We start from the raw sequence: 68554 nt of genomic DNA on the forward strand, positions 1-68554 counted from the left end.
TGTAAAAAGCACTTCTACTCACATGCGCTTTTATTAAATAAACATTACTTTTGCTTCATAGCGGGTGGGAAAAATTTTAAATTTGAAAAATTACATTAACCAAACCATCTGTTTGGTTGGTCAGTACGCGGATTTTTTAGATCAAATTCCCACCCCTAGGTTTATGTATTTGACCACAAAAAGGTAACATGTTGCGTTTGGGTTTGGAATAATTCCACACGACAGGTTTCCAAGTCTAGTTATGGCGCCATGTTGTAAGTACACCCATAATGAAAATTTGATTTCATCTATTTGTTTCTAAGTAGAATACTAATTGGTCCAACACCAATATTTTCCTTTTTAATCACTTGGTAGTATAACAGATGTAGAGTTTTATCATAAAAATGCATTGATGTTATTAGTAGTGGGACCACATAATGGGCCACGCGTGCTACTAATATATTGGTCCTTTTTATAAATATATTGTTCTTTTTTATAAGGGTAATTCAAGCTAAATAAATTGAGTCCAACACATGAATACCTCGTATCCAGTAGAGATCCGGTAATGAGCAAGGTAGGGTAAGTAAAAACCCGGTAATTTTGGTCCTCTCTCTCTCAAATTCAGACCCGTCAGGAAATCATAAAATACTTGACTATTTTTCTCCTCCGAAAAAAATAACTGTTTGACATATGCACATGTGTTAAATTTAATTTATCAAAGAGGGCAATGTCACAGGAAATCCTTAATGAAGCCCAGAAAGGGACAAGTATAATCAGTCCATCCAATGCATCACTGGACATGTCACACAATTTTGTCTAGTAGGAGAATGAGGAAAGAAGTTAAAATTGGCATTGCAAGAAATGAAGGGTTACTGAAGGAGGATTTGGGAATCAATATCAGAAAAAAGAAGAGGGAATGATGATTGAGGATTGGGAGATACAATGGGGTGATAATATACCTAGTTAGACGTTATTTTTACCAGCAGCTGTAAAGTGTAAACTTAAAACAAAAATACGCAAAGATGCCATAGGAAATTCTTATCTGAAGATTATTTATAGAACGAATGTAATATTTACATTCATACATATATACATGTATGTATACATTTCCCTTTCTTGCATGAATTTGCATGCCTCACTTTCCCATAAACTACATCTGTTTTCCCCCAACAAGATGCAGATCCCATAATGCATCTAACTAATCTCTCAAAACAATAAAGGAAAAAAAAAACAATCAAACCCTCAAAACTTGCAACTGATCTTGCATAAACATTCTCAATTGTGAGAAACTGTCACCATATTTTGTTCAATCCTTCTTCTGGGCACCATTTAGATATATATTTTCCATAAATTTTATATTCCAAGATCAAATGTCGGAGAATGTTGTAGGCTAGGATTTTGTGGGTGTATATTGGGAACCATCTGCTGCTTCTGCCTTGGCAGTTCTGATTTCTGTTTAAGAAGCAATGTAGCTTGCGCTTCCACTGCGTCAAGATCAAGGCCCTCAAAAAATAGATCATCATAAAGCACGTCCCCATTTGCATCATTGTGCTGCAAGTCTCTGCCTGCAGCCTCTGCCTGGAGTGAGAACTCTCGCTCCAAGTTGACTGCAGGAACAGATCTTGAATGATGAGAACTCAATTTTCTTTTTCGGCTTTCAATCTCATATCCCGGGGAAACACCAGTTGTACAAGGTGTGCCTTCAGCGTTACAGTTCATTTGGAAGGACTTCAAATCCATCCTGTTTGCCTGATTTGTACAATCGCTTTGAGGAGTTTGGAGAGAGAAGAATGGTTTCCCACAAGAACTTCCAGTTTCAGTTGTCCTCATTGTTGGTGCCACAGAATCAGGTGAATATGTGGCAGAACTGCTTGGCTGCCTCTCCAGGGGTGATTGGGTGAGCAATGAACGCCTGTTCCAAGACATTGAAGAATTTAAAAAAAAAAGAATTTCAGAAGCCTGCACCTCTGGAGGTAAGGATGATATTATAAGAGAGCATTCAATTTTTACTTGCAAAAATATGAGGACATGCCAAAGAGGGCATGCTCCATCCGGAGCCATAATCATACAGGCTACAGAACTAGAAGAGATAATAAATATAAATATAAATATAAATAAAAAGCAAAAAGCAATGAAACAAATAAATCCAAGCAACTAGATTGATGGCATAATTCACAGGCGAAATGCAGGAGGATTGGGGTCTGGTAATATATGGGACATATGAACTTTAACTGTCACTTCAGTTTGCAACTAGGAAATCATTTTACTAAGAATAGAATTTCAGCTTACATATCCAAGTGACACAATAGTTGTAAAAAGTAGTTTCAAGAAACGACAACCGCCACCCCTGGTAGGGGGAAGATTAATCTCAATTGAACCTCAATATGGTTGGATAGCCATCCAAATGCATCTTAGATTTTTAAAAACTCTTAAAAGTGGCTGCAAATCAATTTTGAAATCTTTTACTAGGTTCTCAGCACCAACCCATCAAAATCATTGACAAAATGATATCTGAACCAATATGTTACCAAAATAAGTTTTAAAAAAGGAACAAAGATACCAATAACCATCAGTTGCACCATGGCGGGCTTCCTACATCAGCGACTCAGCCACAGTTTCCATCTATGAAAACTAACATATTTTCCACTAAGAATGTAGATTGTTAAATTTCGATAATGAAAGGCAGTCATTGATTCATCAGACTATATTTATATGGTAATAAATATGAAATCATTACAAAAATTCTAATCCTTCCAAGCTCATTAAACCAGAAGTATCAAATCATAACGGGCCAAATATAATAAATTGCACATAATTTTTATTCTTGTTAAACTATGCCTAATTTCTTATGACAACTGAATGTTAGAGTTTCCTAAGAGACTGAAAACTTTGGAATAAGCACCTCTTTGGACCAGTGTCAGCTTTTTCTTTCAAATGTCACTTGATCACAGAACGATGTTTTATGTGAAACAAGTAAAAGTTGGATACACATTACACTACTAGATTTTCCAAGATGGTAGAATATTCAATAATATGAACTTTCAAAAATACTTTTGGCAACTACTCATATTCATAGGTTCCTACATTATGCAAAGAAATAGTTCAGTCAAACCGCTAATGGTTTGTGAAGGATACACTGAGAGAGAGATGAATGACCTGTATATTGCCATCATGTCAATTCCACCGCTTGCAAACTGAGTACCGGCAACCGTAGGATTTATCCTGTCATCTATGAAACTATCATTTGAGTAGTTGTCTCGCTCATCTTCCTCATCATCAGAAATATCAGCTTCTGAAGATACCCTGAGTAATTTCATTGGAGTAACAGCACATCAAGTATTACTTTCAACAAAAATTTCATCTTATTATCCACACAAAAATAATAATTAAATAATCAGAAAATATTCTTCTTATGCTTTTACCTAGAAATGCAACTATACAAAATTTGCAAATAACTTAGCTACATGTCATAAATGTATGAACTTACTCAGCTTCCTCCTCAATGAAGACCCTTACATCATCAACTGACTTCTTTTTACCTATGTAACCAAAAAATAAACATATTGGGTAAATAGGTCTCATAAAAAGATTGGAAGCTGAACAGGTAGCATTCCTATAAGTCTTCGGTGTGATTGGACTTTTAGTCATAGAGAGAAGGATCTAGTCTAGTTAGTTAGCATCAGAACTCCAAAAATAGAAAAATAAATAGCAAATAAATAAACGATACTGGAAATGACCTTTAAAAAAAAAAAAAAAAAAAAAAACTGGAAAGGACAAACATCTGGTCTAGATACATTTTAATAGACTCAATTCATATTCATAATACCTCTGTCGTGCTTAGTACGGAGAGGACCAGCTCTAGAAAAAGATCTGGCAGGGTTTTCTGTTGACCCAACATTTTTTGTCATGCTTTCTCCCCTACTTTTCCAATGATCCCCAACTTTGCGTAACCTTTTAAACTTGCGTGCCTGTTTTACACTTTCCAACTTGCCTCCAGAACTTAAATGCCAATCTTTGCCACAGCTATTGTTTGTAAGGTCTGCTAAAACAGTTTGGGCTCTATCAATAATTGGTGATGTGGAGGTACATCCTCTTATGCTTGCAGTTTCACCCTTGTTATGCAAGGGAGTTTGAATTTCATTATCAACAGGAGAAACAGAGACATTTCTTCCACAGGCATTGCCTCTCATATTGACTTTTTCACTTTTCCCAGGACTTGAACACTTCAATAGTATTCCAGTATGTAATTGGGCAGGTGAAACAGGGTCAGGTTCTAGATACTCATCTGTGTTATTTGATAGTCCTGCATAATTCACATTTATATAAGCATCATCTTATATCAGGGGACAAAAGCAATCCCTAGGAAACCATATCACATTTTGAATTAAGATAAAATTTTACTAATTGCATTACTAACCACTATTGTGGATAGGAGACTCTGGGACAACTCCACTTTTGATTAAATTAGTAAGCCGTGGACTGAGCTCACCATCTCTGAAAAAATTATTGTCTTCATCAGCCAGAAATAATGATGCCTTGCTTTCCAGAACATCAGGTGACTCAGAGACACTAGCTCCTTGATTTGACAAATTTCCCTTCAAAATTGGAGTTTGAGGAATTTTTTCAACCCTGCCGACTGATTTCTCCATCCAGGTTTCAGAATCACAACATCGAGACTTAAGTGAAATCTCATTCTTCATGCATGTTATCTGAGTCGATTTCAGATCTCCACTGGGACCAGCTTCAGTAGTTAGTTCTGTGTGGTCTTCATCTGAAGTCCTTGCATGGCAAGAATTTTGCTTCAAGTAATCCAACTTAATAATGCTTGCACTTGTTGACATGGAATGCGATAAGTCTTTCCAAGGAAACACAGGGACAACCATGACTAGGACATTTCCGGAGGCATCAACAGTTACAACATCTGAACCAAAGAGGTAAGAGTGCTCATAAGGATTTTCACCAGGGAAATTAAGTTCGTTATGCTTCTCCTCAGTTTCCAATGTTCTAGTAGGTGATACTTCAGAATCATCAGGATTCAGAAAATCTGCAACAAAATGTTCAACATTTAGCATCTTCTCCACATTCAATCCCCAAGCCCCCCAATCCAGAAAAGAAAAGACAAGTGCTTGTTATTATTTAACATGCTGACTAGGCCATAATATTTTACGTTCACAAAACCGAGCAAGGAAAAATCCTCCTACAATTTGTGTTCAATTACCCCCACTCCCCATCCCCCAATGCAGGTGCAGCATCAGGACTTGAGATTAGGAACATAAGCACATGCATGCTTACACATACCAATTTACAGTACAAAAATGTTGTAGAGTATGAACATTTTTTATGGTTTCAGTTCATTCCTTGAGTTAGTTAACCCAAAGAAAAGATAACCAACCTCATAGACGTAGTACTACTTTTATTGTCGGAAGATGAAGAAAAGTATACAGAAGAGAAAAGGATTTATTTCAATCATCAAGCAAGAAAAAGGTTAAAAGGAATTAGTTTCCGAATAAAGTTTAACAGGCATGCACATATACAGAGGAGCAAAAAGTGCGAAAATTTCTAGCTACAAAGTAAAGAATAAGAGGACTCAAAAGGATACAATGAAAGCATATAGCGTTGAACATTTGGTAAAGTTGAAGATGAAATACTAAAATTATAACAAAAAAGGTAATATAAAGTTTATATTATAAACACAAAATGAACATTGAGTTGGTGATATTGGGCATAATGGACCTCTGAACTATTTGTAGAAGAATTATTAGCAATGAAGCAAAATGCTCACGTGTCTCAAATGGACCTTGAAAAAAAGTAAAGGAACAATAAACTACATTCGCTAAGCTCGAATTGATTAGCATGCAAATGTGCATAAGTTTGATGTGGGACTTGAAAGCAAGAGTAAACAAGTAAATGCACCTCAGATCTCCAAACAACACGATGAAACTAATCCTAGTAGTGAAGAATCTTTTTCCTTAGTAATTATTTGCACATAATCTGAATAAAGCCTTAAAACAAATGGAAGAATTTGGAATGACAAATTTTCTTCTCATACAAGCCTTTTTGAGCTACCTTCTCCATTATTGTCATGTTGTTCAGCAGTGTCAACTCCCAAGCACTTCTTTAAACATATTTCATCCTGAAAGCATTGAGTAATAACATAAGAAAATGTCATACAACACAGCAAGGCAAACAACTCAACCACATAGATTGAATCAAACCTCAAGAAGGGAAATATTGCTGTCCCTAGAAAAGGTTAGTCCTTGCAAACATTGCATCATATCAATTAACATTGTCGTCCTATGCGAATGCATTACTTTATACACTCTTGAAGGATATGTTTGGAAGTGAGGAAAGGCAATAAGAGATGGTTTCCATGTAATTTCATGGGGGTCAAAATACTTGGCAATTAATGTAGTCTCAGCAACAGTTAATTTGTCTGCAATAACAGGTATCTGAATAGTGTTATCATCTATCACTTTCTTTCCACGATGAATGAATTGTTCAATTGAAAACTCAACAAACCGGACCTCCGGTTTGAAAATGTGAGGGATCTGCAATAAATAATGACACAATCAAATACGTTTAAAATGCAAGACTATAGCATTAAAAGTCATAAAGATGCAGCCTTAGAAAATCCCACCATCCTCGGACTAGAATGGAAATTGAAGCTATTTCTCCCCCCATTTCGCATGTGTTTCATCATATTCTTACTGTTTCCTTGCTTACGCTTGTAACCCTTCAACTCTGACCCTTCACAGGCTAAAACTAGTACGACTTGTCAAGGATTTAGATTTATTGCAAATGCAATGAAGGTGTTTGAAAGAAAGTGTAATGAAAAAAAATGGAAAGTGGATTGATACTAAAACTTGGATAAAAGTGGGGGACAAGCAAAAGTTCATTGCATGTTCAGTCTGATCTCACCAACAGCCAACTACAGAACATGCAGTACTCATATGAGAAAAGGATATCAACTCTTCCATCATGCTTCCTTCCAGTTCTCCCCATGCGCTGAATCATTCTCAATGGTGATACATTAGCATCAAAGCATATAACTAGATCAACTTCCATGATATCCAGGCCCTCTTCGCCAATTGATGTGGCAACAATGACATTGTATCCACCAGCACGAAATTTCTGTGGGAAATCTAAGTAAGCCAATGAAAGGTGCTGCGAAAAGAAATAAAAACAACATAGTTACCTCCAAAACAGCTTGTTGAACTTTTTGTGACTGGCCTTTTAATGCTTTCCCTGTAAGAAATTAGAACTCAATCTCATATAATTGTAAGGCAACCACTAAATCCCAAAAGCTTAAGCTATTATGGAATAAGCAAACAATGTATATGAAGCTAATGCCCTCCCTCACTTGCACCCGCATCTCCTGCACATGGAGAGGCAGGAAAACAGAGTCTGGGAGAAGCATATAGGTGCAGCCTTACCTTGCACCTTGCAAATCACTACATAAGTGAGTTGGAGGGATTGGAGGTTTCGAACTCAGAAGTCTCTAAAACCAGAGCTCTGATACCATGTTAGGCAACCTCTAGATCTCAAATGCTTGAGCTATTAGAGAATAGGCCAACTATCTATATCAATTCAACAATAACTATAGGCTAATGGATTATAGGAAAGAACTAAAGTTAACTAAGACATACATATATTCTTGGCTATGCCATAATTGTTTAGATCTAGGACAGTATTGAGATCAACATCTTCTAAGATCTCTTGACAATTATCTTATCTTTTCCTCGAACATAAATTCATTAAAAGAGGTCAAGGATCTAGCAAGAGGGAGATGGAAGAGAAAGTGAGATAAAGGGGGAGAGAGAAAGAGAGAAAAAGAACACACAATAATTGACAAATAATAGACCAAATCATAAACAACACTTCAAAGGAGAAGGCAAGTCAATGTCATAACCATAACAACACTTCAATGTGTTTTGCCCGCATGCCAGACAACTTTTCTTTCTGTTCAATGAGTAGCTTAAAAGATCACTAACAATCACTTCCCAAGTAACAACAATTTCATCTTATTATAAATTTCATTGAGACAAAAAAAACTAAATTACATTAAAAATTATATTTAATGGAGACAAGTCAAAATAAAGAGTGGAGCTTCAAACCTGAACTTTGACCAATAAACTCTGTAGCTCTAACAAAATTGCCGATGTTTGCTAACGCATCCATTATGTCCCTGTATGTTTGCTTAATTATAGCCAGGAATATTTTTCACATTTTATATATAAATTGCAATCAGAAACAATAAAATAACAACAAATTAAACACAGAGAAAAGGTGGCACCTGACACTGCCCCTAAAATTTGAGAAAATGATAACCCTTGATTTCTGTGGATCATTTGTTTCTGCAGTCAGATATGTAATTATCAGCAACTGGGAGCTAACACTCTGAATCATACAAAGTCTAAAATTTAAATAATAGGCAGTCCAAATCAGCATTTGATGACAAATATTTGTTACAAAAATCAGCATTTGATGAAGAATACAATATTGAAACCATGAGACAAGCAATGCTTCTAACATTTGATAAGCAGAACTTTAAAATATTAAAAAGGGCATGTTATGGCAAATACAATAAAATTTGGATAACAGCCCACATACTGAAATGATCAAGCAGCACTTCTAACATTTTGGACAATTTGGGACTCGGAGCACCATGAGACAAAGTTTGCTGCATTATGAGCTTAGCTTTAGAAATATCTTCATTTCTACACATATACCTTGCAAATGACCTGAAAAATGACCTTAAACAACTTAATATTCTTGAATTGCTTGTTAAAAACTAAACAGCTTAAACTCCATGTCATCGACATTTAATATATAATAGATTAATCACGATACTAGTTATGTCTAAACAAGAAATTTCTTCCATTGAACTGAATTTTCAAATACTGAATTTCTTTGTTATGAAGTCAAACACCAATTATGATGATGGGACAATGGAGGGTGTGGCCTTCACATAAGACTAAAATATCTTAAAACTTTTGAAAAGTATCTTAGAACTTAGAAAAATATCTGCCTCAAACTTATGCAAGGCGGATTTGTTTATGTCTGATACCAAATCAGATCATAAGGTGATTCTCATTTTAACGAATAGCTTGTGACACTTCATTTTCAAGCTGCATTACTAACATTTCAATGAGAAGGATCCTAATAGATTGAAAAATTCCTGACTCGAAAAAAGACAAAAGCATGATGGTTCGGAATATAATAACAGGCATAGTTATTAGAATGTACGTATGAGCTAAACAAGACAGTGAAGAAATGGAGAAAGCAGATGAAGGGCTTGATGGTCAGGAGACAAGAATATACCCTTGTTTTAATTTTTCTTCAAGCATTTCATATGCTGGCCTTATTCCATGGCTTGATATTAGCTTACGAATGTGGTAAAGCGTAAGGAGTGCTCCAAAATAACCTTCAATGTCTCCAGACTTAATTTGGGGGAGGTCTGGAGGTGCTTGACGAAATTTCTCCCTTGAATCAAGTAAATAACATGGGCTCAACTGTAAGAATTCCGCCCCCACCAACAAAAAAAAGAAAAAAAAGAAAGAGTGAAATTATGTAGACCCAAAAAGAATGTGATTGCATCATTAATAATTAACCACAAAAGAACAAATATATATATATATATATATATATATAAAAAGATAAGGTAGTAAATCCCATTAATAATTAAAAAAACGATGATAATTAAAGAGAGCCTTTTCTGTTCCTTAAACTAGAGGAATATCTGAGGTACAGCTTCTTTAAAAACCAGTGAATATTTTCCAAAGCTATCTACATAACAAACCGAAACCAGAGAAAAACTGTATAATAGGCTAGCAGTATCATAGCCTTGCATTATCATCAGTGAAAAGATACATTTTAGCGAACTTCATCATCACTAAGGGAACAAGACCAGACATTGCTAGAGAAACTGACCACCACCCTGATTGTTATAATGTCTGCTATAGCAGGGCCCAGAACAGAATAAAAATGCAAAGAAACAATCTTGTCCAGCACAGTTCTCCTAGAGGAAATTAGAATTTAAATTATTCTGAAACCATACAGTCTGAACATCTCTAGTTGGGAGAACTCCAATTGCACAAAGCCTGGTTGCAAATGGTCGCATTGCTTCCACGAGCTTATTGTCTATCTCAACAGCTTCTTGACCCATTGCGACCTAGAATAATTGCAACAAAAGTTTTTTTCCTCTGTTTTCAGACCCAAAAAAAAAAGTTTTCTTTCCTGTGTACAAAAAATTATTTCTGGAAACAAGAGACATACCTGAATCAACTCTACCTCCCTGTTGTGAACATATTTTTTGACATCAGCATCATCTTCATTGCGATATTCAAGTGTTGATATATATAAGTTATCAATAACTTGCTGGACAGCCTGCTGCTTTGCTGTACGATTGCATGTTACTAAGGATCTAACTTTTAAAATGAAAATTAGTAGAAACCCAGTATATTAGTAACTTACATCCCGGTGTTGCACTCAGAGCTAAAATTCTCAGTTGCACTTGTGCAGCCATTAACTAAAAAACTAAATTATCATTAGTATTTCAAAAGACCAATTTTACCCATAAATAACACACTGAACCAACATTTATCAAGGTAGAACTACAAGAATAATAATACTAACGATAATTAAAAAAAAACTCATCTGAGCTGGTAAATGGGGAAATATATTAGTTTAGATATAACTGAAAGAAAGAGAACTGACCTCACGAACTGCAACACTGTAAGAATAGTTTCCCAATGCTCTGTGAGCTTCATCAATCACCAAACATACCAAGTATTCGATTGAGCATGTGCCTGCAACGAATTACCTCTGAGAAAAATCCATTGACAAAGTATCTTTTTCAAAAAGAAGAAAATATATCATGCATAAAAACTGGTGGTGGAATATACTTACTTTCTAATTGGAAAATATTAAATAAAAACAATTACTATTTAATTTGGCCATGGAAGCTCTTTAATTGAGAACCTATCAAACTTACAGAGGATTAAACTTTAGGTGTTTATGCAGAGAGTGTGAAGTGCTTCTTTGAGCTAAAACATTATGCATTACATAGGAGTTACCCATCTTCAAAAGTGGGTACTTTTAACAATGCTGAAACTTATACCAAATTTGCATAGCCATTCCCTCTACTCTAGTGCCTTATTGCACATAGGAAACACCTTCTGATGCAGGGTTTACGATATAATGAATGAAATATGGATACATATATATACATATCAAAATCCACCCCTTGTCATTGAGAAAATCCTAGTGTATATAGTTCAAGAATTAATCACCAGACTGAATGTCCTTCTCCAGCACTTGGGGAGTAACAAAGAAAACTCGTTTAGTTTTCCACAAGGATGCTCTTTTTGTAGGACTTATCTGACCTGTCATGTCAATTGTCCATTCCTGCAATCGGTTTGATCATAATCTTCTCACAAGTAAATAAAGTTGTCGAGTAAACACCAAATATTCAACAAAACTCTGCTTATAAATAAAAAAGGCTCTTACTTGTGATATTCCTACAATATTATGGCATGCTTGTATCTGTTGCACAACAAGAGGTCGAGAAGGAGCAGCAAAGACTATTTTTCCTGTTGTGGAAAGAACAATGTCAATGTTTCACAACTTTTATAAATAAACTCGAGAAACCCACAACGTGGGAAACTGAACTAATTTTTTTTTATAGGAAACAAATTTCATTAAGAATAGAGAATGGGACAAAACAATGCACAAGATGTCCACAGGAGCAAGAGAGAGAACTCAGGATAACATCAGCAAGCCAAATGAAAACAGTAGTACACCAACAAAGAAGCAAAAGACACAAATAAATAGCAGCATTCCAGTTTTGCAGAGAAAGAAGCATCCCTAAACTAGGAAAAATATTGAAGCCCACAGAGATGCCCAAAAGCAAACCCCTTGCAAAAATAATGCATCTCTTCACCGCACATCTTCGCAGAACCATACCCTTCTTCCTCCCACCAAAAAACTTATGCCTCTATTTCAGTGATTCATTTTTCCTCTTGCAATTATCTAAATTTTGGTGGGGTGACAAGACAACTACAGATTCGATGTTCAAATTATCTGAACATTACTTTACACATAAAATGTTGGATAAAAGGTGAATGGGCCTTTTCTGTAGGCATAGAGGAGTATTTTAGTTTGTTTTTCTGTATTTTCAGTTAGGGTCATTTTGGAATTGTACATGTTGGAAACAAAATAATTCCTGATGGACTCATTTCCTTCCCAAGATCAAGAATCTCATTCCTGAAAAATCAACTTTAATTTCATTGGAGCAAGTAAACAATGGAATAACCTGGATGGGGGATCAATCACATTGTAGCTAAGTTCTAATGTGACAGCCGCTAAAACAAAATTCAGTCCTATGTGGTAGGATCAGACAGGCAACTAAAACTCTGATTCCATGTTAAGTTCACATTGATCCCAAAAACTTAAATTGATAGGAAACTAGACCAACAATGTATATCAAGATAAACACACCAATAATATAACAGTTCAAGTGAACCACAGAAAGAAACAGAAAAGAATCAATCAATCAACTTCAGCTTGAAACTCATGCATATACATGTATTTCTCAAGTTGATCATCAAACTATACAAAGAAAACTATCAGATTTGATAAAAACATACAATTTATTTCTTAAAATGAGTAGAAATATTTAACAAACATCTCCAATTTAAAGCAATTGGAAACAATAAACACTTTATAACTCATGACGAACATATTAGATTTCTGCAATAGTGATTCTCATGTAGCATGCAAACCAAATAAGCATTAGTTAAGAAGTACGAATTACATTACCATCAGGGAACCATCTGAAATAGTTATACATAACTACTGCTGCAATAAGTGTTTTCCCAAGTCCAGTCGGCACTACCACCAATGTATTTGAAAATAGTGCCATCTTGGTAATAGAAAATTGATAGTCACGCCGAGGAAAATTAACTGCATTGTTACAAATAAGACTAGAAAATAAGTTTAATGTTTGCTACAATAAACTCCAAACAGAAAAAAGGAGTCAAAATATGACCCTCTGCACGCATTAATATAAAAAAGGTGAGTTCATAAGTCAGACTCAAAGAGCCATTATAAGTTTAGATCTCAAGAAGCAATAGATATCTATTACTTTGGAGAAAATGAAACTTTTAAAATTTGCAATATGGTGGCAACATTTCAATTTGTATCATCGATAACACCACCAAAGTCTAGAAGAAACAATCAAAATCTCAATCTGGGCACAAACACTCACATCCACCCTAAAATGGCCCATGCATTTTAGTTCAATAACATAACCCACTTGACAAAACCTTGTACTTGATGGAAATGTCATTAAAAATCTAGCATCCGGAGAAATAAGCTATTTGGTTCATTCAACTAAACTACACCAAAGAATCAAATTTCAACTTCATTCTCCAAAACCTATTCAAATAAATAATAATAATAATAATTAAAAACCAGCTTACCCACCTCCTCAAAACCCAAAATACTAACTTTCACACAGTAGCTAAAAGAAAATTACAAAGAGAACGAGAATTTAACCTGGGTACATCCAAGTTTTAGCTGCTTCGGTATCAATTTGAACAGAGGACACTCTGCCATCACCCTCATTACAATCCCGGTTGTGTTCTTCCACATCTCGACTCTCCGGCTGAGGGGGGCAAGCCCTCCCAATAAACTGGTCGAGGGTGGTCTGCCGTGAAGAACCAGGCTTCTTCATGTTCTCAGAGATTGAGGCGACTGAATTTTGTATTGGGGGGTTATTGGGAGGAGGGGCAAAATGGGAAGATTGGTCTGGGAGTGAAGTAGAGGGCTTTGAGGCCTGGGTCTGATAAACAACGTCGATTGCTCTAGCAGCTGCTTCCCAATCAAAATCATCATCGTCGTCGTCGTCGATGATATGGTGAGGATTGGTTGAAGTCATTGGAGAGCTATGAAGGGAAATGGGCTGGCTGGGGAGAGAGAATGTGAATCAATAAACCCTTGGAGAACGAGACAGTTTGGCGGCAAAACTTGAAGCATGGCTCGTTTTCCTGGGAGAGGCTAGGAGTTTAATTTAAGGTATCACGGGACCCATGAGTCATGACCACTTAGGAGCACACCAGGGCCTGGACTAGACCCTTTCTATTACTTGGTCCAATAGCAACAAGACCAAAAGCCCAAAGAAAATCATACGACTCTCCCCTCTTTTGGCGGGTTGTCACTCCCGTCTCTCTGCTCTCTTCCTCTGTTAGAACTCCATGGTGCCCTACCAGCACTGACTCCAATCCCCATCATTGAGCCGACCTCCTTCCTCTTCCCCTGTCTATTTCTTCCAAAACACCCAACCTCGTCCCTGTCTCTGTTTCGCCCAAAACGCCCAGTCTGCTTCTGTTTCGCACAAAACCTCCTGTAATCAGAGCTGCATCGCGACCCAATTCTCTAAGTTTTCTGATTCCCTCCTTCGAGACCATCACAGGGTTAGGTAAATACTATTTCTTGTTTGGCGAATGAATATTTTTTTTTCTTTCAATGATATAATTCTGTGACTTTTGTTTTCTATGTTGTTGATTCCTGGGTTTTATCATGTTGAGTGTCCGTTGTTTAGACTTTTGTTTATCCTCTGAAATAATTTCCTGCTTAATGAACTTTTTCTTTCTCCTTCTAGTAATCCTTCTGTTAGTGGTCCAATTTGTTTCTTCATAATATCGTGTTTTTATCTATGGCTTATGCTAAACAAGATTGTTACCACTACCATTGATTTTCCCTATTTCCTTTATTTTCTCTCCTTACTCACAATTCAGTTCTCTACTGTTTACTTCATTTAAACAGAAGCTAATAAGTCATTTAAACACAATCCAGGTCAGAATCTAATAGGTCATCTAAATGAGTTTTAATATAGTTTGTATAGATTGAGGATGTAAGTATAGTTGTTTATTGTGGTAGTTTTAATAATTTTCCAGATTATAGGTATGCTTTTTTTCTTCAAATGTTCTTTGTTATTCAATTCCTAAAAGTATCTGCATTTTCCATTTTGATGCTGCAGATTAGGGGCAGCTTTTGGATTCTAGCTGCGTACAACTTATTTAGCTGTTACTTGGATCGGTTTCTTCAAAGCTAACCATAGATGTAAGCCCAAAACATCGGTCAAGGGACAAGAGGGTCAGTTTAACTTGTGGGGTATCATGTGGGATTTGATTATACTGTCGGGGTTAGGTTTTGTTCAAACCAACACTGTTGTCTTAAGTTTGGGCTTGTGCTATACTACTCGCTTGTTTTCCCCAAATTACTAAATGAAGACACCTCTTTGAAATTTGAAGAGGCATTAATCCATATTCCGGAGGCACATGCTGCAAATTTGGGCAAAGCATTCTATCAGTTCTTGCCTACCATGATATTACATACAGCAGATACTTCTCCAGTGTATGCCATCGTCGTTTTCTCGTTTCATCCCAAGGGGCCTTTCTCTATCCCAAATCCAACGCTTCATACCTAAAAGCTGGAAACGGGCACCACCCAATTTGAGAAACCATTAGCACCGTCTATTTTCGAAACAGGTTCAGCAGTTGATGATTCTATGATAGATTCTCTTCTTATATCCATTAAGAACTATGCAAGCGAGGGTAATTTATCAAAAGCATTCAAAGCTTTCTCTCTTCTCAAGCTCCATGGCTCTTCTGCCACTTCTTGTGATCTTATCTTGCATCCCATCTCTTCTCTTCTCTTGTCTTGCGCCAACCATAAATCTTTCCCACAGGGTGAACAGCTTCATGCACATATTGTCAGATTGGGTTTTGAGCGACACCCCATTTTGGTTTCCAAGCTGGTTACTCTTTACTCAAGCTTTAATCTCCATGTTGATGCTCATATTGTCATTGAGAATTCAAATATATTGCATCCTCTTCCTTGGAATGTGCTCATCTCTTCATATGTTAAAAATAAACTTTTGGATGAGGCTCTCTCTACGTATAAACAAATGGTCAATAAGGGGGTTAGACCAGATAGTTTCACTTACCCGTCTGTTCTCAAGGCATGTGGTGAAAAATTGGATATAGGGTTTGGGAGGGAGGTGCATAAGTCAATCAAAGCTAGTTGTCAGGATTGGAATTTATTTGTACATAATTCATTGGTCTCCATGTATGGGAGATTTGGGCTTGTGGATGTTGCTCGTCACTTGTTTGACAAAATGCCCACAAGGGATGAGATCTCTTGGAATGCAATGATATCTGGTTATGCCTCCAAGGGCATGTGGACGGAAGCCTTTGAGCTGTTTGGAAGCATGCGGATGGAGGGTCTTGGAGTTGATATCTTAACTTGGAATACCATAGCTGGAGGATGCTTGAGGACAGGCAATTTCAAGGGTGCACTTGAGTTGCTTTCTCAAATGAGAATCTGTGGTATTTTATTGGACTCGGTAGCATTGATTATTGGTTTGAGTGCTTGTTCCCACATTGGAGTCATTAAGTTAGGGAAGGAGATTCATGGTTCTGCAATTCGTAGTTGTTGGGATGGCTATGATAATGTTAAACATGCATTAATTACAATGTATTCCAGGTGCAAAGACCTTAGGCAAGCCTATGCTTTGTTTCAATTGATAGAAGATAGAAGTATAATTACTTGGAACTCCATGCTTTCTGGTTATTCCCGCATGGACCGAGCTGAGGAAGCTTCATTCTTATTTAGGGAGATGTTGTGTTCTGGAATTGAACCTAATTACATTACAATTGCCAGCATCCTTCCCCTCTGTGCTCGGGTAGCGAATCTTCAACATGGGAAGGAGTTCCACTGCTACATCACAAAACGTGTAGTGTTTGATGATTATTTACTTCTGTGGAATGCTCTTGTGGACATGTATGCCAGATCAGGCAAAATTTTAGAAGCTAAACGAGTTTTTGATTCAATGTCTAAGCGAGATGAAGTAACTTATACTTCAATGATTGCAGGATATGGAGTCCAGGGTGAGGGAAAAGCTGCATTGAAGTTATTTGAAGAGATGAACATGTTACACATCAAACCTGATCATGTAACCATGGTTTCAATTTTATCAGCTTGTAGCCATTCTTGTCTTGTAATCCAAGGCCAAATGCTTTTTGAAAAGATGATGAGTGTATATGGTATAACTCCCCGTTTGGAGCACTATGCTTGCATGGTTGATCTTTATGGGAGGGCTGGTCTATTAAACAAAGCAAAGGAGATTATCACAAGGATGCCTTACAGGCCAACTTCTGCAATGTGGGCTACTCTTCTTGGAGCTTGTCGGATCCATGGAAATATAGATATAGGGGAATGGGCAGCCGAGAAGCTGTTGGAAATGAGACCTGAAAATTCTGGTTACTACGTGTTAATTGCTAACATGTATGCTGCTGCTGGTTGTTGGAACAAGCTAGCGAGGGTGAGGACTTTCATGAGGGACTTGGGTGTGAGGAAGGCTCCTGGCTGTGCTTGGGTTGATGTGGGCGATGGATTCTCCCTGTTTTTGGTGGGGGACACAACAAATGAGCTGAGAAATGACATTTACCTTCTGTTGGATGGATTGACTGAGCTAATGAAAGATGCTGATCCTGTTGTCAATGAGGATTTTAGTTCAGGTTATGATGTGTTTGAGTAGTAGTATGGAAAAAGGGAACTAATTATACTAAACAAAAGGATTGCTAACATATCTCATCTGAATTGATTTTGGTTCTTTTATATATGCCATCAAACAAAAAGTTTCTATGCGTGGCAAATTTCCCCTATCAAATCTCATCTCCCCTAGCATTCAAGTAATTGAAGCACCAACCAACCTGCTATAAGATGTGTCATTATAACGTTCTAAAGGGAAATTGCAATGAGACTGGTTGCGCAGCCTGGTGACGAGCTCTATTCTCGTCTTGACTCTGTGTCAAAAGAAGGAAAAAAAACCTTGCTGTATAAATCGTGACAAAAAAAATTTGTGTCATCTGAATTTCAATTTCCATTTAAATTATAAAAGAATTAAATTTTTTTTAAAAAAGTTTGATATGTTGTTATCTGATGGAGCACCAAACACAGGATAACTTGGTCAAACTATTTATTTGGAATAGTATCCAACCCCTTAAATTAGTTCGTACTCTCCGGAACAAATTAATAATATCCGACATAAATTAGTTAGTACAGTCCAACGTACCAAACGAGTCCTTAGGCACATAAAGAAATACAAACATAAAATAAAATAAAATAAAATAAAATACTCTAGAAATGCCGAAAAATAACAAAAGCCATCAAGAAAAGCAAGAAAAGAAACCTAAAAAACAGAGGTTAAAAAAAAAAACCAATAGAAAATAACACATGAAAAAAAAATGTGAAAGAAAAATTACCGTTGTCCACCCATGGATAATGTGAAAAAAATTGTGAAAGCAAACCTGTGTAATCGATGCCAATCAAGAAGTTTGGAATGCAACGAGGAAGCCAGATCTATGCTAATAACCGTTTTGGTAGACAGTAAAAAGGTTTGTGAACACCAAGAAGCGTTTGGTAATCGTCCTCCAGACAGCAGACGCGATGAAACTCAAAATTTACGTGCGTTAGTTAACGTGTCATTAGCGAGGGAGTGGCTGGGAGATGCCGCTGCTGGAGAGCCCTCATGGAGTAGAAGCAGGAATGACAAAGCGCTAATTAACAACTACCGGCCAAACCAAGCACATTTGTTTAACGTGTCATTTCTCAGCAAAGAATCGAACCTTCCAAGTTTCGAGAGATGATAATGTGGCAAATGACATGAACCTGCCATATTATGTTCCACATGTGTTGGTATTAAAAAGTAGATAAACAAGTTGGTGTCGTAGCATTATTGAAAAAACAACAAAAAGGTCTACTCCTCCCCTATATCATGCTATAATAAATTGATAAGGGTATTTTAGGAAGAAGAAAATTACAAATCTGACTCATCAAGTAACTTATAGTATGTCCACCTGATTTATCAGCAGTTACTACCAGAGTGTAGATGTTAGAATACTTTTGGTGGTGCTGGGTCTTATATTTGTATTGGTAACAACTGCAGAAATATAATTTTTGGCGTTGAAATTAGTGTGCTTTATTTTCCACATCAACAGGAGTACTCTGTCTGCTTTACAAATATAATTTTTCGTTGGCGTTTAGATAGTATTCCAAGTTTTGTTTCTAATTCGGCATTCTAATTTTTGGAGTTTTAGACCATTTATAAAAATAAAAACAAACAAAAAAGAAGAAGAAAAGAGATATTGAAGGAAAAGAGATCATACAATTATGTACCCCAAAAAAAAACACACAAAAGGCAACTCAGCAATCAAATTTCGATTATTACGAGTCAATACACAGTGAGATGAAGAGACGTAATCACTAACGGGAGCTGGGCAAGCAAGAAGACAGGTTCAACACAAGCGCAGGGAATGTAGATCCTTCAGAAAGACAGTACAAGCAAAGCGCAAAGCACGTGAAGGGGCTTACCATCTAAATTCACAGAGATGTATGTGCACAGAAAAGAGGATGTAGAAACAAGTAATACTTCCTGTACAGAAACCTGAACCAAGCACACTGTACTACCGGCCAAACCAACCTCTAGGCGGCTGGACTTCCCCGTCATTCATCAGCTTATCTAACACCACATTCACATCAACTGCTTGGCCATTGTCTGTCAGCTTCTGAATTGTCGCCCTAACATGGTCTCTTGGAAAACCCATAGTTGTCACATGATCAATCACATCATCAATGGGAACCTTGTTTCCGGTCCCAGCTGAACCTGAAGAACCGCCCACCCTAGAAGAGGTAGGCGATGCATGAGGCAATACTCGAGCAACTGGGAGCTGTGGGTAACCAATTCCTCCACTGTGAGCTGTGGCAGAAGAAGGCATTCGTGGTTTCATTGAGGAACCGCCATCTTGAAGTGATCCACCGTAATGATATGTCTCACCTAGCGCAGATGGAGGACCATACCCAGAAGAAAATCCTGTACTGGATTTGCTAGATGGTGGTTCATAGGCGTGGGAACCTGGACCATAATACTGTTGGGAGGGAGGGAGCCCACTGGGTGTCTGATAAGGTGGCTGGGGAAGATTGGCTGGGTAGCTTAGGGAAGGAACATAAGGTGTCTCTTCCGCATGGTGGCCTAATGTAGGCCGGAGTTGAGAGGGATTAACAGGTGCAAGTGAAGGGTGCTGTTGAGGCAGCTGAGGTGGTGGCTGAGAATGCTGTGGTTGAGTGGTAGGTTGAAATTGTCGATGTGGTGCTGCTGTAGGAGGGGGGAGTGACTGCTGACTTGGAGGTAACTGGTATTGCTGATTTGGGGCTTCTTGAGTTTGACCAGGTGCTGGAAAATAAGGGTCTCGCTGAGGGACAGGAGGCATCTGGTTCTGAGAAAACTGATTTGGAGGCGGAACTGAAGGTAGTACACTTTGGAACATAGGTTGGGGAGGAGCATTTGGTGGAGAGACAGCAGGAAGTGAAGATGGAAGATTCACAGGGTGAGGAGGCTGTTGGTGAGCTTGCGTAGATTCAGAAGCTACTGTCTGCCCAGAAACTTGCGATTGAGTGTCTACCTTGGAATTTGATACCTGTGTCTTCCCAAGCTGGAGCTGGGCCTCTACTATTGCTTGTTTATCCTTCAATACCTGAATACCTGTTTGCACCTGTGTGTGATATTGACAATACCAAATGAACCAGAGAAAAGGAATAACCACATTAGCAGAATAAAGAAAGAGTAGCATAAACACATATGTTAGTATGCTAATAAACAAATGTCAGTTTTTCATGCTTAATAAACTTAGTGCTTTTTTGCACCTTCACAAACAGGCAAGCGACCTTATTGACAACACCTTGCTCTAAGACATTCCTTATTGGAGTCATCTTTTCGGGGTAAAATTTTACCCCACCCAACACAATTTAAATGTCTAGAAGATTGAAGATTTTAAGCTTTTCAGATTTGGTGAAAGCATGTGCAATGCGTAACGCTGCTTCACACTCTACATAGTTCTGGAATCACAAGGAGAGATATCATAACAAATAGAGAAAAGAAAATAACTAATAGTGTTCCTGCATCTATCACTCATGCTGCCAATGGTATTTATAAGATTTCCAGTTGAACAAAAGTCATCTGATTGCTAAAATACAAATGCAAGGCAAGATGTCAAGCTCACACCAAAAAGAAGGGCAAAGAGGCAACATACATCTCTAAGAACATTCTCCAACTGTCTCATCTTTCCATCAGTGTTCCCATGATTGTTTCCCACAGATATCTTCAAATCATCTACAGAATTTTCAAGGTGGCGGGTTCTGCTCTCTAGTTGTGTTAGTTTCTCACTAACACCTTCCAACACATGGAGTAAACTATCGACATGCTTCTTCATGGTGCGGTCAATCTCTGACACAATTGTAGCATCAGGAACATTTCGGTCCTTCTCTAAAATAAATTCTGCTGGTTTAATGGAATCCAGAGAACCATAATTCTGTATAAAAAATGGAAAGAGTAGCACTATATCAGTGTAAATAAAGTAAATGCCAAGCTCATATTCAATTATGAATCAGCAATAACTACCTAAAGTCTACTACACAGCAGAAAGGTTTATTTAGAAAACCAAGGGAAGGCTAATATACTGGAAAAGGGGAGCAATGTAAAGAGAGCAAAACCATTCCGATAAGCCCCCAAGTTTTTATTTGATTTGTACCCTTTTCTAACTGTAAAAGACTTAGATAAAAGCCCATTATGATAGGCATAAGCCCATTATGATAGGCATCAACACTTTTGAAAGCATCATCTTCAAATAATCTACTCTCTAATAAATGGCAACAAAATCATTCAAAACTCTATCGCCTAGTTCATGCACTGCCCTCAGGAAATTCGAGTACAGTAACTTACAAAACATTTAACTCCAGCTGAAGCCTGAAACATATCATGCAAATTTACAATATGCTAATAAAAAAACATTATCAGACAATCTCACTACCATAGTAATAAACACAATTATCAATTCCCTAGAAAACTAACCGGTAACTGTATGGACAAAGAAAGATAAAGAGTGAGATTCTGAGACAGGTTAGTTACTCTGATAGGTGACGTAGTGTTGGACTTTGACTCGGAGGAGTTCCATGTCCTAGTGGATCCTTCTCCTCCACCTCCAAGATTATGTTTGGCATCAATGTTTGGGGACTGGAAAGAAGATCCGATGATGGGACGCATGGGCAGCAAACCATAGTTGGATAAGATCTCTTCCTTCTTGGAAAGCCCAATACCGTAGCCCACCTGCTGTTCCACCTCTTGGGGATGGTTCATCAGGCCGATGAAGTCATTCTGCTGCGATGATCCTTGCGAGAGATCCATTATCTGCTTGTCCAAGAACGACGTTGTATTCATCGGTGCTGTAATCAACAGAATGTTTTTTTTCTTGGTCACCACAAGTTCCCAAGTCCCAGTTGCAGCAACCAAATCACTTGTTGTCTATGAAAAATTCAGTGAAGGAAACTAGAAAGAGAAAGAATAATCAAAGTAGTAAATATCAAGGACAGAAAAAAAAAAAAAAAACAGAGCACAGTCAAATATCTCAAACTAAGTAAAAGAATTTCCAGTACACATGAGGTTATTCATTTTCAGTTCATGATTCAGGTAATAAATTTGAGCAGAAGATAATAAGATTCAAACAAGAAAAACATTGAAATCCTTGTACCAAATTCAAGTATGGAATTTCCTTAAATGCCGAGCAAAATTAATCGAATTGACCTTATGGAGCTATCTGAAAATTCTGAATTTTCAATCCCTAGGAATTGCAATAGCTGAAAACAATTTAGGCTTACAACATCTTTCATAGGCGAGTTAGGGTTTAGGACGTAATATTAAGCATAAAATTCTTACCGTGTTCTTGAAGAATTGAGCAACCATTGCGTCCTAGCTTCATACAGAGATTAGTTCAGCTTCGCTGCCTGTTGTTGTCTATCCGCAGGGGGCACGGCAGGAAATTTCGGAAAAGAAATTAGTTGCAGCGGGAAGGGGGGCAGGATCGTAATAAAGAGGTGATCGAAGGGGTTTATTTGAAAGCTGATGAGAAAAAGAGAGAGGTTTTGTATGAGCACCTCCACCTCAAAAGGCAAAGGCAAGGCAAGGGCAAGACAAGGTTTGATATTGTTCACGTAAATAGTAAGAACATTGCTTTTTGGGTTCTACCCAAAGGGTAAGGGCAAACACTATTTACTTTACTTTATTTTCTATTTTTTTATATTTAAACCATTAATTTTGATAAACTTTTCGATAAGATTTTCGATTGCCACATGTCAATATTTATTATAAAATTATCACCTAAAAATTCAGATCACATTTTCAAATTAAACTTTCGGATAAAATTTTTGGTTGCCACGTGTCCATATTTATTATAAAATTCACATATCACTCATCATACAATTGAAATATCTACTCAATCATTGGCCGAGGCGGTTCCACCGGATCACGACATGGGGGAGTATTTTCCTTCAGAGGATGTAAGGCCATCTCCAGCCATAGGGCTAAATGTAGTCCAGGGCTAAAAATTTAGCCCCCCAAAGTATTAATTTTTTAAAGAATAGTGTAGGGCTAAATTTTTCCATCTCCAACCATGCAGTGCTATATTTTAGGATCCTTCATATTTTATTATTTTGAGAATGCTTTAAATAAGGCAAGTGGGGAAGTGCTTTAATATTTGATGATTGAAAAGTACATGGTGGGGTCCACTATGAATCTGGCATAGGCCAAAGCTTACTACATTTGGCTTGGAGGCTAAATGTGGCCTCCAAATTAAAATTTTATTTAGCCCGTGGCTGGAGATGGGTTTTGCATTAATTTAAGGCTATATTTGGGATATAGCCCATGGCTGGAGATGGCCTAATAGTGCCATTATTTCCGACATGGAACGCACCACTAAAACTGACTACGAGCATTGTTCGCTTGAGGAGCCATCTGTAATGGTTTTCCTCTTTTTTGTTTTCCCTTGAATAATCTATTTAAAAAAATGAAATTGGAAATGCAAGAAATATATTTAAAAAAATGACATTAAATTGAATAAAACGGAAAATTTATTTTTTTACCTCGTTGCCAAGATTTTGACCTCTTCGAACGTTTTTCCACGACCCTCCGACTTTGATGGAAGAGGCCATTTGTATTTTTGATACAAATGGAAAGTAGTAGAAAAATATGAGCGAAGAGTAAAAAATATTAGAAGGAGAAGAGTTGTATGAAGATTTGGTGTGGAAAGTGAATAAAATGGTTATGTATTTATAGGGAAAAAAATCCATAATTTTTTGGTATTTTTTTAAAAAATTTTGTCCGTCAAATTTCTGGACAAAAATAGATTGGAGCGTTCGAGAAGCGCCACATGGCGTCTTTTCTTTGGGAGTTGTCAACGCTAACGTCGGCGCGGTGAAATCAATTTTTTTTTTGTTGGCTCGTGAAATTCACGCGCCAACGGTAAAAAATTTGAATTCACCTTATTGACGTCAACGACTTTGGGCTAGAGCCCAGTCAAGAATTGCCCTTGGGCTTGCCCGGGTTGGTGGGCCCTGGGCCTGCACTGGAGCCCGGAGCCTGGGCTTGGGGGCCTATTGCCAGGGTTTGGGTTTAGCGGTGGAGTTGCTCTACGAGAACTTGCCATGGCAAAGGACAAAGACAAGTAAAGGCATACATTATTCATATGATTGCCCTACCTTTTTGCATTTTGTTTATTCACTCATTGCCATGGTAACCCAATGACAATTACTATTCATATGTGGTTAATTTTATTTATATGTATGAGATTAATAATATAAAAAATTTCTATGTATGTATAAAAAAATATATTTATGAATTTTTCGGAATATTTTTTATTTTTAAAAATAAATTTATGTTGATGACGTCATGCTGATGTCATTGCACTCATGCAATAGATGGGGATGTTCTTGCCTTCGGGCCTGCTCAGGCTTGGTGGAGCCCACAATTTACCTGGACTAGATTACTGCGCTTGAAATGGTTTTTGAGGCCTAGGGAGCCTTTTGCCTGGGCTAGGTTGCTAGGGTGGAAATGCTCTAAGTGTGACTTGTTTGGGGTTTTGGAGGTGGGCCTATGCAGAGCAAACCGAATTTCTAAGACAACGATGACCAAAAGAAATGACGGAAACCGAAACCAATATAACAGTTTGGTTCAATTCAATTTTGAGAAAAATCACGAAGGAAATTGAATTAAATCAAACTAATTTAAGATGGTTTGGTTCTGTTTGGTTTGACTAGTTTGGGCCTCAGCCTTATTCTCTTTCCTTTTGCATTTTTCAACATTGTTAACCCAATTACAAAAAAAATAATTCACAGCTTGCCATATACCATAATAGGTAAATTACAAGTTATATTGCATAATAGGAAATTATTACGTAAATTATATCCAAAATACGTTTATAAAAATTGGGTATATTATTTGAATAATAAGTAAATTCATATTAGGTCAATCATTTTTTGTAAAAGAAGTAATAGGTACGTTATTTTTTCAACATAAATTGTATAATAAATAAATAATTTTGTATTCTTCATAAATAAATAAATAAAACATTTTTATTAAATAAACCCATTAGGTATGCTGAATATGAATTTATTGTTAAATTTTTAAAAGTTTTCAAATTAATTCCTACATCCATTAGGAGGTCTTTCCAAATTCAATTCGTGTCATTAGTTACAATGCAATTAAAAATTATTTTTATATTGATTCCTACATTAATATACAAAATGCAATAATGGTTTAGTTAGGGATATTTTAGGAATCGAAAAAGTACAATAAATTCGATTTTGCGCTTGATTAGGTAACTTGCCGAGTTGGATTCTAGTAATTAGGTTTTAGTTAGAAAAAACAGGATTAATCAAATAAAAATAAAGAGATGGATTGTAGAGGAAAAATGACTTTGAAGAGGATAAGCTAAATTTAATATATATATTGAGTGCTGCTATTTCCATCCACCTGTCCTATTTTCCCACCCACCTTATCTTCTCACCCACCACATAAATTTTTAAAAAATACAATCCTATTTTTACACCCACCAATAATCCTAAAAACCCTTTTAATTATTACCTCATTTCCTCTCTCATTTATTCTCTCTGCTCATGTCTTCTATCTCTCTGATGACACATCTCTCTTATTTTTCTCTATCTTATTTTCCATCTCTTACACTCCATCTCTGTCTCTGTCTCTCATGTTTAATTAATTAAAACAGTTTTTTGCTGTACTTTTTATTTTTATTTTTGTAAATATGGTTTCTGTGAATATAATCACATTTATGCTTTTAGCTTTCTACTATTGTAAATAAACTTTTTATCCAAGGACCAGAAATCTATTGAACTTTGCAATAAAAAAAATATAAAACGCCCAAAGACATGAGAATGTCAAAGAGTACAGAGCCAAATAGATAAGGGAAAAACAACAGTACTCGCCTTCTTCGCCTTCTCATGAGCAAGGAGTTGTATTCTTGTGTTTTTTTTCTCTCTGTCAAACGATAGGGTTACTTGAGAACTGAGAAGTTTATATATTGGACTCCCAGACCTGCCATTCTAGCTCTGTCCCTGAAAGAAGCGGTTTGACTTCAATCGGATTACTAATTAGGCGAAAAACTTGTTCAGCATACAAGTCTGCACTGCAGGAACAATTAATGGATACCGGTACAGCCGTTGAAGCCTCCTCTCCAACCTTCTCATCCTCTTCATCCTGCTCCTTAGACGATGAGATGTACGATGTGTTCTTGAGCTTTAGAGGTGAAGACACACGCAAGACCTTCACCGACCACCTCTACTGGAGGTTAAAACATGCTAGAGTCGACGTGTTTATTGACGAGAATGAAATAAGAGGAGGAGAAATTATACCAGACGAACTCAAGCAAATAATCGAACGGTCCAGGATCTCTGTCATCATCTTCTCAAGGAGGTATGCGGATTCCATATGGTGTCTTGAGGAGCTGGAGAAGATCATGGAGTGTAGAAGAACACTGGGACAAATCGTTTTGCCAATTTTCTATGATGTTGATGCTGAAGATGTGAGGAAACAAACTGGTAGTTTTGCAGAAGCATTTCAGATGCATGAAGTGCGCTTCCATGGAGTTAAAGATGAGGAAGAAAAGATACAGTCGTGGAGAAAGTCTCTAACTGAAGCTGCAGGTCTGGACGGCCTTGTTTTTAGCAAGAGTGATGGGTAATTATTTATTTCCATTTCTTTGTTTTTTTCTTCATTTTCTTAATGTTATTCCCGACCCATCTTTGGGTTTTCAGAGTAATGCAGAGCTTAGAAACTCTGATCGATTCACATGGATCAGGATCAACATGGTGCACCGCAATTAAATATGTTTCTTGTAATGTTTTAAGAAGTTTACAAAATTTTAGTAGGATTTTAAAAGTTTGGTTCATCAATTTCTTATTAAATGTTCAACTATATATTCAATTTTCCCAAGCTCTGTAGTCATAATAAGTAAAATATTAGTTCAATTTAATCTGTTCCTAATAAATCTTACTTTGCTCAATTTTGATTTTATCTACCAGGTATGAAGGAGTGTTTATCAGGAAAATTATTGACGAGATCAACAGAAAATTAACAACGGTTGCAGTTGGAGTAGATTCTCGCTTGCAATATATTAGTACTCATTTAGATGTTGGAGGATCAAATGATGTTCGCATAATTGGAATTTGGGGTATGGGCGGAATGGGTAAAACAACGGTTGCAGAAGCTATTTTCAACAAATATCATCCCAGTTTTGATGCTAAAAGTTTCATTCAAAGCATGAGGGAAAGGAAACTGGTTGATCTTCAAGAACAACTTCTCTTTGATATCTTGAAACTGACAAAGGCAGAGGGAAGTAGTATGGATGACAGGAGGTATGAGATAAAGAAAAGACTTCCAACAAGAAAGGTACTTGTTATATTTGATGATATCTGTCATGTAGACCAACTAAAGGCATTAGCTATTAAACGTGACTCCTTTGGTCGAGGAAGTAGAATTGTTATAACAACAAGAAACAAACATTTGCTAGAGATAATTGAAGTGGATAAGATATGTTGCCTTAAAGCAATGAATGAAGTAGAAGCTCTTGAGCTACTTAGTTTGCATGCCTTTAAACGTCGTTGTCCAAGTGAAGGATATCTTGAACTCTCAAGAGAAGTTGTTGGTTACTGTGGTGGTTTGCCACTAGCACTGAAAGTTTTAGGCTCTTCTCTATACAATAGAAGCACAACAGAATGGAGAAATGCATTGGATAATTGGAAAAGACTTCCTCCTAAGGAAATTCACGAAAAGCTTAAATTAAGCTATGATGAGCTACCTGATAATTACCTGAGAGATGCATTCCTTGATATATCATGTTTCTTCATTGGAATGGACATGAACTATGTCATGCAAATATTGGTCCGTCGTGGCTTTTCTCCGGTAATAGGACTGAGTGTCCTCCTTGAAGATAGCCTCTTAACTGTTGGTGAAGATAACAAGTTGATGATGCATGATTTGGTTCGAGACATGGGCAGGGAAATTGTACGTGCACAATCCCCTAACATCCCTGGAGAATGTAGTAGATTGTGGCTTCAGGAAGATGTAAAAGACGTATTGAGGAACAAATCTGTAAGTACATTCGCATTCTAATTGTTTAAATGCATGTAGTTAGAGAAGTTTATGCATATCCTACATCTAATAAATTTAATGCCTTGGACGTGCCAACAATATACAATACAATGTCGTGTATACATATTAGATTACGGGGTTAAATATCCATTTATCACTGAGTAACAAAATTGATCATTGTGTAACACAACGTTTACAGTCTATATAAATATACCAGTAGATATACCAGTAGTTTTTCATTAAGTAAACTAAGAGAGCGGCATTAAAATAATTGTTAAAGATTTTTTTGGTTCCTGGGTTTTACACAGAATTTCAATTTGGTCACTAAGAAAAAATAATGTAGTCAAATTGGTCACTGGAATAAGCCAACGTTACAATAGCGCATGAGCTACTTAACTAAAAATAATGGCATGTCTTTAAATTGTAAACTTTGGGTATATAGAGAAGAGAGGAACTGGTTTTATTGAATTATCTCAAAATCTTTTTATTGAATTATATGGCTTTCCAGAGGTACCCTTTTCTTACTTCGTTCCCTTTTCTTCTTTCTTTTTTCTTTTTCTTTTTTGCTTCTAACAGGGAACAGAGGAAATTGAAGCACTCGCTTTAGATTTGCAAGAATCTGAGGATCCTAGCTTCAGTACAGAAGCATTTAGAAGGATGTGGAGATTGAGATTGCTTAAACTCAATTATGTACAGCTGACTGGAAGCTACAAGCATATTTCCGAAGAGTTAAGATGGTTATGTTGGCATGGATTTCCTCTGGAAGTCATACCAGAAGATTTTTATCAAAAAAACCTAGTTGCTATTGACCTGAGCCATAGCAAGCTCATACGAGTTTGGGAGGATTCCCACGTGGTACAGTATAATCATAACCTCAACCAATTCATTAATCCGTTCCTCCATGCTTTCTCACTTCTATTTGAATTTTTATTTTTGTTTTCCGTTTTGTCTAACAGTTTCTTTCGGAGTTGAAGTGTCTTGATCTCAGCCATTCCGCTTGCCTGAAACAATTACCGGACTTTTCAAGACTCCCAAATCTCGAGGAATTGATACTCAGAGGCTGTAAGCGTTTGTTATGGGATCACTATTTCATGATGAGACGGTTGGACAAGCTTAAATTGTTAGATCTTGGGTACTGCAACTTAACTGAAGATAAAGTTGTTAATGAGCTTCGTTTTCTACGTTCTTTAAAAATTTTACGTCTGGATGGAAATGGTTTCAATTGGCTACCTTGGCTCGGTCCTCTTTCCGAACTTGAAGAGTTAACTTTAAATGATTGCAAAAACCTTGGACGAATCAGTGATTTACCAAAGACTTTGAAATTCCTGAAAGCGAATTACTGCACTGCACTAGAATGCATTGAATATTTTCCAGAGAGGTCGAGTATGAGAGAATTGGATCTGAAGGACTGCCGAAAACTCAAGGATATTTCAGACTTGGGTGACTTGTTACACTCCACGGAAACAATTCATATGGAAGGCTGCACCAATCTCAGTGCTCGGTTGAAGGAGGATATGCTAAAGGTAATCTCTCTATCTTTCTCCGACTCACATGCATACATTCACGCGCATTCAAGATTTGTATTGCTTATGCAAAACTTGCTCCACATGCTATAGGAATGGGCCGCGAGCGGAGGGGGTGGCCTTTTCTTCTCTGGAAATGATATTCCTTCGTGGTTCACAGCTGTGGTCAATGAGGATGAAATTGTCTATATCGATGTGCCGAATTGTGGCATAGGTGCCTTGACTGTGTGCGTCATTTATTCCTCAGACGACTCGGAGTCTAGTGGGAAACTTTCTTTGACAGTTGCGAATCGTACCCAGCGCACTGCATTTTCCATATATCCAATGACCGTCTCTGGAGTGACTCCCCATGAAGATTATCTCTGGCTTGGACGTATACCAAACAATGTTCTCAATCTGAAAGGCGGGGACAAGGTTCATGCTCGCGCAGAATTCTTAAGAGAAGAGGGCAAGAATCATTTAAAGTTGAAGAAAACAGGACTCTGTCTAGAAGAGAGTGTTTCTATACATGCAGGTAAGGTACATGAGATGGAGTGGGAGTCTAAACCATATACATATCCTGATATTGATGATGACGCGTGGCCAAGCAAACCCTCGCATAACCTCATACGGAAAAGGACACGGTTTTCAGGAAAGGAAGTTTACTTGCAAGGCAACTTGATGCCTCAAAAAAGAAAGCAAAGGAGTGAAAAGTCTGAAGAAGAGTCTGAAGAAGCGTCTGAAGAAGCGTCTGAAGAAGTGTCTGAAGAAGTATGGAGTAAGTGGCTATTGACAGGAACCGTCCCGAATTTTTCGAATCCCTAGACGAATTCTGTGGAATTCCCACCATCACCGACATCACCCTAATGTCGGGCCCACTTCAAACTATATCCTCTTTTCCCAAAAGGAATAAAGTGCGAGACTTTCTACCAAATTTAGTCTCCTTGTAAATTGAACATTTCCCAGAATTTCAACCTGCATAAAACACATTTAATATCTACAACTGGCAGCATGCACAATGTAATAATATGCAATTCACATAACGGCCTTCGACCTTCAAATAATCCGAAGCAAAACCACCTACCAGCTCTTAAATCAAATAATGAAAATAAACCATGCATTTAATAAACTCCAATAATAATTATGAATGCCAAAAGCAGCTTATCTCATCTAACTTTCCCAAATTATTCAACATAAGTAAAGTTTAATTAGTCCGTGGCTGCACCTAGGCACTATCCTAGGCTGCCTACGTACCCTTGCTGAGGGATCAAGCCACACGTAATTCTTTCCCTAAAACCACTTACTTTAAGTCACAACTCACCGAACATAATCTTTAATTTATCTCCCTAATAATCACATAATCTCCCCATAGCTAGAACATCCAACGCCACGTATGGGGCTTGTCAACACGCCGGAAAATCCTACGCCATGTGTGACCTAACATCTCATATCACATAATCTCCCCATATGCCGGAACATCTAACGCCACGTATGAGGTCTGTCAACACGCCGGAAAATCCAACGCCACGTGTGACCTCTCATCTCATATCACATAATCTCCCCATACGCCGGAACATCCAACGCCAAGTATGGGGTCTATCAACACGCCGGAAAATCCAACGCCACGTGTGACCTCTCATCTCATATCACATAAGCTCCCCATACGCCGGAACATCCAACGCCACGTATGGGGTCTGTCCACACGCCGGAAAATCCAACGCCATGTGGGACCTAACAATCACATCACATAATCTCCCCATACGCTAAAACATCCAACTCCACGTATGGGGTCTGTCAACACGCTGGAAAATCATACGCCACGTGTGACCTATCATCTCATGTCACATAAGCTCCTCATACGCCGGAACATCCAACACCACGTATGAGGTCTGTCCACACGCCGAAAAATCCAACGCCACGTGAAACCTAACAATCATATCACATAATCTCCCCATACGCCGGAACATCCAACGCCACGTATGGGGTGCATCAACACGCCGGAAAATCCTACGCCACGTGTGACCTATCATCTCATATCACATAATCTCTCTATACGCCGGAACATTCAAAGCCACGTATGAGGTCTGTCAACACGTTGGAAAATCCAATGCCATGTGTGACGTAACAATCTCAGGGTAGTACTTACATAGTGAAAAACGAACCTCTTTATATCTTTAATATATAAATATATATATATATATACACATATACATTAATTTGCCCCAATAAATAATAATACTTATTTCCAATTTCCCCTAGTTTAAAACAATAAATTTCCATCCTAAACCCACATAATCAACAATAATTCAACTAACAATCAAGACTTGTCTCTATGGTCATTTTAATCCTCCTAGGAGGGTGAAACTACCCCGGAAGACTCACTATCAACCAAGGGTCAAACAACCCCAAACTTGGTCAAGCAGGGCCACGGGGCCCACACCCTTCAAATTCCGATCCAAAAGTTCATATGGGTTCTACAAGGTTTAGGACACCAGTCCTGCAAGTTGGTCCATATTGGACGGTCGGATTGCTCACGATCGACGGTTACTATAAACCTAGCCCTAGGGTTGGCATTTCCAGAGTATCTGGGACTTTGTTCTACAATCCGTTGAATCCTACACGATCCTAAGGATGTCTAGATTATCATACTTTAACTTCAAGACGATCCAACGGTTCAAACCTATCACACCCGGATAACACACAATAGGCGAAATCCGTTCGAGTCGAACGGAATCCAAATTGAAATCCGAGCACATCTACATCCTCGTGAGGACCAAGAGATCACCTCGGGACACAATGCCCCTTTTCTACAGTACCCATGCGCCACCACACGCGCGGCAGCGCGTGGGTTGTCCAAAGCGATACCTCATCAACGGAAAAACTCAAAATCATGGCTCAAGACCCCTACCCTAGATGTAACACCTTATTTGGAATCACTTTTGTTCTTGGACTTACCCCAAAAACTGACCGGAAGTGACCAGAATCGCGATCCCAAAACCGGCCGAAATCCAATTCGAAAATCAAACAATCTAGGCTTAAAATTAATGAAATCCTACCCAACCATTAGCTAGATTATAAAGAAAGGATGAATTTCCATACCTTGATTGCCAAAAATGGCGGCTGGACGACGGAGAACGAAGCCGACGAAGAATCGACCATTTCTAGCTTTTCCGGTTGGAGTGGCGGCCGATGTCGGGAAGGGCGGCGTTAATCTTGGTCCTTTTGGCACCGGTCCGTCAGCCGTGGTTGGTGGCAAGTTTGAGAGAGAGAGAGAGAGAGAGAGAGAGAGAGAGAGAGAGAGATCTGATTGTTATCAAACCTTTTCCGTCAAAATTACGGTTATACCACTAAGGGTATTTTGATCGTATCTCTCTCGTTACAACTCCGATTCAAGCCCACTACGTGTCTACGGACTCATCTCGTCGTGCTCTACGCAAGAGTATAGTCGGAATTCTCAAATTCCTTCCTGGTCAAAAAGTCAACTTTAAACCAAATAAAATATTCTATGGGCAAAATGATAATTTATCTGAATAAATTAATATTTACCAATTTATTTAGGACTAGGTCGTTAAGTTGTGGTTTTTTCGGTAAATAAGGGTTAATCGTTCTATTAGTTCTTAAACTTTGACCCGATTTACATTTAAAGACCTCAATTTTCAAAATGGTTTCCGTAGTTTTAACTTTAGTTTCTTTTGGACAAATGATCCTGCCGTCAATTTTGTTAACTTTTTCTGTTAAATATAGGGGTAAAATGATATTTTTATATTAAAATCAAAAAAATGAATAAAAAATTATATCTTTAAAATAACAATCAAATAAAAAACCAACAAAAAAAATATAATTCATGTTATGGGGGAGTAGAAATCGAGTAGAGGGGAAGAGAGAGAGTTTAATTTTAATTTTCTAGTTTTTTAAAATTTTTTATTCATATTTTAATCAATTTTGATACAAAAATACCATTTTGTCCTCGCATTTAACAAAAAAGTTAACAAAATTGACGGCAAGACTATTTGTCCTAACGAAAATAAAGTTAAAGAACCATGGGAACCATTTTGAAAATTAAATTACTCAAATGCAAATCGAGTTTAAATTCAAGGACTAATAAAACGATTAACCCATTAAATAATTATGTTGTCTTCTCTTCTCTACAAACATGTCTGTTTCATCATCTTATTTGTAATTAACATAAAAAAATTCATAATTTTCTCCCTCTTGTTCTGGTAAAACCCTGTCCATCATCTTGGTTTTTTTGTCTGATGTTAATTAATAGAATGATTATATTTGGCAGCCATAATGAAGTTGTTAATTCACCCTCTATTTAAATAGCAACTAGGTTTTCTTGATTAAAATCTTCGGGTATGACCTTCAGAAGAAATCCATACCAACAAAATAATCGTAACTCTTTCAAAAGATGCTATTAACTACCAGTCAGCTTTATGTAATTGAGTTTGACCAATCTCGTCTCCGCATCCTTCTAAATGCTTCTGTGCTGAAGCTACGCTCGTCAGATTCTTGCAAATCTAAAGTGAGTCCTTCAATTTCCTCCGTTCCCTGTTAGAAGAAAATAACATGAAAGGGGCAAAGTAAGAAGGGGGTTATTTGCATGTAAAAAGATGTCATATATACACATGAAGAAAAGCCATGAATTGGATGTATGAACTACATGAGAGGCATAAAATTTATTAGATGTGGGATATACGTATACTTCTCTTTCATTACCTACATGCATGTAATACAACTAATAGCAAATGTTACCAATTGGTTCCTCAATAGGCGTTTTACATTTCATGATTCCACAATCTACTAGGCCTTCCATGGATGTAAAGATTTTGCACGTCCGATTTCTCTGTCCATGTCTCGAACCAAACCATGCATCATCAGCTTGGTTTTTTAACACCAACAGTTAAAAGGCTCATTCCTATTACTGGAGAAAAGCCACAACCGTCCAATAAATGCATGACATAGTTCTTGTTCATTCCAATGAAGAAACAAGATATATCAAGCAATGTATCTCTCAGGCAATCATCAGCTAGCTGAACATACCTTATTTTAAGCTTCACGTGAGTTTCCCAAGGACAAGTGTTTTCAATTTATCCAATGCAATTCCATTCTCTTGTGCTTTTTGTAAATAGAGAAGAAATCAATGAGTGCAAATTCCCTGCCAAATATGAAAATAAATCAATGAGATTGCACTACAGAGCTGTTGGACATATAGTCACCTTTGCAGTTTAATTGAAAAAATTAAAAAGCAATTCAAATCTGGCTGTTGGATAGCTTACACGTGGCATCAGCTGCCTTCAACAGTGGCTAACGGCTGTGGTCCATCTTGGGCTTCATTTTCACGTTGGCTGCTCGCTCAGCATCGGATAGTCGGCTCCACCATTTTGAGTGCAACTGGAATCTCGGGCTATATTCCGCTTTATCTTGGGCTTGGGGGAAATTTTGATCTGGCCGGTAAACAATCTGCGCTAGAACTCAATTTTTGGCTTTGGCCTTCTCCAGTTGGAGATGGCATAAGGGTGTCGTCATGCTGATCAGAGAGTGGCTGGGCCAGAAGACAATATGCCTGGAAAGTGATGCATTTCATCAAGCTGCGGGGATCATCCTCCTCCTCCTCCTCTTCCTGGATCTTCAATACTTCCCATGAAGTATTCGTCAGGAGAAGAAATGGTGGGCATCAAAGGCTTGTTGTGATCTGAAGTGGAAGAAGAATTAGGGCTTGTTTTGTTGATGGAGGTGAGTCTTGCAGCTGGTGAGAGGCCACCATCACCGGAGGGCGGCGAAGAGGAAGCGCTGGTAAAGCGTTGGACTATGGACCTGAACTCACTAGGATTGGCTAGGATGACCAACTGACCGACGGCCATGTGGTGCTTGCTTCTTTGTCTTGACCGACTCTTTGTTGACTTTGAGAGGGGAGGGCCTTTTGCCTCGGAGTCGAATGCGAGTATCATTTGGGCCTCCAACATCTAAATGAGTACTAATTTCTTGCAAGCGAGAATCCTTTCCAACTTGAACTTTTAAATCATTACCGATTTCTTGCATGCTAGAATCTAATTCTACTTGTTTGGTGACTATGTCTACGCATGTGCTATTCAATTTTCTGGTGATCTCGTCAACAATTTTTCTGATAAACATTCCTTCATACCTGTTAGTTAAAATTCAAGATTGAGCAAAAGTAAGATTTATTAGGCCACTTAACTACTATCTTATTCATTATGACTACAGAGCTTGGGATTGAATAAGATTTGAATGTATTAGTTCAACATTTATCCAAAATTGCTGAATCAAAATCTCGGAATCCCACTAAGATTTTGTAAACTTCTGAAAACACTAATGGAAATATATTTAACTATAAATAATATCTGACCACACGTGTGATAGAAAGAGAGAGTTTATAAATTCTCGTATCAGTGATCCTAAGCTCTGCATTACACTGATAAAAACCAAGGATGATTTTGGCACTTAAATATTGCAAAAAGGAATCACTGAAATAATGCATGGTGGTGGTCTGCAAAAAATAGGTTGGAAAAAACATTAAGAATAAGAAGAAAAGAAAAAACAAAGAGATGGAAATAAGTAGTTACCCATCACTCTTCGTATAAACAAGGCCGCACAAATTTGTAGCTTCAATTAGAGACTTTCTCCATGACCGCATCATTTCTTCCCAAACTTTAACTCCACGGTCGTGCACTGGAAAACTATCGATTTGTTTCCCGACATCTTTAGGATCAGCATGATAGAAAATTGGCAAAACCATTTGCCCTAATGTTCTTCTACACTCCATGATCTTCTCCAGCTCCCGAAGACACCCTATGGAAAATACATACCAACTTGAGAAGATGATGACAGCGATTCTGGATTGTTCAATTGCTTGCATCAGTTTTGGTCCTCTTAGTTTATTCTCAGCAATAAAGACGTCGACTCTAGCGTCTTTCAATGTCCAGTAGAGGTGGTCCGTGAAGGTCTTGCGTGAGTCTACGCCGATAAAGCTCAAGAACACATCATACATCTCATCATTTGAGGAGCAGGATGAAGAGGATGGAGAGGAGGCTTCATCCACTATACTGGTATCCATTAATATTGTTACTGCAGACTTGTATGCTGAACAAGTAGTTTCGTGTGATTAATTTTCATGAAAAAGGGCGTGTGCTGCACAAATAATAATACTGAATATTCAAACCCTCATTTCTGTCTACCAAAAACTATTCACCCTAGAGTAACCCAGCAAAGCAAAAATGATGCAGGGCAGCAACTATAAGCTGCTGTTCAGCGACCCAAACATACCCAAAATACAGAGAATAGAAGGATAAAATAATAGAATTGAAGTTGGTACAAAGATAATTGAGTTCTAGGGCAAAATCCCAACAGAAACTCTATAGACTAACGTCTGAAATTATATTCATCAACAAAAACTAAATACAAGAGTCTCTAAATAGCCTAGTTATACTAGAATACACCAGCCAAGTATTCCTATTCTTAGTTTAATAAGAAACCCTAATTGACGAAGGAAATTAAAACCAAAACAGGAAATTGAACCAAATCCTAGTAAGAATAGGAAAACAAATAATAAAATAACCTATTAATTTATTATAACTAAAATTTAGCCTTATTGGCTGATGAGCCTATTTAGATTAGGAAGTCTAATAGATGCTCCTGCATCAAAAAAGAAGCAGCTAAACAACTTGGTAGTCGAAACAATTTGTCACAGACAAAACCAACACCTCCATAATCACTCTGCTGAGACCCGTCTACAGGCCCAGCTACTTGTACAAATACCATCTATACATTCCCTACTGTATTGAATAATGTTACTAGCCTCGGATGTATCTCATAGGAGATACTTGTATAAATTGCCTGACTCTATCTAGGGCAAAATTATGAATCTTTTCCTATCTCTCTATCTGTCTATTTCCTTTTTCTAAAAATTCTCTGGCAAGGTACCTATAATCTGCTATCAGAGCCGTTCATCCGATCGCGGCTAGATCTCTGTTCAGCCCCAAAATGAAATACGATGGGTTTTCAGAAAGGGAAATCGGCATAAGGTAACGAAGTAAATGAGAAAAACTAGAAGAGATTCAAAAGAAAGATGAAAAACCTGGTTGCTCCTTTCCTTGCAACGACCCAGCCTCTCTGATGATGAATAAGAATTTTACATAAGGAAAACGATGACGAGAAATAGCCCTCTGATTCTGGACCAAACCTGATTCCCCAACTGACAAGAAAGAATTTGTGAGTCGTGACGCCAGGATAGGAAGAAAGGAGAAAGAGGGAGGAGGTGGAAAGCTGACCTGGTCGCGAGGGTAGAGACAGCAGAAGGAAAAGGGATTTTATTTTATTTCATATTTTTATTTTTTGGGGGTCAAAATAGCAGAAGGTAAAAGTTAACACCATTTTAGAAAGAAAAAAGAAACGCAAAAATTTACTTTCGGTCCCAGTAGTTGGCGGATTTTACCACTATAACTCTCGTATTTTGTTTTTCAGTGAAAGGTAGCAAGGGGGTGGAGATTTACTCAACAAACTATGTAAGCCAAGAATGACTTTTGACTTTTAAAAAAAACTGGTATGGTCCGCCTTTACCTTTGTGGACTGAAACGAGGAGTTGACTTGACTTGCGGAATTTCCATTTCCATATCATCTGTGTAAAACACAAACCTCTATCGAGAACAATCCATGGATGTCGCCAGTACAGCCCTTGAAGCCTCCTCTTCATCCCCACCCTCCTCTTCCACAGAACATTGGAAATACGACGTGTTCTTGAGCTTTAGAGGCATAGACACACGCCAGACCTTCACAGACCACCTCTACTGGACACTAAAAGACAACGGGGTCAACGCCTACATTGACGAGAACGAGCTAAGAAGAGGGGAAAATATACCAGACGAACTGAAGCATGCAATCGAACGGTCAAGGATCTCTGTCATCGTCTTCTCGAAGAGGTATGCGGATTCCACATGGTGTCTTGAGGAGCTGGAGAAGATCATGGAGTGTAGAAGAGCAAGATCGGGGCAAATGGTTTTGCCAGTTTTCTACAATGTTGATCCTACGCATGTCAGGAAACAAACTGGTAGCTTTGCACAAGCATTTCGGAGACATGAAGAGCGTTTCCGTGATGATAAAGATAAAGTACAGAGGTGGAGATATGCATTTACTGAAGCTGCAAATTTGGCTGGTGCAAATCTTAGAAACACTGATGGGTAATTACACAAACTATTTTTTGTTTTTGTTTTTGTTTTTGCTGGGTACACAAACACTTCCTTGCTATGTGTGAATAAGGCTTATAATCTGTTATTTTACACCTTGCCAATGAGCTGTTCAAATTTAAGTTTAATCCTGCAGCTGCATAATAAATCTTAAAACTTACCTTTACTTCATTTTTAATTTGAACTGCCAGGTATGAAGGAAAATTTATAAGGAAAATTATCGACCACATCACTAGAAAACTGAACAACACATGCTTAGACGTAGCCACCAACCAAATTGGAATAGAATCTCGTGTACGAGAAGTCAGTAACTATTTAAATGTTGGAGGACCAGATGATGTTCGCATTGTTGGCATTTTGGGTATGGTCGGAATGGGTAAGACAGCAGTTGCAAAAGCCATTTTCAACAAATTTCATCAAAAGTTTGAAGGCAAAAGTTTCCTTTCAAAAGTGAGGGAAGGGGATATGGTTAAATTGCAAAATCAACTTCTTTGTGATATCTTGAAACCGGCCAAGAAAGAGGTATGTAGTATCGCTGAAGGGACGAAGGAGATAAAAAAAAGACTTAGCAGCATAAGGGCACTTGTCATAATTGATGATGTTGATTGTCAGAAAAAATTAGATGAGTTAGCTATAAAACGTGACTCATTTGGTTCAGGGAGTAGAATTATTATAACAACAACAAACGCGCATTTTCTAAGGATACTCGAAGTAGATGATACATATTTTCCACCAGCAATGACTAATGAAGAAGCTATTCAACTCCTTTGTTGTCGTGCCTTTACTGAGCGTCATCCTAGCGATGAAGAATATCTTGAACTTTCAAGAAAAGTTGTTGAATACTGTGGAGGTTTGCCACTGGCGCTTGAAGTTTTAGGTTCTTATCTATGTAAAAGAACCAAAAGAGAATGGAGAAGTGCATTGCGTAAATTGAAAAGAAAGCCTCATGGGGAAATTCATGAAAAGCTTAAAATAAGCTATGATGGGCTAATTGATGATGAAGTGCAGGCTATCTTCCTTGATATATGTTGTTTTTTTATTGGAATGAAGAAGGACCATGTCACGGCAATATTGGATGGTTGTGATTTTGATCCATTATTAGGAATTGGAGAACTCCATGATCGATGCCTTGTAAGTGTTGATGAAGGAAACAACCTGATGATGCATGATTTGCTTAGAGATATGGGCAGAGAAATCGTACGTGAAAAATCTCCTGGCATCAAAGGAAAACGTAGCAGATTGTGGGATCCTGAAGATGTAACAGACGTATTGATAACCAATTCTGTAAGTACATTCACAATCAAATTGGATTAAATGCATGTACATAATAAAAGAGAAGTATATATGCATCCCCATCTCATAAATTGTAAGCCCAGAATGTGTCAACAAACATTATACTGCTGGTTGAATGAAAAGAGAAATAAAGCAGAGAAAGGAAAGTGTAAGATAGAAACTGATTGATTGAATTATCATAAATACAATAAGGAAAATGTAGCTGGCAAAGATACCTAACCAATGTAGAGAGTTTGTAAAACAGAACTCGTATATTTCTTTGATCCAGAGGTACCGCAGCAGCTGATAGTAGATAATAAATGCTGCCTACACCTCTCTTTTAGTTCATGCATCCAGTTTACGGCTTTGCTTCATGTGTACAAATAATCTTTTCACTTGCAATTTAGCGTCTTCTTACTTATTTCCTTTAGCATCTTCTTACCTATTTCCTTTTGTGTTTTCTTACAGGGGACAGAGAGAATTGAAGGGGTCACATTAGATTTGCAAGGATCTCACGAGCCTAGCTTCAGTGCTGAAGCATTGAAAAACATGCAGGGACTCAGATTGCTCAAACTCAAAGGTGTAAAGTTCACGGGGGACTGCAAACATCTTTCCAAAAGGTTAAGATGGTTGTGTTGGCCTGGGTTTCCTCCAGAAGCCATACCAGAAGATTTCAATCAACCAAACATAGTCGATATCGACCTGAGTCATAGCCGGATACAAGTTTGGAAGGATTCTGACATGGTACAATATAATCTCAACCAAATCATTAATTCTTTCCTCCAGGTCTTTTAAATACCAACGTCATGCTTTCTCTCATCTAGTTGGTTTTTTGACGTTTGTTTTCCCTTTTGTCTCACAGCCACTTGAGAAGTTGAAGTTTCTTAATCTTGGTTATTGCGATCGCCTGAAACAATCACCGGACTTTTCAAAACTCCCAAATCTCGAGAAATTGATACTCCAAGGCTGCAACAGTTTGTCTGAGATTCACCATTCTATACTACAACTGAAAACCCTTAAATATTTGTGCCTTGCGGACTGCAACTTAACTGATGAAGCAATTCCTGAAGATCTTGGGGATCTAACTTCTTTAGAAGAGTTAGATCTAAGAGGCAATGTTTTTAATGGGTTACCAACCCTTAGTAGGCTTTCCAGGCTTCAAAGTTTACAATTGACTAATTGCGCAAACCTTCGGGCGATCCCAGATTTACCAACTAATCTGGAAATCCTTCAAGCGGATGAGTGCATTGCATTGGAAGAAATGCCAAATTTTTCAAGAATGTTGTGCATGAGAGAATTGCACCTTAATCGCTCCCCAAAACTTACTGAGATTCCAGGCTTGGATAAGTCGTTGAACTCCATGACAAGAGTTCATATGGAATGGTGCATCAATCTCACTGCTGATTTTAAGGATGCAATCATACAGGTTCTCTCTCTCTCTCTCTCTCTCTCTCTCTCTCTCTCTCTCTCTCTATTAATTGCTTGTTTAAATCTTGCTGCACATCGTGTAGGGATGGAGTGCGTGCCGAAATGGTTGCCTTTTTCTTCCTACAAATGATTTTCCTTCATGGTTGAGGAGTGTCGACACCAAGGGTGAAATACTCGGTTGTGCCCCAAAGTTTTCGGTTTTGAATGAAAAGCTTTGACTATTTGCATCTATAGTTCAAATTACTTCAACTATTGTGATTTTCGCATTTGTGCTATCAATTGTACCCAATGCATGGAACTTATTATCCTGCAGTGAAAATAAGCATGAGCACCGATCGGTTCGATTCAGGACACATATTTTTTAATGGAGTGATTGAATGGGTAAGACGACAGGAATGACATATCTAATATGAAGAATATGGACTAAAATGATGCGTTTGGTATACTATTCGTGACACAAAATTACCTGTTATATATTTGCTTGTGTCTTAGGCTTAGCTATTGTCACCTGCACATGTACTCCACTGGGAGACTCACTTCCATTAATAGGTGATACAGCCAAGCACACGTCGCAAATGTTTTCTTTGGTTTTTAAATAGTCATAGTAATATGTTGCATTTACATCATTGTCACAAAAGTATGGATCTATTTCGTCTACAACTGTAACAAACTAGCTCTTGATGAGTGGTACCTCCTTTCCCAATATTCGACGAGGTGCTAAGTCTGAATTCTCTTCCCTTTGATATACCAAAACCGCAAGAATATTTACATTTTTTCTTGACATTAATGAGTTATACTTTACACAGCAAGAACTACTACTTAAGGCTCTGAAAATAACATTTACCACAAAGGAATCAAAGCGCTACCGCAGAATACAAGTAATAGACAAATCTGGAGTTATTTAAGCCAGTTGATGCCTAAACAAATCAGCACCATCCTCAACATCATCAGTTTTAATGGATCCACTTTGTGCCATAAGTATTCTGTACACTCTCTTGGAGCAAACCTCACCCACTCTTCTGTCATCGCGAAGTAAACCTTCAGTTACCAAGTCCTTCAGCAGAAATTCCTTTTGATGAACCTGTCATTTCAATATAGAGCAACCAAGAAAATAGAAAGGAAAAAAAAAAACAAAGTAAATAGAATCTACAAAAAAGTGTTGAATTCTGCCTTGATATAGCAATGTACAAGCTGCTGAATGCAAGTATGCCTTGTGAAAAATGGTATATACACACAGATATATGTAATCAAATATCTATCTTATATCAATGCATATTGCAAAAGCACTAAGCATTAGGAGAATACAAATCCAACTAAATATACCTTGCCAGTTAACCCTCCAAATCAGTGTACTTTTACAGGCATCAATTAACTCGGTCAAAGAACAAAATTATACATCATTATAATTTACAGAGGCAAACAAAGCAACTTGGTGCACAGTGACATAAAACGGGCATATCATAATTCTAATTAACATGTAGTGGAATTTCATGGCTGTACTGCGTAAATGGTGATTAGTCATTAGACATATTTCTCAGTAGTCATCTGCATTGCACAAACCATAAATGGCTATTCAGGAAGCAGAACCAGCTGAACCTAAAGTTGGACAAATCCCTTCAAACTGGTTCGGTAAAAGGGGGGATAGTGACAATGACAAGATCCCAGTATCCCCCCACATTGGAAAAGTCGGGCATCTTTGGGCAGTCTTTCCTTGCAAGCCAGTTTGCAAGGGAAACTCTGTCCATGGATCCTATAAAGTGGTATTAGAGCATAGCAAGATTGGAACTATCTGTGATCATGAAGCACTCAAATATGTTCATGGTTAATGACATGGGAATAGCAACACTAAGGGGGCCCATTTAAATGGATCACAACAATCCTACACCCCGAAGTGTGTGGAACTTGATTTTCACTGTTTTAATGGTGGACAAGATCAACAAGTTGGTTTCATAAATAAAACAAGATCAGCTAGTCGGAATTTCAGGGTGGAAAATTTCTTTCAGTTTCAGCAAATACCAGAAAAAGATACTAAGCTCCTGGCTATACAGTGTCAAATCACAGCAGAAAAAAAATTCCCAGTGGTGAACAGCCGAAAAATAGTGAAATAAAGCAATAAAATTGCAGTTCGAATGAAAATAAGAGTTCTAGGGCAAAGCAACTCTTACAAGAATTCTATAATATGATTTCTGGAATTAAATTAATAAAACTCGAATACAAAGTCTCTTAATAGGCTATTTATACTAGGATTACAGCACCCCTAGCCTGCTAGCCTTAATTATGAAAGTACCTAATAAATCTTAGCCTATTCTTTTTAAAAACTAACCCGGCTACTAACTGAAAACACTAGGACTGTAAGTATCATCTATCACATAACATAAAACATAAAACCCTAAGCAAAACAAATAAAAGACAATAAACATATCCTAAATCCCAAACTAATTAGAACCCTAGCATAGGTGACAAGCGGGGCCCAAGTACTCCTGGAGAGGGAGACTTGTAGATGCTGCTCCTCTGTCACATCTCCAAAACAAGCCCTTGAGATTCCTACAGGACCTGCAGTATGTTCACACTTTTAACTTATTAAGGAAGGTTTCTATCTAGTTTCCATGGAAAATGAAAAGGGCAAAAGAGAAACATTATAATATATATTTAATGTCGGAAAAACACAAAAAGGGTGTGTTTAGACACCTAAGGAAACTAGATGTTAGCACTGCAGTTCACAAAGAATTCATCATCAAAATGGAGGCCGTTGCAGACCATAGCAGCAATCAACTGAACTAATGTAAATTTATAAAATGGTTCCAAAACTTGTCAAATATCATCCCATTAGGTTGATGAGCAAAACGTTCTAGAAAACTGTATTCCAAGATAATATGTATCTGTGACTTGTCAATAGCCATAAATCCGTTCACTTCTTCCTGGGAAACCAAATGCGCCTAAATTGAATTGCATATGGGTCTAATGAAGACAGTGTTAGATCAATCAACAAATGTTCATTTATATTTCAGGCAGGTTGAAGCATATTATACTTACCAACATATTTTGATCCATGTAAACACTCAACAGAGATTTCATGGTAGGGTACTTCTTCCATATAGCAATAGCAAACCGTGGCTGTACCTTTGGGATAGCTACCAAAGCTTTTAACCTGGATGCAGAAACTAGTATTAGGTATAAAATAAAAATCCCTGCAGAGTAATGAAAAACTTGTGAAAAACAGACAAACCAAATTAATTTGTATTTTGTACAGAGAAGGCTTGTTGAACAACATATTTTCCTGATGTCTGCTAAAAGTGATTTGACATCTGTAGTTGAGAACACTAATAGGGAGAAAGAAAAAGACTGAGTGAAACTAAGCCATGCTAGGGTTTGGGAGATTAATTGAAATTCAATTCATAAATATATGTGGAATTCTGGAAATCCAATTTTAGTTGAGGGGGCCATGGTTCTTTCAAGGCAGTGGTTGGAGAAGGGCTTGTAGGAAGGATAGATTGTCCCAACTAACTAGACAACTAGGCTTGTAGGTTTCTCTCAACCCTCTCACTTTCATCACGGTTCCCCTTGTCCTTCCTGTCATATCAAACCCTCGTCAAATAGACAGAGTCACAAAGGAAACTCATCAGCCTATATCTAGATCTCCTGAAACTTAAATAGTGCTCCTTGCAACACAGGGTCATAAAAGCTGGATTGGGACTCTTTGATCCCAAAAAGTGAAGTCAAGGATTCAAATGCCCCTCAAGGAAATAAGAAAGTACATCAGATGAAATATCAAGTAGAACCACACAACCACAGGACATGATTAAAATATATGTTGATACTACAGCTACTCTTGGTGCCAGGAACAATGATTAAGCAGTTCAGTTCAGACCCGTAGAAGAAAGCTTCATCTTATCCATGGTCTCTATCTATTAACATCATACTACTCACCATGCGCTCTTATTAATTAAATTCCGGTCAACACAGTCCTTAATCATAAGAGGTCCATTAGCATTTACGTCCAGTCTCGTTAACTTCTTTCTGCAATTTCATAAAGGAAAGGTAGAATCAGAACAGTAACCAGTTAAAATATGAAAATGCAGAGAGAGAGAGAGAGAGAGAGAGAATTTGTCCTTTTTACATAGAAATAAAAACTTTACTGAAAACACAACTATTTCTAGTTAATATTAAACCAGAGCGAAAACTGAATTTCAATGTTCAAAAACTGGGTGAAGCTATGTGAAACTCGTACAAGTCTTAAACAAAAAAGAAAAGTGTACAATGTAGATGCATATATCAAATCTTGAGACTAGAAAACCTGTCTTCCCTGGGATATGTGTTTTAAAGCATTCTCAAACTGTTATTAGGTTTTAAGTTCATTAGAAAAACAAATGGATCAAACACCTAAATTGGCAGGATGAGAGGTTGCACGTCAAACCAACAATGTGTTCAGCAAGTTCAGCCTCATCTATGCACTGCCTGGAATGTACTTTAAAAAAATTAGTGGTCAATTTTGCCAGCACCTGGTAAAAAAAGGAAGAAGTCAAAATACTAATTAAAAAAACAGATCCATTATTCTGCAAGACATGAATGAAATGTTGGAATCCGAAGCATTTTCTGTTAGTAGTTCAACCTCCTCAACAGGAGGGCGTCTCCAATCATTATCCTTTGTTAGGTTCTTGTACACTTCTTGTTCCCTAACATTGTAAACAATTCCATGAGATGAAGCATTACATCATGACTATTGCACAAATCTAAGAAATAACTATTATGTTATAGGAAAATGGAAAATAGAGATTTCAATTGCCAGGCTCATCACAAACGGTAAACTTGCATCAAGAAATAAATAAATAACAAATTGATAATCTATCAGGAAAAACTACATTATAAACCAATGTGTTCATACTGCATCTGAAGACAGTGAAACAATTTAAGTACAATTACGAGGTCGAACAAATGTGACAAAACACATGCTTTTGACAAACGCATTCAACTGCTACGGGCATAAATGAGGAAACATTGTGTATTTGTAACAAATAAAGCTCAAAAAATTGTATATTTCATATAGCAAGTATAGAGGATTGAATGTCAACACAAAATAAATAGATCCTTTCAATTTCATAGTCATTTAATTCATATGATTTTTCAACAAGAGCACAAAACACGGGTTCAACAGGTAGTTATAGTCAACTGATAATACTCAAAAGGTACGTAAATTTTAATGAACATTGCATAAGTTCCACCTGTTTTTTATTTTATTTTAAAAAAGTAAAAAGAGCAAGGAAAAGAAAATAACAAAGCTTGACTTTTCTGGAAATCAGCTCATCCTTACTTATTGCTCGCTCCCATTTGAATGAAATACCAATTATCTACTGAAAGAAAAAAGAATATTTAAGTTCTTAGATAATCAGCTTGTGGAGCCATCATAAAATTGTTTAATGAACCCAAGTTCACGAGCACAAAATTAAAATCTTCGTATTTCTAAATTTGATGTTTCATTTATGTTGTGTAAGAAATGGCTGCAGACTTACTTATTAAGAATAAAGAGGGCCAAGACCACTTTGAGCAATTAAGCTTAAGAGCCATATTAATAACACGGTTTTTGTTCTCTACTTAATTTAGTAAGTATTGATGAATTTAGAACCACATTGATGACAGAAAACAAAAACAAAGAGGCATGCTCATAGTGAAGAAGCAACCTAGACTGCAAGAAAAATAAAAGAACAGTATAAGATAAAGATGTTAGTAACATCATGCGCAGACTGTTTATCTAAATCAGGATAACAATTATGCAGCATCCGTCTAAGAAGAATACATAGAACAGTTTCGGAAGATGAATGAATGAAATGGCATGGTAAAAATTCATCACTATGATATAATACATATATTTACATAATTAAAATGAACTACATATGCACAATGGTAAAATACTGCTTTCATTAATCTCTCACCTTTTATTAATATATGCCATCAACCTATTTGTAAGATAACACACTGTATAGGATGGATAACGACTTCGAACACTAAAAACATGGTCCAAGAGAGAGTCATTGATGACAAGGTTACAAAATTCTTCAGCTTCATACACGAGCAATACATATTGAATCTCTATTCGTTCAGGAGAACTCTGCAATTAGATATTGAGGTTAACTTATGCTAAAAATAATAGCAATCTGTGAGATTAATATATGCTAAAAATTATATCCTCAAAATAATAATCCAGACCTACCTACACACACAATGCATAAAGATGCACCCCAGTATCTAATCACTATATCATGATCCTTTAAGAGCGAATCTTCAAGTCACACAGGATTCACACTCACAATAAACCTTTGGTATCAGGGTATATATTTTTATGCGAAAAATGAATTTACCTACTTTTATGATCTATTTTTGGGGTGGGTTATGGGCACAAAATGTTCAACCATACAGAAAATATCAAAAATAAATCAAATTCCAGCTAATTTTCCTATTATGAAGTTTAGGAGATAATGCTAGTAGAAAAATACTTTATACTGGGGTAGCTCACAAAACTCTTCAATTTCATACACTTATTACCTGTGAAATATGTTCTGGAACAGTCATGGTCCAGACAATTGATTTTTCAATTGGATTTGATGTTATACGGTATGTTATCCCTCTTTCAGCAAACCTTGTAAGCAGATTTCCTATCATAAAAGTTTATATATCTCAGCTACCAGATATGATGTTATACGGAAAAAGAAAGTGAAGAATACGAAGAGCATACCTCCAACTGACCCCAATTCCACTACTTTAAGGTCAATCTCAGCCACTATGGATTTCACAGCAAACTTTCCTTTTTCCCACTTTTGTTCTTCTTTCTGAATCTTTTTCATCTCTGCTGCTTCAGATTTCAGAGCTGCTCTCTGCAACTTCTCTTGCTGTTTTTCATTAATCTTGATTATTTCATTTTTCTGTTAACAAGAATTGGGTAAAGATCGTAGATAGCAACTTACTTGCTTCTTTAGATTCTTTTCTTCCATTAGGCGTATCCTTTCCTCTTTCGCCATCTTCCTTCTACCCATTGCTTCGTCTCTAATACTTTTTTCAGTAATAGCTTTAGTTTTTCTTCTCTGTTTCACAATGTTGCCCATCTGATCCATTCTATTTTCTTTGTCAGGATCAAGTACCTGATCTCAGCATGTCATATATTTTAGGATAAACACCCAATGGCATGTAAGGATAGCAGCAAATGAAAGATAGCACACCACACCTTCATTAAAAATGAGAACACAACGAAATATCAAAACTTTTTGATGTCTCATGAATAGTCTATACATATAATAACATTTAGTTTGAATAACACAGGGCCACAGAAACTAATGACAAACAACTAGAAACTGTCCAAAATGGCTTATTTCTTGATTATTATACATTCCAGTTCAACAAATAGAGGGGGAAAAAAAGATATTAGACAGAACAAGATGATTGTTATACTGCAAGACTGGTGCAACTACTAGACTGTCAATGTGAAGATGAAATCAGCAAAACAGCAACAGAAAACATTCAGAGGAGCTAAAACTTGTTAACTGAGGAAATTGTAGAAGTACAGATTACTTTTCTCCTCCTTAGTAAAAGCAAATGCAGAGGAGCTAAAACTTGTTCTCATTATGTTGTACATCTGTGGAGGAGATTACTTAAGGATGCTGAACTGAGCTGGGTTATTCCACCCGATTGCAGATCCATTCCATTTTAGAGTCATAAGTAGTTTGAGGGAGAAAAACAACGGTAATCTGAAACTGTTGGGTACTGGCATTTTTTTCCAGTGGTTTGGTTGGAAAGCAACAAAAGGAATTTTGAAATTAATAGAAAAGAGGATGAAGAGTTTCTTTGGGACAGAATAAGGTATTGGACTTCACTTTCACCATCGGTTTCTCCAAGTTTCAAAATTTAGCTCTCTGCATTGGAGGGCTTCACTTAATAATAGTCTTCATTAATGTCTTTTGTACTTTTGTTTGCTGGTTTTGTATTGTACGCAGTGGACAACTTGTCCACAACTCTATATTTTAACAAACCTACTAATAAATTTTATTTCTTATCCAAAGAAATATGATACTCATTTATTTTTATTTTTTTAAAGTACCCAAAAATCTATCCCAAAAAACAATATACTTTAGGTTGCTAGATTTTAATAAATTTTTAAATACACTCATAACTTTCATTTCAATCAACGCTTCTTTCACTAAATTTTCACCAGTCCCTTCTGAAATGTCTTCATCAATTAGTCTTGACATCCAAATCATAATGAATTTGAAACTTATTAAGGTTAGGAATCATGTATTGCCTACATTTAGAAAATATAATGCCCCATAGAAATTAACAGAACAAAACACACTTGTAACAAGAAGCATGTCTCTGAACAATCAAACATAATTAGTAAACATCATAGACCAGGGTATCAATTGTACCTGATTAATATCAAAATCATCTTGCAAAGAAACAGGTTGCACAGAACAGTCCTCAGACATATGTGCTAGACTGTCATGTCCTGATAAACATGTATGTGTCCATATTAAAGGAAAAACATATTCCAGGGAGTAGAGTCATTTTGTTGAACATTTTGAAATCTAAGCTGATAAATAACCATAACCAAAGGTATGACAGATACACGAAAAACATACCAAGAGAAGATGTGGATTCGACAAATCTGGAACTCCAATCTAAGCCCTTCGCCACACCAAAACCACTAGAAATTGATTTGTTATCCTTCCCCCTTTCCCTTCCAGAACTACTTTCAGACTCATTATCAGATTCCAGAAATACCAAGCCATTAATGCCTGAATGTAAACAAAACACAGTATACATGTGAAAAAACTTCAACATTTGCAAACTAAAATAAAATTTTCAACAATATTTAAATCGCAGGGTGATTCTGTTCATACCCGAAAGTTTATTTCCAAATTATTTGCCATTTATAGTACGACATTCTATTAGAAAAATAAATAAATCATAAAAGGCTTCTTCTCAACACTCTTTAAATTAAAATTCAAAATTAACAAAAATTATACAAAAGAAAAGAGGCAATGCCGACCTGGCCAAAGAAGACCAGCTTCACTGGCTTGAGAAGGCCGACATGGTTCTAGTTCTAGCCTTCTCAAGCTAGTGAGGCTTACCTCCCTTGCTGCTTTTTTTTTTTTTTTTCTAATTCGAATTCATTTTAGTTTTAAGTTTGTAACAATAGTGATGAATAGAAACTAATACAGAACAGTATGGAATGTGATAAATGTTTCTTTTGAGGTAATTCCCACTTTCTCTCGGCCTTTTGATGTATGGCTGCTGCATAATTTGAAAAGTAAGGTATTTTTGTACAAAATCTGCCTTGGAATTTAGTGTTTTTTGCTATATTACAGCATTTCTAGAAATGGCGTTGTAATCATATCGTTAATCCTAGTTATGAACCTCCAGTTATTATGGCTGAGATAATAGTTCAATTTGCCGAGGAGTGGCATGAGGTTAACTTGGTTATGAACTGTAAGCCTGCTAGAGAAACTGTGCAACTTAAATGGCATTCTCCTCAAGCCGGTAGGGTTAAAACTAACGTTGATGGCAGCTATAAAAGTGGTGAGGGCAAAACTACTGCAGGTGGTCTTTTAAGGGATTCTAATGGTGACTGGTTGGGTGGATTTAGTGTAAATATTGGTGCTGTATGGAGACAAAACTTTGGGGACTACCTTATGGATTACAACTTGCTTGGCAAAATGAACATTGATGTGGAAATGCCAAGATAGGGTTGTTGTTGTTTAGTAATGTTTTCATCTTTGTATAGGCTTCTGCCCCAATTTCACCCAAAAATAATTATAATCTTAACATAGGCTTCGGCCAGATCGGGATGTCGTTGTATGCGTAACAGTTATTATGATGGAAATAAAAAATTTAATAACAAAACAAAACAAAAATTTGAAATGAACTGAATCAATTAACGAACAAAAATAAAATAATATGATTAAACACCAACCATAACAATTAAGAAACAAAGCATAAACAAGAAGTTCACACAAAAACCAAAATGGCAAATAACTAAGCATTTTCCACAAAGCACACAAAAATCGAGTGTAAGCCCAGAAACCCTAGTTCAAACAAAATGCGTGAAATAATAACAGAAACCAATCAATCAACCAACCGGAGAACTTGCGCGGGGAATCTGAAACGCTAGCTTGGGAGGAAGGAGCTTTTGAGCATGGAGACTCGTCAAGGACCTCGAAGTAGCGGAGTGAGGTGGGACCCGGTGGCTTCCGTGTCGGTCTGGTGGGGTCGTCGTCGTCGTCAAGGACGAGAACCGGAGTCTGAGTATTGAGGTTTGGGTAGGGGTAGAGTTCGGTTCGGCGTTTCTTATTAGAGCAGTGGAATGGTTGGAATGGAGGAGGTGAGGAGAGGGCATTCTGGTCATTTTCTTCTTCTTCTTCGTCGGAGAGGACGATTGGCTGCTGAGGCTTCGACATTTGAGACTGCGAATGAAGAAGAGAATGAAGAGGGACTCGAGAGAGAAAGAGACGCGTTTAAAAAAAAATCAGCGGCAACCCTGTTTTTATTTTTTTATTTTTTTGGGTTGGAAAGATTTTTTATTTTTTCGCTTTTAATCACAATTAGTTGGTTTAATAAATTATCAGCTTTGGTCCTTTTTTTTCTTTTTTTTTGACATAATTGGTCCTTTACGTTACAAAGTAAGCATACATCAAATTGGTCCCTGTCATAATTCCATCAAAACTTCTATTAGATTATTGATGCGACATATATGTGAAATTCACACCTCAATTGATATAAAGCCACGAGTCTTTAAATAAAAATTAGAAATATTTGTAAATACTATCTGAACTCTTAGTTATGTGCGCAATTACTATTTGAACTTTCAATTTTTACTATTAACCACTTCAATTTTACAAAATGTAGCAATTTACTTTTTACATGTAATTCCATTAAAACTTCCGTTAAATAAAAAATCACACGTTGAATAGAATTCCCATGGTTTCAATTTATTTTCTTAAAACTCTGTCTAGGGGTAAAATCGAAATATTGGGTGAAAAGAATTATTCGGGGGTGGGATCAGCAAATTTAGGGGCGCAAATAGAATTCCCCAAATACTTGATCCAGTCTCTGGACTCAGGAGCCTCCCCGCACTTCTGAAAAGAAAGAGCAAGCCTCTCGACACTTGATCTTGCATTTTCGGTCCAACCCATTAGAGCCCTCTCTACTGTGCGCCCTCTATCTTCATCATTCATTTTCAGTCCCAGCTCCCTCCTTTCAATCTCTTGCTCGGTAAGTGTATGCTGTAATTTTTTTTTTATTCCTATTGTATTTATGGGTTTCGTGAATAATCAAATATTGTTTGTCTAACCAGAGGAAAAAAGAATAATTGAAAATTGTTTGATTATAATTTGAAAATCAGCAAGCATGTTTTTATTTTTGTTTCATTATTAGTATTGATTGGAAAATTGGCCGCCACCAACTCCCTCTTGCCCCTTTCACCCATCGAGCAGTGAATTTTTTTAGTATTATTTGGTATATATGCTGTTGTATCTGGTTTATATGTTTTTGGTTCTTGTGTTTGATTTGTAAGGATTGATTTAGTGTGTTTTTGGTTAATGATTATCACACATTTGCAATTATTTGTTTGGGTTAAATCTGTTGCCCAAAAGGGATTGTGTTTATAGGTTCAAGTGTGCGGTCGGGGCTCGAACCAAACTATGCGTTCCTTGCCCACCCATTGAGCTTATTTTTGGTTGCTAGATGTCCAACACTCCCTTCTTTTGATACTTGAAAATGAAACAGTAGGATTTGGATTGTTTAGATGTCTTTCTCTTTTTCTTTTCCTTTTGGTTTATAAAGAACAAAACAAAGTCTGCTTATCTGAAAACAAAATTATTTCACTGGGTGGCAGTAAGAATCAAGTGAAAGGTCATCTGTACGATGATTGAATGATCAATTCAGATCTTACTTAAAAGTGCTTATTTGTCCAAGAGATACTTTGTGTCATAACTGAGATTTATATTTTTAAGCTGTATACTTTGTTTTTAAGCTGTATACTTTGTTTTTATAAATTAAAAAAAAAAACTGAAAGGGGCGTATTTAAGATGTACAGAAACCATTATCCAAAGATAATGTGTCATGCCCTCTTTCGAATAACAGTGACAAATGTTTTTGCATTCTAATTTTCTCAAATTTTGATGTGTAAATTAATTATATAATAATTGAAAAATAGTCTCCAATAGATAGAAATGATTTCTCAATCATATCTTGCAACTTGAGTATCTGCAACTCTATAGCTGTGTCCTCTTCTTCAACTTCAACAGAAAAAATTGGTGTAGATTTTGTTTATAAGGTTGGACAGTTATAATTGCCAACTTTGTAGCAGCAAAGGCTTAGCTTGGATGTCTTTCGTCTTTTAACTCTGCCTATAATAGAGCAGGTTTTCACTTCGTTGTCGATCGAGGATAACTTATCCTCTTGATTATTAATACAAAAGTTTGTATTTTAAAAAAATATATATTAGCACCAAAAGCTAAGTAAAAATCAACCTTCTTGGCCACTTTCTGAAATGATGAGGTGATTCTTTACCACAGAGAATAACTTATAATTTTAATTCTAAGTTTGAACCATACTGCACCGATACTTCAAACTTTGGCCAGGGGAGGTATCAAATATAGGTACGGATACAATACGTCTTCAATACATGCCGGGAAATGAAGTATTGTTAACTTTTCTATTTTGCTGACCATGGGATACGGCGTCGATACAGAACTGATACTCACAGGACACTGTCCCAATACGGTCAAGATACGGCTAGTGGTTATTTAGAAATTGTTTGAAAATTTATGTGGTCTTTTTGAATATTATAAAATGGGGTCGAAATGTGAATTTTAAAACTTGGCCAGATCACACCCAGCCTATTCTTCTCAACAGAAAGAGGAAAACGCTAGGTTTTCACATTTGAAAAGAAACAGCGGCACCAACCAATTCAAAGATCCAGAAGGAAGAAGGAAGAAGAAAGAAGAAATAAATTTCAAAAGGACCTCTTCTTCTCCACTGAAAGTTCTGCTGCTGCATCTGCTCCACCAGGTCTTAACTCACGTTAACTTGTTGCTCCTTCACTTACTTTGTAGATGTATTAGAGTTAGTTTATTCATTATAACCAAATCCAAATCCTGTCCAGATGCTGCCGAGTAACAAGAAATTAAAACTCTTTTATGAAAGATATTTTCGAACGAGAAATGGGAAGTGTGGGGGATGTGGGCACTTCTAGTGCTAATGATGCTCATGATGTAGAGTTATAACCAATATTATAACCAATTTTGTATTTAAATTATTTAAATATATATTTACATTATTTTAATTGTCGTATCCTTGCCGTACTCGTATCCTAGTTTTTGGACATTTGTTGTATCACCATATCGTATCGTTATACTCGTACTTGTGTCCAGGCAATGAGGATTACAGTTAAGTAGCACTGACTAAAGATGGCTTAAGATAAATAAGTTTTTATTTTAGATAATAATGAACTCTGGCTAGATTCTCTTCTTAGAAAGGCTGAAATTTTTAAGATTTAATGGGATTCCTTAGTCTTGCCTTGATTTTCTGGTTCCTTGCTGAATATGGTTTTTATTTTGAACTCCCTTTTCGAGTGATCTTTTGTTGGGTCGGTAAGTTCCAATCTTACCAACGTGCGTTCATGTAGGACCTATGTAAAAAGTATTTGAAGACATTTCCATGAGAAATTAGTGTTCTGTTCTGTTTCTAATGCCCAACTGAATGGGAAGGAAATAATTTTTTATGTTATAATTTGTGTTTGTGGGCCATTACTAAGAACTAGTGTTTGAGTTGTATACACGTTCACATCACTGAGTTCAGACATGAACTCTTACATTTTCCCCTGTGGGACTCTAAATGGGATGCTGATTTTTCAATTGTGATAATGTATTTGTTGTTTATAATGTTTATAATCTAATTTTGTTATTTAGTTTTTATTAATCGAAGGCTGGTATATGATCTGCATATTCTGCTTATTATGCATTTGGTTGCCATGAAAACAAAACCCTAAAATAAATAAAAAAATTCTTATGTTGCTGAAAAACACTTAGAAAGTGGAAAATTTGTAGCTTCTGAAAAATATTATGTTTTGTGTTTGTTTTATTTTAAGTTTTATTGTGTGATTCTTTGGATGTTTGTGTTGAAATGTAGCAGAAAGTTTTTCAGGCTCTGAGAGAAATGACCTTAATGAGGGGAGAGCCACTAGTGACGAAGCTTGCAGTGTTGGCCAAGTACGTGGTTCTTCCTGGAGCCATGGTCGCCGCCCTCGTCTATTCACCTCCTGATTACAATTCTTCCAAGAACAATCCTAAGTCCACCAAATAAGACGTAGCTTGGTCAGTACCTTTTCCTCTTTGCTAACACTCTGGTTTCATATCTCTGTTGTGATTTGAATGACCTGGCAAGTGTATGTGAAATTTCCATTTAGTGCTTTTTGACTTTGCCTTTTAAAGCCTTCAATTATTATTTGTAGAATTCTGTGTAGGTACCAGTGCTATAGATATACCCACATATATGTTGCCCTGGATGTGGTTAAGGTATTATACATACTTAATTGTTTTCAAATACGTCTTATATCCATTGGATATAAGAAAACGAAATTATTATATACCTTTGCTTTTTGGCTGCTAAAAATGAGAGGCTTCCACGGTGGAGCTTGGAAGGAGTGTGGTTCTTTGGGAGTTTGAGGTTTATGAGAGAGATGAGTGTCGGTGTTATAGGGTGAGATGATGAGAGTGTGAGACCCACATTTATGCGAGTGAAAGAGAAGATTGGGTTAAGTGGTGTGTGGCTATTCATTAGGGGTATATGGTATTTCCATTTGCAACTTGCTCAAAAATTTTGATTTGCATAAAGGAAAAGGGTTCACACATCACCATGGGTGCTAAAAGTGGTCGGCTTTGTAAAAAACTTGATGAAATAAGAGAAATTAACTTTTGCTATATTTAAAACCATATTGTGCTTTCCCAGGATATGCTAGATTTTCATTCCCCTTGAATTTCAACAAGCAGACAGAATTTGTTATGAGATTGTGTGAAGTCGAAATATAGGTAGCTTGATTATGTGCTTTTGATTGAGTCTGCATGCTCTAAAGTATTATGTAAATCAACTCCAGAGTGCAGTCTCGTGATCTATAGTAGTTCTCCACTAAAATGTTAAAGTTCATGTCAAAATTTTGTTTTCTGTTGCTTATTCTTCTTTCATACCTCTCAGCTTTGATACCTCTTTTCTTATTTTCTTACACAGCTGGGATATTAGAGTGATTGTTTAAGAAAAACGAAAAATTGTGCCGGATAACTGATTGTAAATTTCCTTTTGTACAGGGACATACTGCATAGAAGTGGATGTTGGAGATGTGCTCTCCTCCCGTTCAAATTTCGTATGGAATAATCTGAGCCTAATAGTAGTTGCTCAAGTTGAGGGATTTTTCCTGCTTTCTTTGAAGGACTTTGAGATGAACTCTTTAAATGTACTTCCTTATTACCAGATTTCCTCTGTCAATCCCCTAATCGAATGACTCTCGATGAATAACTGTTAGGGATGAAATCTCATTGGATGACTAGTGCGGCGACTGATGATATGTTTTGTTAAAAACCCAGTAGCTCTCTGTTTCTTGTCACAAAACGTAAACCTTGATTAGGATTTAATTTGTTGAGGTTTTTTCTAATCAATGGGGGAGGGATTCGAAGGTTGAACATCTCCCAACATTTTAGAAGCGATATAGTTGGCTTTTAAGTGATTGGAATTAAAATGTGGGACTTGAGTTTCATATCGTGGTTCGAGTCCGGACCTATGGCGTATGTTTTCTGTGGTAATTTTACACCTTGTCCAAAACCAAGTAATTTCAACCCTCGTTTTCATTATAGTTTCAAGGAAAATTCTAAATGCTAATCCTAAATCATGAACACTTCTAACTATTGAGAAAACTTCTTGGCAGATATGGTTGCAACGTAATCGTTTAATTTTTCATCCAAAATCGCTCATGCCATCGGTACCATTACTTCCATCAAACAAATTACGTATGACTTTTGGAACATTCAGAATGTCCATCAAAATGGAAAAGACGCTGCTGGTTATGCTATTCGTAATTTTCATGGCATTATTACATTCAATTCCTCCTAATCCGTATCAGATTAGTAAGCCATTCCTATTGGTTTTTGTTCTGTATTGAGGCTGAAGAAGCACATGGTTTGAAATTTGGTCTTTCTTCTGGTAGTCATTCTGGTTTTGATAATATAATTGTTGAAGGGCTTATCCGATTTCTCAAGCAACGAAAGCCTCCGCAATGGCACATTTTATCTTTATTTCAGGTATCCAGAATCTTTGTCAAGATACTGAACCTGTGTCTGATTATCTTTCTTAGTCTTCAGATGTCTTGAGCCTCAATAAAAACGAACTTGTGTGATTTCCGCTTTCATTCCAAATCTCAGTAATATTTATTATGAAATGTCGAAAACCAGACTATTTCATGTATATAATAGCCAATCACAATGCGTGAATTTGAACACTAAATGAATTCACTTCTGCACAATACGTTTATAAAGAGGTTGCTCCATCCAGCTCCCCATGCACAAGATACAGCAAATGCACAACCCCTAACCACGAAGTGACGCCCGAGGAACAGCTGGTAAACCCAATTCGTCCTCAGCCTGCCAACAGTGAATTTTAAAGAAGAATTAGCACAAGGCAACAATGATGGGTGGCATGTGGCCAGTGGAGTAGGTACTCCCCTCCACCCGGTGCCGCCACCCAAGTAAATAAACAATCATTCCAATGACAAGAGGTGGAAGCTGAGGCTGAAGACTTGCCTTTTTCGTTCAACACACATTTTCTAATGAGATAGAAACAATGTTCAAAATTCAAAAGAAAAATTGGTATTTTAACCATAAGGCAAATGTGCATTTCAGCAAACAAATTCAATACACTTGTACCTGGGCATTGGATCTGCCCGCTGGAGCTGCTGCATGTCCTATGGGTGCTGAAGGCAAGTGGAGCTCTGCATCTAAATCAGATTCCTTATCAGGTTGGAGATAGGAGGGAACGCCATCGGCTTCGGTTTCCAAACCCATGTCTGCTTCTAGAGCATCCAGCTCTGCAGATTGAAATACAGTTGGGCAATTAAAAACAGAACAAGATTGCATCAGAACATGGAATCATATGCATTGATGCTTTATATGAGACCACAATAGGTCTTAATGCAGTACTATTGACAAGAAGTAAAGTCACTTAAAAGTTTGCGTGCAAGATGAACAAGACAGTTTCACCTAGCCTATATTCTAAATCCCTTATTTCAGAACCTACAATCTTGTCATGCAGACAAATCACAAATCAGCTTTTGACACTCTTTGCATGATTTACTTCACCCAAGCCTCTGGGTGAAATTAATCAGAAAGTTCTCTTCTCTGTATGGAACCTGTAGCCAGTATATCCTTCAATATTTAAGAATTCAATGATTTCTAAGCTTACCACCCATAAGATCCTCCTCATCAATGTCATCAGGAACATTATAGCTTCTACCAAGGGTCTCTTGAATTTCATTGCTTACATCCATCAGGTCCATCATTTCATCTTGCAAATTCTATGGCAAACGAGTATTCACATGTCAGTAAGAGATACTTTCAAATGTACAAAGCACGGAAGCAACGGGAAACAAAAAACAGAAGAGAGTACTGCTACTGACATCAATATCTTGAATCTTCACCGTTTTCATCATTCCTTTTAGCTCCTTGTTGGCAGATTTCAGAGCTGTCATCTGTGTAAAACATATCAAAGTTAATTTCCAAACAAAATCTACTCACTGCAGAAAATATGCCTCCATGGAATCTACATTTAGAAATCTAAATGGATACCAGGAATGAGTACAACAGAATCTAGGACTTATACCAATCACATATTTATAAGCAAAAACCCTCCCTATACACAAATGGTCCATCTCCTACCTCTCATGAGGTAGGCAGCAGGTTCCAATCAGGGTACAGAAAAAGCTCCTCCTCAACAGCCTTGAACTATGCCCCTTGGGGCGCTACCAAGGAAAACCAACAATTTTAAGGTGAATTTAGTATAGCCCCAGTTCAACCAAATTTGATGTAGCATAGAGTGACTCTCCAACATGTTGCAAATCAGTAACTACCTCATTAATTTGGGCATCTTACTTATCCTTTTTCCCCCCTTTTATGAGAGGAAAGAAGGCATCTTATCCATCTAAATACATGTCATTAAAAAAAAGAGAAAAGACTGGGTTCATACCCCCAACCCTCAAAGCTAAAGGTGTAATTTCACCAATAAAAAGATAAAAGTTCGTGGTACAATGTCATTTGTTATGCTGAGCTACGACATGCATTATCCTCCAATCCTCACATTTGACAATCAAAACAATCCAACACATGGACATGGTGAGACTAATAGATCCTTGTACGTATACCCTCAATAAAAAACATGTGAATATAATCACAAAATTTAACAGCTAAAGACATACCGTTTGCTGAGCATCTTTTATACCCTCTGAGGCAAAGGCCACTTGGTCAAGGTTAAATGTCTGATTATACAGCATGTCACGCTGTCCTTCATACCTGTGTCCAGAAACTTAATGAATTAAAACAAATCATTGAAGAAAAAAGGATAATGGAAATTGAGTCATACAGTATATTCACCATACCCCTTACAGTTTGCAACATGTACCGATCAAATTCTAGATGCCAAAGAGAATGATCCCAATATTAATGGCAAATAAATAAATAAAATGTGTTTGCATAAATGTAACCCTATCTCACTCGTTTCGATGTCCCAGTGACGACCTAAATTTTGAATTTCATGATGCAAAAGATTCTATTTTTCATTTGAGGCCAGACAATGCAAAAACTTAAACCTTATGCCTTCAATTAGCTACACCACGCTCTAGAAAATCTAAGTACATGCACATACTCATCTGTATGCATGCCTACTTAGTATTGCACTGGAGCATAACCTTCTAGCACTACTGTTCACACTTCAGTTGCCTATCATGTTTATGTGAATTTTTGTTCCAACAATATCATTCCAAGTCTTCAATCAACCACTTACGTCCAACACATAAGTATCCATTCTTAACCCTTCTGATGTCACAAAATTTTTTAACCATTCTTCCTATTTCCCCAGTCGTAACCTTCTTAAGTATCCATTCTTAACCCTTCTGATGTCACAAAAATATTTAACCATTCTTCCTATTTCCCCGGTCGTAACCTTCTTCAAAGATTTGAATCAAATACCAAGCTTTTCTGAAAAGTCCAAATAAACCAACTTCCAAATCCTGATAAAACTGCTGACTGATTTCACATGAATGAAACATGCAACAAAATAGGGAAACATAAATCACACAGAGGAGCAATAAACCATTAACATGAAGGGGGGCACTTACATTCGCTTTTGCTTGAGAACCCTCATGGCTCGAGACTTAACAGCTTCTTGTGCAGGACCAGGCCTTGTCTTCTTGATCTGCTCTTTGTATCTATTAAGTTCAATATCAAGCTTCTTGATCTTCTCATCCACTGTTTCGCCTCTTTTATTAATCTGTTACATAATAATGTTTACTTCACCCAACAGTTCTAGCAGAATACCAACAGAAATTGTAAAGCTGAAATATTCAAACACGAGTTGCTCGGAAACCAAGCATCAAATTAGTTACAACCATTATCGATTCTAAAGCTGGTCATAATGATCTGACTAAATCTTCACTCTTGATTATAGTAGGGTTTATCATTAACTGGCTCTCCCAACAGATATTGAATATGGGTTTGTAATAAGATGGATACTCCAGTTAGTTGGCAATACTTAAAATTGTTCATGACCCATTTTTGGCAATTATAAATTTTATTAATGTTTCCCATATTAGCAATCTAAATATATTATAGCAAGAAAAGAATACAAGTTGAAAAATCCAGGATTCTTCCCAAGTAACCTAAAGAACAATAAAAACCTGATTACCCCAACCCTAATTCTGAGATACCCAACAATAGCTTTAGGAAATAAACTAGAAGAGTAGAGAGAAAGAGAGAGGACCCTTTCGGAGGCGTCTCCAACAGACGGCGGAGGTTCTTTTTCTTTCTTGACACCGAAGACCCTCTTCATCTTCTCTCGTACTTCTCCTCCTTTGACCTAAGCTACGACCGATTCAACCAAGCTTTTTCTCCCAAAGCACTTGAACACAACACGGAGAGAGAGAGAGAGAGAGAGAGAGAGAGAGAGCAATACTTCAATGGTCTGCTTCAGCAAATCACCCCCTTTTGTAGTCAATGGGATATATCTGAAACCAAGGCAGAGCATTCAATCAGAAAATTGAATCTGGTTTCTCATTACATACAAAAAGAAATCCAAATCTACAAAAACCCAATCAGATTTCCATCAAACTTACCAGGAAAATGGGAATTTTCTACTCAAAGTTGATGAGAGGAAAATAAGAGGAGGACGATTGATGAGATCCGAGCTCGATCAGTTCAATATTCGCTTAGCCCTAACTAATTTTGGGAATTTTCTGAATATTGAAAATGCAAATTTGGGATTTTTCGAGGTGGGTTCGCTATTCCTTCCCAGCGGCTTCCTTTACTCTGCGTCTTGGACAGAAAGCTATCAAAACTCACCAACAGGAAAACAAAATGTATTTTTTAAAAGGAAAACCTTTTTTTTTTTCTTTTTTTTTTTTGGGTGAAAGGAAAACGCCTTTCAATTGACCCAAAGGGTTAAATTATGATTTGGATTCTCTGTAGCATGGGTGAAGTTCCAATTTGTACACGGCAGTTTGGTTCGGATTAGAAGGGTTTTACACGGCTGATCCTTTTTCAGTCGAATTACAACAAAACAATAATTCGATAACATAATTCTTTTTTTTTCATTTTCATGAAATGTCATCAAAATTCAATGTGCTATCAAATTAATAGTTTTTATGCGGCAAATTAATAGTTATCACCTAAATTAATAACTTCGATCAAACATTATTATTAGCATCTTTATTTAGTTATTAGTCAATAAGAGACTTAGAGCATTCACAATGGGCTCCCTAAACCACCTCCTTAGACAAATTTTAGGGAAGAATCGTAAAAATGCAACTCCAACTACGCTCTCTATCCACCTCCTAAAATAGGGAGTCCTCTAGGAGCTCTTAAATCTAAGGAGAGAGAAAGGACTCCTAGTGGCTCCTTGTAATTTAATGCTGCTTTATTTAATGAATATTTCAAACTTTTATTTAATGCTAACTATTTTTTATTTTATTTTTTAATAGAGATAAACTAATCAAAAAAGAGTTATAGCATTTACGACTCTCCAAATTAGGGAGTATGGTTGAAGTTGAAATTTTTTAGAGAGCTCCTAAAATAGCTTTCTTATATTCTTAGCTAAATTTTAGCTAAAAAATAGAGAGCATCATTGTGGATGCTCTTACAAGTATAAAATAAAATAATATAAAAGTTTATACAATCAATATGTCCGGTTTAAATTGGCTTTGTAAATGACAAACAAAGAAAATCTTGTTGACGTATAAAATAGATTATCAAAATAGGGAATGCCCAAGAACTCAAAACAATTTTTTGAGTTTTGTTTACGGAAGTTGCATGAAATCCTAAAAAAGCATTAAAAACTATGAACTACGCGATTAAAATTACATAAAAGGACCTGAACTCTCACTTCTTTGTCTTGACCGACTCTTTGTTGACTTTGAGAGCGGAGGGCCGTGGGCCTTGGAGTTGAATGTGAGCATCTTTTGGGCCTCCAACATCTAAATGAGTGCTAATTTCTTGCAAGCGAGAATCTTTTCCAACTTGAACCTTTACATCATTACTGATTTCTTGCATGCTAGAATCTAATTCTACTTGTTTGGTGGCTACGTCTACGCATGCGCTCTTCAGTTTTCTGGTGATCTCGCCAACAATTTTTCCAACAGACTTTCCTTGGTACCTGTTAGTTAAAATTCAAAATTGAGCAAAAGTAAGATTTATTAGGCCACTGAACTACTATCTTATTCATTATGACTACAGAGCTTGGGATTGAATAAGATTTGAATGTATTAGTTCAACATTTATCCAAGATTTTGTAGACTTCTGAAAACACTGATAGAAATATATTTAAATATATAAAAATCTGACCACACGTGTGAAAGAAAGAGAGTGTGTCTATAAATTATCGTATCAGTGATCCTAAGCTCTGCATTACACTGATAAAAACCAAAGATGATTTTGGCACTTAAATATTGTAAAAAGGAATCATTGAAACATTGCATGGTGGTGGTATGCAAAAAATAGGTCGGGAAAAAACATTAAGAAAAAGAAGAACAGAAGAAACAAAGAGATGGAAATAAGTAAGTAGTTACCCATCACACGCCTTAGAATCAAGGCAGGACAAATTTGCAGCTTCAATTAGAGACTTTCTCCAAGACTGCATCATTTCTTCCCAATCTTTAACTCCATGGCAGCGCACTAGAAAACTATCGATTTGTTTCCCGACATCTTTAGGATCAATATGATAGAAAATTGGCAAAACCCTCTGCCCCAGTGTTCTTCTACACTCCATGATCTTCTCCAGCTCCACAAGACACCCTATGGAAAATGCATACTCCCTTGAGAAGATGATGACAGCGATTCTGGACTGTTCAATTGCTTTCATCGACTGTTCAATTGCTTTCATCAACTGTTCAATTGCTTTCTTCCGTTCTTCTGGTCCTCCTAGTTTATTCTCATCAGCAAGACGTACGTCGACTCTGGCGTGTTTTAATCTCCAGTAGAGGTGGTCTGTGAAGGTCTTGCGTGTGTCTTCGCCGCAGCTCAAGAACACATCGTACAATATCTCATCATTTGAGGAGCAGGATGAAGAGGAATCGTACATCTCATCATTTGAGAAGCAGGATGAAGAGGATGGAGAGGAGGCTTCATCCACTATACTGGTATCCATTAATATTGGTTGGTTTATTTTATCATTTTATATAATTTTTTTAGGAACTGATTGGTTAGTAATAGTAGGTGGCTCCCACAATAAACACGTAAGTATTTAACGATTGACTACACGGTCAACTTAACGTAATCATAAAATTGGACGATGTTGCAAACGTAAGGATGTAAATTGATAAAATTGATGCATTGAGGTCCATATTAAGAACTACCCAAATATGCAGTGTCTTTTGTCCTTAGCCCTTATTTCTATAACTAGGATTTGATTCAAGCTTAACTTAAAAACATTCCTTATTTTCTGGTTGAGCTGATAACATGCATTTCACGTGTCACCATCTAGGACGTATATTGCGTCACGGTGGCACTACAGATGGACACCACATGTCCACATCAGCCCATTATTTCGGTTACCCGATTATATCTTTTATAGTATTTTTGGTCAACATGTGTTTAGTTTCGCGCGGAAGTCTTATGTTTACTATAGTTTTATCACTAAATGACAATCCAGCATTCAATAGCAACGAGGCACGCCGCACACACCACCATCCCACACCCTGCAAGTATAAGTATAACTAGAAATATGCCGCAGAGATTTTACCATGGCAATTGACACAGAGAGAGAGAGAGAGAGTGAAGTTGCTTCCATATCTGCTTTTTACTGAGCTCTGTAGAGACAGAATTTCCATTTTCTACTGACACTGACTCTTCTGGAAAGAAAATAAGAAAACAAAAACCGAAAGAGAAGTGAAAAGTCTTCTACCGTTGAACGCTTGAAAGAAACAGAAAAGCATTAAATAGCTCTCATTTCAGTTGGGGAGTAGTGTTCCTGGTTTTCATTGCACATCGCACATTCTTATTTATTGTACCCAACAACTTCTCTCCTGCCTCTCAAACCTCACCTCACCTAATCTTTTTCTCTCTCTCCTCTCTTTCTGAGGTAAAAAGTTAATAGAAAATTCAGCTTTGACATACAAGACTGCATCTTCGCGGACAATGTCATATTTCTTCAACAAGACATCATTTTCCGGGAAAATTTCCTGACTTTCTTCCGTTTTCCGTGGAAGTTCCCAGAAAGGATTAGTGGGTTTTGCTTAGAACTTGTTTTCCGACAATGGGTAATCGATTTATTTGCATGTCAAAGAAGGATACTAAAGATGTTGGATCCAGAAGCAAGAGAGTAAATCGCTCACAGAGGAAACTGCTGGCTGAGGAAGAGTTCTTGCACAGGCAAGCTCTGTCTATGGCACTTCATCAGCACCAATTGTCTCAGAGGTTTGACGGATCCATGTCTAGAAGAATTGGGTCCACAAGCTCTAGGAGACTCACTGATCCATTCGCTAATGGGAAGCAGGTGTGCTTTGTTTTGATTCAAAGTTGATTTCAAATCCATATTACTTTTTTCTTTGTCATGATTTGATCTCTGATGAAAAGGGGGTTTTAATGATTAAGTAGCCTTGGGTTAAAGCTAAAAAGTGCTTAATCAAATGTGAAATCAACAGTCACTAAATTACCAATTTAAAGAAAAGCTATGAATGAATATTAAAGAAGTGAAAAGGTAATGAACTATTCTACTTCTTTATTTTGATGGCTTGAAAAGTGCATCTCAAAAGGATGTACTCTTAGATGATTGTGCTGTCAAAGATCTGGCAATTATATTATTCTAACTCAGTCTTATGATCTCTCTAGTTGACCTTTTCTGTATCTAGAACAAAAAGTGTGTTTGGGAACACTTTTTCTTAAGAGTCATCCAACTTTATAACCCTTGATCAGCTCACTCCAGTTTGAGTGGTTGAGATGGGAGCTTTCTAGATATTTTATCAGGCAGTTGAGATCAGTGCTTTTATGGTATTTAACCATTATTAATGGCAGTGAGTGTGAAAAATGTGCTAAAGCCTGGAATGAAGTCTAAATAGTATTGAGATCTTTATATTATGTAGCTTGTTGGACCATTTGAGTCCGTTTTTGCCAATTACCATTGCAACCACCGTACTGTTAAACAGCGTTATGTTCCTTTTCAGGATACCCAGATTTTTCTATAAAAACAGAAAGCAGTTCATATTATATATCCAATATGTATATAACATGGATAAGGTTCATATTAAAGCCATCATTCTTGAAAGATTTAGCTGTTTATCAAGGGGCCCTCATTAAGCAAGATTGTGAAGGCATCTATTCATAAATTTTATGTCTTTTTCTGTATGATGTATTTTCAATTTTGTAGAAATGTGTACTCATTTAACCCTGTGTTGTTTGTATTTGAAATTCTTTATAACCTTGACCTTAACTGAGCTGGAAATATGTCATAACTGTAAGAGTATTGGTCTGTGGCTTTCAAAATCAACACCGGGTCATGTAATCCATTAAAGTACAGTATTTCTCTTCTAGGAAATGTTAATTAATAACATATTTTTGTACAACTCCCAATATCCATAAAACTTTCACCTTCCTGCTGCTCGTTTGTTTTGGATGCTAGTCTGCTTTTTTTAGTAGCCAATAGATTCATATAGACAAGCAACTTTGAGCATAGTAATCAGTTACTAAGATATGGTCCTCCACCATTTCAAGTTTGTCCTCCCTTGAATGATTTCCATGATTATTGATTTCATTTTATTTTACAGGTACCAGAATCTTTGGAGAATATTCAAACAAAAAAATTTATTCTGGTACATGGAGAAGGGTTTGGAGCATGGTGTTGGTACAAAACAATTGCTCTACTAGAGGAAGCAGGATTGCTTCCAGTTACCTTTGATCTCAAGGGTTCTGGTATTGATCTTACAGATACTAACTCTGTTGCTACGCTGGCAGAATATTCAAAACCATTGATTGAATATCTAGAAAATCTTGAAGAGGATGAAAAGGTTAAAAGCTGAGATGTTATTCATTCCATTACACTAAGCATGTAACATACTGTCAAATTTATACATGTGATTCTCGTGCAGGTTATCTTGGTTGGTCACAGTAATGGAGGTGCCTGTGTTTCTTATGCACTAGAGCTCTTTTCGCAGAAAATTTCAAAAGCAATTTTCATCTGTGCTACTATGGTGTCTGATGGCCAGAGACCGTTTGATGTGTTCGCTGAAGAGGTAATTTATTATAAACTGGTTAAGGCTAACATCTGTTAAGAATTTGTTGGTCTTGTCTGAAAGTTATGACCATGCAGCATAATGCCACTGAGTACTTCTAAACAACAGAAAATGCTTCTTCCTTTTCAAAAAATTCCAAGCTATTGCAACTATTTCATCACACCATAGGCATTGAATACAATGTCATTGAAAAATATTACTTTCATCCGTGCAAAACTATCTGTGTAAAAAATTTAAATAAACCTCCAAGCTTCTAGTGAATCCATTATGGGTGTGTGCATGCATCTGTGGTTGGGTGTCTGTGCGCATAAATACATATATGGTAATGTTCACTTGGTAGGCAGTGCTGTCAGACTGTCAATCAGACCCATATCCTACAGAATCATACGTATGAATATGCAGTCATGATAGACAGTTTGTCTCATGTTGTAGCATGATGGAATGTCTCACAGTTTGTCTCATGTAATACATATATGGTAATGTTCACCTGGTAGGCAGGCAGTTTAACACCTTATGCTGTCAGACTGTCAATCAGACCCATATCATACAGAATCATACGTATGAATACGCAGTCATGATAGACAGTTTGTCTCACGTTGTAGCATGC

At 37.0% G+C, this 68554-nt stretch overlaps 10 protein-coding genes across 15 annotated transcripts in view; 4 read left to right on the forward strand and 6 right to left on the reverse strand.

Annotated features, from left to right (window-relative positions):
• Positions 1–1002: 1002 nt before the first annotated feature.
• FANCM (DEAD/DEAH box RNA helicase family protein) lies at positions 1003–13918 on the reverse strand. 3 transcript variants are annotated; one of them, XM_089045131.1, is made up of 22 exons: positions 13537–13918; positions 12799–12942; positions 11488–11570; positions 11271–11385; positions 10696–10787; positions 10453–10507; positions 10255–10376; positions 10037–10150; positions 9301–9491; positions 8590–8720; positions 8273–8333; positions 8094–8164; positions 7175–7224; positions 6945–7110; positions 6617–6744; positions 6195–6527; positions 6046–6112; positions 4397–5023; positions 3806–4282; positions 3467–3518; positions 3136–3282; positions 1003–1891 (listed from the first exon to the last, which is right to left on the reverse strand). In XM_089045131.1, the coding sequence occupies exons 1-22, from the start codon at positions 13916–13918 to the stop codon at positions 1333–1335; spliced, it is 4167 nt and encodes a 1388-aa protein (XP_088901257.1). In that variant the 3' UTR covers positions 1003–1332. The 3 variants fall into 3 exon arrangements, with proteins under 3 accessions (XP_088901257.1, XP_088901258.1, XP_088901259.1); XM_089045132.1 differs by lacking the exon at positions 13537–13918 and having other exon boundaries at positions 11271–11407; positions 12799–12842; XM_089045133.1 differs by lacking the exons at positions 11271–11385; positions 11488–11570; positions 12799–12942; positions 13537–13918 and having other exon boundaries at positions 10453–10515; positions 10696–10777.
• An 80-nt stretch (positions 13919–13998) lies between these two features.
• On the forward strand, positions 13999–17630 carry LOC103319303 (pentatricopeptide repeat-containing protein At1g71490-like). Its single transcript, XM_089045136.1, has 2 exons — positions 13999–14458; positions 15025–17630. Exon 2 carries the CDS (start codon positions 15551–15553, stop codon positions 17579–17581), a length of 2031 nt encoding a protein of 676 aa, XP_088901262.1. The 5' UTR covers positions 13999–14458; positions 15025–15550; the 3' UTR covers positions 17582–17630.
• Positions 17631–19190: 1560 nt separating this feature from the next.
• Positions 19191–22968, reverse strand: LOC148919431 (uncharacterized). 2 transcript variants are annotated; one of them, XM_089045135.1, is made up of 4 exons: positions 22811–22968; positions 22007–22423; positions 21132–21410; positions 19191–20594 (listed from the first exon to the last, which is right to left on the reverse strand). In XM_089045135.1, exons 2-4 carry the CDS (start codon positions 22313–22315, stop codon positions 19509–19511), a joined length of 1674 nt encoding a protein of 557 aa, XP_088901261.1. In that variant the 5' UTR covers positions 22316–22423; positions 22811–22968; the 3' UTR covers positions 19191–19508. The 2 variants fall into 2 exon arrangements, with proteins under 2 accessions (XP_088901261.1, XP_088901260.1); XM_089045134.1 differs by having other exon boundaries at positions 22007–22320; positions 22811–22966.
• Positions 22969–26585: 3617 nt separating this feature from the next.
• On the forward strand, positions 26586–30936 carry LOC148919432 (TMV resistance protein N-like). Its single transcript, XM_089045105.1, has 5 exons — positions 26586–27121; positions 27466–28534; positions 29111–29389; positions 29491–30057; positions 30151–30936. The coding sequence occupies exons 1-5, from the start codon at positions 26586–26588 to the stop codon at positions 30859–30861; spliced, it is 3162 nt and encodes a 1053-aa protein (XP_088901231.1). The 3' UTR covers positions 30862–30936.
• A 3417-nt stretch (positions 30937–34353) lies between these two features.
• Positions 34354–38343, reverse strand: LOC103319304 (disease resistance protein RPV1-like). The gene is made up of 5 exons (XM_089045107.1): positions 38132–38343; positions 36621–37137; positions 35316–36181; positions 34792–35194; positions 34354–34587 (listed from the first exon to the last, which is right to left on the reverse strand). Exons 2-3 carry the CDS (start codon positions 37109–37111, stop codon positions 35863–35865), a joined length of 810 nt encoding a protein of 269 aa, XP_088901233.1. The 5' UTR covers positions 37112–37137; positions 38132–38343; the 3' UTR covers positions 34354–34587; positions 34792–35194; positions 35316–35862.
• Positions 38344–38625: 282 nt separating this feature from the next.
• LOC103319306 (disease resistance protein RUN1-like) lies at positions 38626–42291 on the forward strand. The gene is made up of 5 exons (XM_008220824.3): positions 38626–39230; positions 39428–40520; positions 40977–41252; positions 41371–41934; positions 42020–42291. The coding sequence occupies exons 1-5, from the start codon at positions 38707–38709 to the stop codon at positions 42152–42154; spliced, it is 2592 nt and encodes an 863-aa protein (XP_008219046.2). The 5' UTR covers positions 38626–38706; the 3' UTR covers positions 42155–42291.
• Positions 42292–42503: 212 nt separating this feature from the next.
• Positions 42504–52462, reverse strand: LOC103319369 (crossover junction endonuclease EME1B-like). 2 transcript variants are annotated; one of them, XM_016792359.2, is made up of 12 exons: positions 52057–52461; positions 50558–50713; positions 50345–50424; positions 48893–49066; positions 48664–48817; positions 48474–48583; positions 47864–48039; positions 46546–46609; positions 46317–46435; positions 45864–45953; positions 44970–45084; positions 42504–43017 (listed from the first exon to the last, which is right to left on the reverse strand). In XM_016792359.2, exons 1-12 carry the CDS (start codon positions 52373–52375, stop codon positions 42838–42840), a joined length of 1737 nt encoding a protein of 578 aa, XP_016647845.1. In that variant the 5' UTR covers positions 52376–52461; the 3' UTR covers positions 42504–42837. The 2 variants fall into 2 exon arrangements, with proteins under 2 accessions (XP_016647845.1, XP_088901232.1); XM_089045106.1 differs by lacking the exon at positions 42504–43017 and adding an exon at positions 44107–44489 and having other exon boundaries at positions 52057–52462.
• Positions 52463–58343: 5881 nt separating this feature from the next.
• On the reverse strand, positions 58344–62645 carry LOC103319307 (vacuolar protein sorting-associated protein 60.2). 2 transcript variants are annotated; one of them, XM_008220825.3, is made up of 8 exons: positions 62344–62645; positions 61992–62235; positions 61351–61502; positions 60433–60526; positions 59638–59709; positions 59424–59535; positions 58889–59049; positions 58344–58606 (listed from the first exon to the last, which is right to left on the reverse strand). In XM_008220825.3, exons 2-8 carry the CDS (start codon positions 62058–62060, stop codon positions 58553–58555), a joined length of 714 nt encoding a protein of 237 aa, XP_008219047.1. In that variant the 5' UTR covers positions 62061–62235; positions 62344–62645; the 3' UTR covers positions 58344–58552. The 2 variants fall into 2 exon arrangements, with proteins under 2 accessions (XP_008219047.1, XP_088901468.1); XM_089045342.1 differs by having other exon boundaries at positions 62184–62235; positions 62344–62590.
• Positions 62646–63438: 793 nt separating this feature from the next.
• LOC103319371 (disease resistance protein RPV1-like) lies at positions 63439–64868 on the reverse strand. The gene is made up of 2 exons (XM_008220903.2): positions 64291–64868; positions 63439–63878 (listed from the first exon to the last, which is right to left on the reverse strand). Exons 1-2 carry the CDS (start codon positions 64866–64868, stop codon positions 63605–63607), a joined length of 852 nt encoding a protein of 283 aa, XP_008219125.2. The 3' UTR covers positions 63439–63604.
• An 805-nt stretch (positions 64869–65673) lies between these two features.
• Positions 65674–68554, forward strand: part of LOC103319308 (putative methylesterase 12, chloroplastic) — a 5235-nt gene continuing 2354 nt past the window's right edge. The window contains exons 1-3 of the mRNA XM_008220826.2: positions 65674–66215; positions 67483–67722; positions 67804–67947. Coding sequence (XP_008219048.1) covers positions 65976–66215; positions 67483–67722; positions 67804–67947 — 624 coding nt within the window. The 5' untranslated portion in view covers positions 65674–65975. The remainder of the gene's footprint in view (positions 66216–67482; positions 67723–67803; positions 67948–68554) is intronic.

This window comes from Prunus mume, linkage group LG2 (assembly GCF_029339155.1).
Source record: "Prunus mume cultivar Tortuosa linkage group LG2, ASM2933915v1, whole genome shotgun sequence".
NCBI lineage: Eukaryota > Viridiplantae > Streptophyta > Magnoliopsida > Rosales > Rosaceae > Prunus > Prunus mume.

Coding starts and splice junctions, on each gene's coding strand:
- FANCM (XM_089045131.1), bottom strand. CDS start 13,918: ATGACTTCAACCAATCCTCACCATATCATCGACGACGACGACGATGAT. Junction 12,943..13,536: donor TAAAACTTGGATGTACCCAG/GTTAAATTCTCG, acceptor GTAACAATGCAG/TTAATTTTCCTCGGCGTGAC. Junction 5,024..6,045: donor ACATGACAATAATGGAGAAG/GTAGCTCAAAAA, acceptor ATTTTGTTGCAG/ATTTTCTGAATCCTGATGAT.
- LOC103319303 (XM_089045136.1), top strand. CDS start 15,551: ATGATAGATTCTCTTCTTATATCCATTAAGAACTATGCAAGCGAGGGT.
- LOC148919431 (XM_089045134.1), bottom strand. CDS start 22,853: ATGAAGCTAGGACGCAATGGTTGCTCAATTCTTCAAGAACACG. Junction 22,321..22,810: donor CTCAATTCTTCAAGAACACG/GTAAGAATTTTA, acceptor TGTTGATTACAG/CACCGATGAATACAACGTCG. Junction 21,411..22,006: donor ACACTACGTCACCTATCAGA/GTAACTAACCTG, acceptor TTTTTTATACAG/AATTATGGTTCTCTGGATTC.
- LOC148919432 (XM_089045105.1), top strand. CDS start 26,586: ATGGATACCGGTACAGCCGTTGAAGCCTCCTCTCCAACCTTCTCATCC. Junction 29,390..29,490: donor TTTGGGAGGATTCCCACGTG/GTACAGTATAAT, acceptor TTTGTCTAACAG/TTTCTTTCGGAGTTGAAGTG. Junction 30,058..30,150: donor TGAAGGAGGATATGCTAAAG/GTAATCTCTCTA, acceptor CACATGCTATAG/GAATGGGCCGCGAGCGGAGG.
- LOC103319304 (XM_089045107.1), bottom strand. CDS start 37,111: ATGGATACCAGTATAGTGGATGAAGCCTCCTCTCCATCCTCTTCATCC. Junction 36,182..36,620: donor GTTTATACGAAGAGTGATGG/GTAACTACTTAT, acceptor TTTAACTAACAG/GTATGAAGGAATGTTTATCA.
- LOC103319306 (XM_008220824.3), top strand. CDS start 38,707: ATGGATGTCGCCAGTACAGCCCTTGAAGCCTCCTCTTCATCCCCACCC. Junction 39,231..39,427: donor AATCTTAGAAACACTGATGG/GTAATTACACAA, acceptor TTGAACTGCCAG/GTATGAAGGAAAATTTATAA. Junction 41,935..42,019: donor TTAAGGATGCAATCATACAG/GTTCTCTCTCTC, acceptor CACATCGTGTAG/GGATGGAGTGCGTGCCGAAA.
- LOC103319369 (XM_016792359.2), bottom strand. CDS start 52,375: ATGTCGAAGCCTCAGCAGCCAATCGTCCTCTCCGACGAAGAAGAAGAA. Junction 50,425..50,557: donor CGAATCCACATCTTCTCTTG/GTATGTTTTTCG, acceptor CATGTTTATCAG/GACATGACAGTCTAGCACAT. Junction 46,610..47,863: donor ATGGCATATATTAATAAAAG/GTGAGAGATTAA, acceptor TTACAATGTTAG/GGAACAAGAAGTGTACAAGA.
- LOC103319307 (XM_008220825.3), bottom strand. CDS start 62,060: ATGAAGAGGGTCTTCGGTGTCAAGAAAGAAAAAGAACCTCCGCCGTCT. Junction 61,503..61,991: donor TTGGAGACGCCTCCGAAAGG/GTCCTCTCTCTT, acceptor ATTATGTAACAG/ATTAATAAAAGAGGCGAAAC. Junction 59,710..60,432: donor TAAAAGATGCTCAGCAAACG/GTATGTCTTTAG, acceptor TGTTTTACACAG/ATGACAGCTCTGAAATCTGC.
- LOC103319371 (XM_008220903.2), bottom strand. CDS start 64,868: ATGGATACCAGTATAGTGGATGAAGCCTCCTCTCCATCCTCTTCATCC. Junction 63,879..64,290: donor GATTCTAAGGCGTGTGATGG/GTAACTACTTAC, acceptor TTTAACTAACAG/GTACCAAGGAAAGTCTGTTG.